We start from the raw sequence: 72089 nt of genomic DNA, 5'->3' as shown, positions 1-72089 counted from the left end.
GCTATCATCGTTAGAGGAGATCACAATCACATCAGAACACTCATCAGGATTCTCGTCCTCGTTATTGGAAATCTCTATAATCTCAGGAAGGGCACTGGCACTCGTGCTACTGGTCTGACCAGCACCCGCCAGTCCACTAAAAGAGGCGGTGAGCGGCTCCTCAAAAGATGGCTCGGATGATGATACTGAGATCTTCTCTACTGGGATGTCCTCCTCTGGTACAGACTCTAGAATATGCTCCTCCATGGGCTCAAGCTCAGGGTCTGCCTGATCCGTAGGCTAATCAGGATGCTGGTGAGGCACCGGCCTATCATGAAACGGGTGAAATGGAGCATCCAGGTGGAGCCACTGCAGTGGGAGTTCAATCGGGTTTAGGGTTTAGTGTCAATCAGGTGACGAAAGGGGTGATAATGCAGAATGTACATACGGGCCCTAATCTCTGTACCTACTACATAAAACCTGTACTATACAATGTCCTCATATATATAGGGATGGTCCATCTCGTAAAATATAACTCTAGTCTCCATCTGAAGGGGAGGAAGAAAAGGGGTAAGAATTGGGGAGTTCTTAGTAGGATCGGGGGTAGTTAGTTTAGTCAGAATTACCACAGTTCAAGTAAATCACAATAAAATATACAAGTGTCACAGAGAAGTATCTAATTATCACAATTCAGAGTAGCAATAAGGAATGCATAAACACAGGAAGACAATCACAAACAAGTTCACCGGTCAAGTAAAATGCAAATGCACAACAAGGATGATGCATGTCAAGACCCATCGCAAGTAATGAGATCATTTGTCGGTTTCGACCGCACCCAACACAATCCGACTCGCAAGTCAGATAAGGCATTCCAGCAGCATAACCTCTTGGTGTGCGAATCCCCACGCTTCGTACAACTGAACCAGCAAGTACACTGTGTCATCCAAGTAATACCTGAGTGAGTCAGGGTCGATCCCACGAGGATTGTGATTTGAAGCAAGTATGGTTATCTTGCAGGTCTTAGTCAGGCAAATCAAGAGTTGTTGATTTTAAATTGGAAGATGGAATTATAATGATAATCTTAAAACCTAGATGAATGTAAATAGTGATAAGGAGTTGGTTAAGGTTTGGAGTTGCTTTGTCCTTCTAGATTAGCTCTGGTATTACTATCTTCTTTAAGTGTGAATGATTCTTTCTATGGCAGGATATGTGTGATTGACGCTGGTTTGAGCAGCCGCCAATACTCTTCCAGAACTGAACCCTAGAGTTAGTGTGGATCCATTCTGATTGAGTGTGAAGCTCCTGCAGTTCATTCTCCTTGATGATCCTACTTAAAACGCCACAGACAAGGTCAAATCTTTTGGATCGGAAGATGCTGTGCCTTTGGATTCTAGCCTCTACCATAGAGACCCTAATCTCCTTACAAATCGGCTGAACTGATATCTTGAGAAGTCCCCAACAAAGTCGTGGATTAGCTGTCTGAGAGATGTATAATCAAGTTGGTGGTTCATCATTTTCCGATGAAAGACGCACTCTGAACCCATGTAGAATGTGATAACCTTATGCCAGTTCAACGCATTCATATTGATAAAGAATGAATATACATCTTAGAATAGAGAATCAAACACAGATTAAAGAGAAATAGTAATTCTTTTATTAATCCATAAAACTCAGCAGAGCTCCTCCTCTCAACCTAGAAGGTTTAGAAACTCATATTGATAGAAAATAAAATGTGTAAAGCGAAAATATGGTGAATGATAGGCGAACATCCCTAACAAATAGTGATCTTCTACTTTTAATACTAAACTAATGACTAGTAAGGGTAAAACATTCTTTTTAGTGCTAAAATCTACTTCTGGGGCCCACTTGGTGAGTGTTTGGGCTGAGCTTTGATGAGGCCTCTAGGGCATTGAATGCTGGTTAGGGGTCCTCTTTGGGCGTTTGGACACTGGACTCTGCTCTTTGGGCGCTGGACGCCTGGAAGGGGGCAGGAGGCTGGCGTTGGACGCCAGTTTTGGGCCTTCTAATTCGAAGTAAAGTATGGACTATTTTACATTGCTGGAAATCTATGGAATTCAGCTTTCAATATCCGTTGAGAACTCTCCATTTGGACTTCTGTAGCTCTAGAAAAGCTCTTCCGAGTGCAAGGAAGTCAGTCCGGACAGCATCTGCAGTGCTTTCTCTGTCTCTAAATCAGACTTTTGCTCCGGCTCCTCAATTTCAGCCAGAAAATACTTGAAATTGCATAAAATTACAAAAACTCAAATTTGAATCCAAAAATGTGAATTTAACCCTAAAATCTATAAAAACTTAATAAAAACTAAACAAAACATACTAAAAACTATATGAAAATGATGCCAAAAGCGTATAAAATATCTGCTCATCACAACACCAAACTTAAAATGTTGCTTGTCCCCAAGCAACTAAAAACACAGTAGGAGAAAAAGAAGATTAAGATACAATAAATTTCTAAGTTTCCAATGAAGCTCAGTTACAATCAGATGAGCAGGACTTAGTAGCTTTTTGCTTCTGAATAGTTTTGGAATCTCACTATCCGTTGAAATTTAGAATGGTTGGCATCTTTAGGAACTTAGAATCCAGATGATATTATTAAATCTCCTAGTTCAGTTCTTTTTTATTCTTGAACACAGCTTTCAGAGTCTTAGCCGTGACACTAAGCACTTTGTTTTCCAATATTACTATCGGATACATAAATGACACAGACACTTTAACGGGGTGAACCCTTTTTGGATTGTGATTCAGCTTTGCTAGAATCCCCAGATAGAGGTGTCCAGAGTTTTTAAGGACACTCTTTTTGCTTTGGATCATGACTTTTACTGCTCAGTCTCAAGCTTTTCACTTGACACTTTCACGCCACAAGCACATGGTTAGAGACAACTTGGTTGAGCCGCTTAGGCCAGGACGATTTTCTTCCTTGTAGGCCTTCTTATCTATTAATGCTCAAAGCCTTGAATCCTTGTACTCTTGCCTTTTGGTTTAAAGGGTTACTGACTTTTTCAATCTGCCCTCCTTTTCTTGCATTTTTGGGCAGTAATGGATTTTTCTACTTTTTATTTTTCATTTTTTTTGCCATTTTATTTTTATTTTTTCGCATGCATATTTTTTTTCTTTTATTGCAACATGCTTCTTTTTTTTCTTTTTACTACCTTTTCTTGCTTCAAGAATCAATTTATTTAGATTTTTCAGATTACCAATAATACTTCACTTTCATCATCATTCTTTCAAGAGCCAACATTCTAAAATTTCAACTTCAAATATGCACTTTTTATTCATACATTCAGAAAATAAAAGCAATGCCACCACATCAAGATAATTGAACTATTCTTATTTTAAACTTGAAATTCATGTATCTCTAAATTCTTTTCAAAAAAAATTTTCTTTTTAAGCAAGGTGAGAGATATATGGAACATTTTACAACTTTAAGACGTCAATGCAAATGATCATGCAACAAGAACAAGAGAACAGAAAAAAATAACAGAAAATAGAAAAATACAACAGGAAAGGAGATAAAGAGAATGAATCCACCTTTAATGGTGGCGGCTAGTGCTCCTCCTTGAGGATCCAATGTGATGCTTGATCTCTTCAATGTCACTCCTTTGTCTTTGTTGTTCTTCCCTCATAGCTCTTTGTTCCTCCCTTATGGCTCTTTGGTCTTCTCTTATTTCATTGAGGGTGGTGAAATGCTCTTGATGTTCCACCCTCAATTGCTCCATGTTAGTGCTCAGTTTTCCAAGAGAAGTCTGCCATTGCACCCAATAGCTTTGAAGAGGAAAATACATCCCTTGAGGCATCTCAGGGATCTCTGATGAGTCCATATTTTACGATATATTTTGGTTTGATTTGAGTGAATTTCATCACATAAACCCACATTTATTCATCTAAATAGCATGCTTTTGAGATTTCTTCCTAAATTGTGCTTGAAAGTGAAAACATGCTCTTTTGTGCTTAATTTAGTCAATTTTAATTCACTTTAATCTCATTTGGTGCCTTGATGTATTTGTTATGTAATTTCAGGTTTCCAAGGCAAATATGGGTTGAAGAAGTGAGGAAAAGAGCATGCAAAAGGGAAAAACCATGAAGAAATAGAGTTTGGAAGTTCCAGCACCCGTGCGTATGCACAAGTATGCGTGCGTATGCACAAGTATGCGTGCGTACGCACAAGAGGGATTTGCAAGCGACACGTATGCTGGATGGATTTTGCCAGGCGATGGGTACGCGTGACCCACGCGTACGCGTGACCCGAATCACGTGAGCTAATTAATGCAAATCACTGGGGGCGATTTTTGGGCCTTCAGAACCCAGTCCAACTCATTTTTGGAGCTATATTAGGCCAAAGGAAAGCTGAATCAAGGGGGGCAATTAGGTTTAGCTTTTCACGCTTTTCTCTTAGTTTCTAAAGAGAGAAGCTCCCCCCTCTCTCTAGAATTAGGTTAGGTTTAGTTTAATTTCCTTTAATTTCAGCATTTAATTCTTGTTTTGGTGTAGTTTCACTTATGTTTCTATGCTTTCTTGTCTTTATCTTCTTCATCTCTTTTGTTATTTTCTCTTTTATGTCAATTTTCATGTTATGAACACTTTTGTTATTTTAATTCTAATTAAGGCAAATTTATGTTTCCATGTTATTTATTGCTTTCTTTAGTTGTCATTGTCATTTTCTTGCTTTTGGCATTTTAGAATTTATTTAATATTATTTTATTTTCATGCACACCAAGTGTTTGATGAAATGCTTGGCTTAGTTTTTATATAGCTTTTCCTCACTCTTGGCTTGGAATTGTGGACTTTGGTATTCCTTGAGTCATTCATGTCCATTCTTATTTGATATATTAGAGTAGTTAGTTGATTTGGTCTCTATTGACTCTATGTGACCCTTAGTGTTGACATAGGACATATGGATTGAAATTAACTATGCCTATTTGAATTATCTTCGATGTAAGGTTGACTAAGTAGGATTAACTCTTCATAATCATCATGTGTTTGTGGTCAATGGCTAGGATAGGTAGCCTTAGCTCTCAATTACTTGCCAAGATGTTTTCTTGCATTTGAATTTTCCTTTCCTTGCATTTAATTTCTTTGACTTTTTATTGCTTTGACTCTTAACTTCTTGCATGATCATTTAATTTCTTGCTATTTACATCTCTTGCTCTCTTACTTTCCCAATTCCCCATGCTCCCTCATAGCCAACAATAATGACACTTCATTGCAACTCCTAGGGAAGACGACTCGGGAGTCTAAATACTCTCGGTTTATATTTTGTGTATTGATTGTGACTATTCATTTGATTGATGGTCAAATTGTCGGGTTAGGACTATATCTACAACGGCAACCCTATTTTGATGAAAAATTCCTAACCTATGCAAATTGGCTATCATCAAATTTGGCATCGTTGCGGGAGAGTTGCAATGGTGTATATTTTTTGCTATTGTGCATATGTGAATATTGTAAATAGCTTGCTTTTTGGTTGATTGTACATATGTTGCATGCTTGTTTTTGGCTTTTGTAAATATGTTAGTATGTGAATATCTTGCTTCTTATTTGCTATTGTAAATATGCATCTCTTGTTTGTTTTTTTTTTTTGTTTTTCTTGTTGGGAGCTAATAGCTTGTTGGACACTACATCCAAGTTTGGTATAATTAATTGGGAATTTTGGAGATTCTAGCATTGTTGGAAGCTCCATGATGAATACAAGCACAAGATTAAAGCTCTCCATAAGTCTAACTTAAAGACAATAAATAAAAGTGCTAGGTGGGAGACACCCCACCATGGTAACACCTTTCTAACCCTATCTTTGTACATAGTTCCAATTTATTGCATTTTGTCTCTTGTAGATAGCTGGTACACGAAATCATGATCGCATACTTTTCACACAACTCCGTGCAACTAACCAGCAAGTGCACTGGGTCGTCCAAGTAATACCTTACGTGAGTAAGGGTCGATCCCACGGAGATTATCGGCTTGAAGCAAGCTATGGTCATCTTGTAAATCTCAGTCAGGCGGATTCAAATGTTCATGAGTTTGATAATTAAAACAGAAAATAAGATAGAAGTACTTATGTAATTCATTGGTAGGATTTCAGATAAGCGTATGAAGATGCTTTGTTCATTCTGAACCTCTGCTTTCCTATTGCCTTCTTCCAACCATTCATACTCCTTTCCATGGCAAGCTTATGTTGGGGGATCACCATTGTCAATGGCTACCATCCGTCCTCTCAGTGAAAATGGTCCAAATGCGCTGTCACCGCACGGCTAATCATCTGTCGGTTCTCACTCATGTCGGAATAGGATCCATTGATCTTTTTGCGTCTGTCACTACGCCCAACACTCGCGAGTTTGAAACTCGTCACAGTCATCCCATCCTAGATCCTACTCGGAATACAACAGACAAGGTTCAGACTTTTTGGATCTCAAGAATGCTGCCAATTGATTCTAACCTATACCACGAAGACTCTAATCTCACGGAATGGAAGGCTCTGTTGTCAGGAGAGGCAACCATGCGTCGTTGGTGCACGAAATTGTGATGTCCAGGCTCAAACAATCCCTGGCAACGTGAGCAACTTGGTGCGCTGATCTCAATACATAATTGTCAAAACTTCGATACAACTAACCAGCAAGTGCACTGGGTCGTCCAAGTAATACCTTACGTGAGTAAGGGTCGAATCCCACGGAGATTGTTGGTATGAAGCAAGCTATGGTCACCTTGTAAATCTCAGTTAGGCAGATATAAATGGATAATGGTGTTTTTGAATTTAATATAATAAAATAGGGATAGAGGTACTTATGTAAATCATTGGTAGGAATTTCAGATAAGCGAATGGAGATGCTTTTCGTTCCTCTGAACCTCTGCTTTCCTGCTATCTTCATCCAATCAGTCTCACTCCTTTCCATGGCTGGCTTTATGTGATACATCACCACTGTCAATGGCTACTTTCGGTCATCTCACGGGAAAATGATCCAATGCCCTGTCACGGCACGGCTAATCGTCTGGAGGCATCACCCTTGTCAATGGCTTCATCTTATCCTCTCAGTGAGTAATATGCTCACGCACCCTGTCACGGCTCGGCTATTCATCTGTCGGTTCTCGATCATGCCGGAATAGGATTTACTATCCTTTTGCGTCTGTCACTAACGCCCTGCAATCGCGAGTTAGGAGCTCGTCACAGTCATTCAATCATTGAATCCTACTCGGAATACCACAGACAAGGTTTAGACCTTCCGGATTCTCTTGAATGCCATCATCATTCTAGCTTACGCCACGAAGATTCCGGTTAGGAGATCTAAGAGATACTCATTCTAGCTTAATTCATGTAGAACAGAAGTGTTTGTCAGGCACGCGTTCATAAGGGAGAAGGATGATGAGCGTCACACATAATCATCACCTTCATCACGTTCTTGGGTGCGAATGGATATCTTAGAAGCGAAATAAGATGAATTGAATAGAAAACAGAAGTACTTTGCATTAATCTTTGAGGAACAGCAGAGCTCCACACCTTAATCTATGGAGTGCAGAAACTCTACCGTTGAAAATACATAAGTGAAAGGTCCAGGCATGGCCGAGATGGCCAGCCCCCTTGATCTAAGAACAATGCGTTCAAAGATGATCATAAGATCCTAAGATGATCAAAAGATGCCTAATACAATAGTAAAAGGTCCTATTTATAATAAACTAGCTACTAGGGTTTACATGAGTAAGTAATTGATGAATAAATCCACTCCCGGGGCCCACTTGGTGTGTGTTTGGGCTGAGCCTGAGTGTTGCACGTGCAGAGGCCATTTGTGGAGTTGAACGCCAGCTTCTGTGCCAGTTTGGGCGTTCAACTCTGGTTTTGGATCCTTTTCTGGCGCTGGACGCCAGATTTGGGCAGAAGGCTGGCGTTGAACGCCAGTTTACGTCGTCAATTCTTGGCCAAAGTATGGACTATTATATATTGCTGGAAAGCCCTGGATGTCTACTTTCCAACGCAAATGAAATCGCGCCATTTCGAGTTCTGTAGCTCCAGAAAATCCACTTTGAGTGCAGGGAGGTCAGAATCCAACAGCATCAGCAGTCCTTCTTCAACCTCTGAATCTGATTTTTGCTCAAGTCCCTCAATTTCAGCCAGAAAATACCTGAAATTACAGAAAAATACAAAAACTCATAGTAAAGTCCAGAAATGTGAATTTAACATAAAAACTAATGAAAACATCCCTAAAAGTAACTAGATCCTACTAAAAACATACTAAAAACAATGTCAAAAAGCGTATAAATTATCCGCTCATCACAACACCAAACTTAAATTGTTGCTTGTCCCCAAGCAACTGAAAATCAAATAGGATAAAAAGAAGAGAATATACTATAAATTCCAAACTATCAATGAAACATAGCTCCAATCATATGAGCGGGACTTATAGCTTTTTGCCTCTTGAATAGTTTTGGCATCTCACTTTATCCATTGAGGTTCAGAATGATTGGCATCTATAGGAACTTCAGATTTCGAATAGTGTTATTGACTCTCCTAGTTCAGTATGATGATTCTTGAACACAGCTTCTTTATGAGTCTTGGCCGTGGCCCTAAGCACTTTGTTTTCCAGTATTACCACCGGATACATAAATGCCACAGACACATAATTGGGTGAACCTTTTCAGATTGTGACTTAGCTTTGCTAAAGTCCCCAATTAGAGGTGTCCAGGGTTCTTAAGCACACTCTTCTTTTGCTTTGGACCTTGACTTTAACCGCTCAGTCTCAAGTTTTCACTTGACACCTACACGCCACAAGCACATGGTTAGGGACAGCTTGGTTTAGCCGCTTAGACCAGGATTTTATTCCTTTAGGCCCTCCTATCCACTGATGCTCAAAGCCTTGGGATCCCTTTTTTAATTGCCCTTGCCTTTTGGTTTTAAGGGTTATTGGCTTTTTCTGCTTGCTTTTTCTTTTTCTTTATTATTATTTTTTTTTCTATTTTTTTTTTCGCCCCTTTTTTTTTCTGCAAGCTTTGTTCTTTGCTACTTTTTCTTGCTTCAAGAATTGTTTTTATGATTTTTCAGATTATCAAATAACATGTCTCCTAGTCATCATTCTTTCAAGAGCCAACATATTTAACATTCTTAAACAACAACTTCAAAAGACATATGCACTGTTCAAGCATACATTCAGAAAACAAGAAGCATTGTCACCACATCAATATAATTAAACTAAGTTCAAGGATAAATTCGAAACTCATGTACTTCTTGTTCTTTTAAATTAAAACAGTTTTTATTTAAGAGAGGTGATGGATTCATAGGACATTCATATCTTTAAGACATAGTTACTAACTACTAATGATCATGTAATGAAGACACAAACATATATAAGCACATAACATATAAAAACGAAAAACATAAGAAATAAGAGCAAGGAATGAATCCACCTTAGTGATGATGGCGTTTCAATGATGTTCTTGAGCTCTTCTATGTCTTTTCCTTGCCTTTGTGGCTTGATTCCTAGTGATTTTTGGTATTTCTATCCTCAGTTGCTTCCCATAATTACGTGGAGGGAAGTGCATCTCCTGAGGTATCTCAGGGATCTCTTGATTTGCAGCCACATGTTCTACCACTGAGCTATAGATCCTTTACATAATTGTTTTACCACACCAAACTTAGAATGTTTCTTGCCCTCAAGCAAAAGAAGAAGGAATAGATGAAGAAGAAGATGTGGAAATAAAAACTAGGATTATGAGGAGGTAAAGTGGGGATCCTGTGGGGTCTACAGATCCTGAGTGGATCCTGTGGGGTCCACAGATCCTGAGTGGATCCTGTGGGGTTCACAGATCCTGAGGTGTTCAAGGATTTACATCCCTGCACCCATTAGGCATGTAAAAATGCCTTTGTATCCAACTCTGGGCGTTCAGCGCCAGGTTGGTGGCCATTTTGGGCGTTCAACGCCCATCTGTGTGCCATTTCTGGCGTTGAACGCCAGAACCATGCCTGTTCTGGCGTTCAGCGCCCAGAAGCTGCCCATTTTGGGTGTTCAGCGCCAGAACCATGCTCTGTTCTGGCGCTGAACGCCAGACAGATGCTCCTCCAGGGTGTAATTTTTCTTCTGCTGTTTTTGATTCCGTTTTCAATTTTTATATTTATTTTGTGACTCCACATGATCATGAACCTAAGAAAACATGAAAAACAATAAAAATAAGAATTAGATAAATATTGGGTTGCCTCCCAACAAGCGCTTCTTTAATGTCAATAGCTTGACAGTGGGCTCTCATGGAGCCTCACAGATGTGCAGAGCTTTGTTGAGACTCTCCAACACCAAACTTAGAGTTTGGATATGGGAGTTCAACACCAAACTTAGAGTTTGGTTGTGGCCTCCCAACACCAAACTTAGAGTTTGACTGTGGGGGCTCGGGTTGACTCTGCTTGGAGAGAAGCTTTTTCTGCTTCCTCTCCATGGTTGCAGAGGGAGATCCTTGAGTTTTAAACACAAGGGACTTCTCATTCCATTGAAGGAATATTTCACCTCTGTCAGCATCAATCACAGCTCTTGCTGTGGCAAGGAAAGGTCTTCCTAGGATGATGGATTCATCCTCTTCCTTTCCAGTATCCAGGACTATGAAATCAGCAGGGATGTAAAGGCCTTCAACCTTTACTAACACGTCCTCTACTTGTCCATATGCCTATTTTCTTGAGCTGTCTGCCATCTCTAATGAGATTTTAGCAGCTTGCACCCCATAGATTCCCAGTTTCTCTATTACAGAGAGGGGCATGAGGTTTATTCCTGAACCAAGGTCACACAGAGCCTTAAAGATCATGGTGCCTATGGTGCAGGGTATTATGAACTTTCCAGGATCCTGTCTCTTCTGAGGCAATGTCAGTTGATCCAGATCACTTAGTTCATTGATGAACAAGGGAGGTTCAACTTCCCAAGTATCAATGCCAAATAATTTGGCATTCAGCTTCATGATTGCACCAAGAAACTTGGCAGTTTGCTCTTCAGTAACATCCTCATTCTCTTCAGAAGAGGAATACTCATCAGAGCTCATGAAGGGCATAAGGAGGTTCAATGGAATCTCTATGGTCGCTAGATGAGCCTCAGAGTCCTTTGGTTCCTCAGAGGGAAGCTCCTTATTGACCACTGGACGTCCCAGGAGGTCTTCCTCCTTGGGATTCACGTCCTCTCCTCTCCTCACAGGTTTGGCCATGGCGCTTATGTCAATGGCCTTGCACTCTCCTTTTGGATTCTCTTCTGTATTGCTTGGGAGAGTACTAGGAGGGATTTCAGTGATCCTTTTACTCAGCTGGCCCACTTGTGCTTCCAGATTTCTAATGGAAGATCTTGTTTCATTCATGAAACTTACAGTGGCCTTAGATAGATCAGAGACTAAGTTTGCTAAATTAGAAGTATTTTGTTCAGAGTTCTCTGTCTGTTGCTGAGTGAATGATGGAAAAGGCTTGCTATTGCTAAACCTGTTTCTTCCACCATTATTAAAGCCTTGTTGGGGCTTTTGATCCTTCCATGAGAAATTTGGATGATTTCTCCATGTTGAGTTATAGGTGTTTCCATAAGGTTCACCTAAGTAATTTACCTCTGCTATTGCAGGGTTCTCAGGATTATAAGCTTCTTCTTCAGAAGATGCCTCTTGAGTACTGTTGGATGCAGCTTGCATTTCATGCAGACTCTGAGAAATCATATTGACTTGCTGAGTCAATATTTTATTCTGAGCCAATATGGCATTCAGAGTATCAACCTTAAGAACTCCCTTCTTCATAGGTGTCCCATTACTCACAGGATTCCTTTCAGAAGTGTACATGAACTGGTTATTAGCAACCATGTCAATGAGTTCTTGAGCTTCTGCAGGTGGTGCACGAAATTGTGTTCCACGTTCTTTGTACTTGTGTGTGATTAACAATATATAATTGTATTGAATCCTCATTGTGGCTCTATGTGTGGACACAACTCTGTTCAACTAACCAGCAAGTGCACTGGGTCGTCCAAGTAATACCTTACGTGAGTAAGGGTCGAATCCCACAGAGATTGTTGGTATGAAGCAAGCTATGGTCACCTTGTAAATCTCAGTCAGGCAGATATAAAGTGATAATGGTGTTTTCGAATATTATATAATAAAAGAGGGATAGAGATACTTATGTAATTCATTGGTAGGAATTTCAGATAAGCGAATGGAGATGCTTTTCGTTCCTCTGAACCTCTACTTTCCTGCTATCTTCATCCAATCCGTCTTACTCCTTTCCATGGCTGGCTTTATGTGATACATCACCACTGTCAATGGCTACTTTCGGTCATCTCACGGGAAAATGATCCAATGCCCTGTCACGGCACGGCTAATCGTCTGGAGGCATCACCCTTGTCAATGGCTTCATCTTATCCTCTCAGTGAATAATATGCTCACGCACCCTGTCACGGCATGGCTATTCATCTGTCGGTTCTCGATCATGCCGGAATAGGATTTACTATCCTTTTGCGTCTGTCACTAACGCCCTGCAATCGTGAGTTCGGAGCTCGTCACAGTCATTCAATCATTGAATCCTACTCGGAATACCACAGACAAGGTTTAGACCTTCCGGATTCTCTTGAATGCCGCCATCATTCTAGCTTACGCCATGAAGATTCTGGTTAGGAGATCTAAGAGATATTCATTCTAGCTTATTTCATGTAGAACAGAAGTGTTTGTCAGGCACGCGTTCATAAGGGAGAAGGATGATGAGCGTCACACATAATCATCACCTTCATCATGTTCTTGGGTGCGAATGGATATCTTAGAAGAGAAATAAGAAGAATTGAGTAGAAAACAGTAGTACTTTGCATTAATCTTTGAGGAACAGCAGAGCTCCACACCTTAATCTATGGAGTGTAGAAACTCTACCATTAAAAATACATAAGTGAAGGTCCAGGCATGGCCGAGATGGCCAGCCCCCTAAAACGTGATCAAAGGATCATAAGGTAATCCAAAGATGCCTAATACAATAGTAAGAGGTCCTATTTATAATAAACTAGTCACTAGGGTTTACATGAGTAAGTAATTGATGCATAAATCCACTTCCGGGGCCCACTTGGTGTGTGTTTGGGCTGAGCTTGAGTGTAGCACGTGCAGAGGCCATTTGTGGAGTTGAACGCCAGTTTCTGTGCCAGTTTGGGCGTTCAACTCTGGTTTTGGATCCTTTTCTGGCGCTGGACGCCAGATTTGGGCAGAAGGCTGGCGTTGAACGCCAGTTTACGTCATCAATTCTTGGCTAAAGTATGGACTATTATATATTTCTGGAAAGCCCTGGATGTCTACTTTCCAACGCAATTGGAAGCGCGCCATTTCAAGTTCTGTAGCTCCAGAAAATCCACTTTGAGTGCAGGGAGGTCAGAATCCAACAGCATCAGCAGTCCTTTTTCAACCTCTGAATCTGATTTCTGCTCAAGTCCCTCAATTTCAGCCAGAAAATACCTGAAATCACATAAAAACACACAAACTCATAGTAAAGTCCAGAAATGTGAATTTAACATAAAAACTTATGAAAACATCCCTAAAAGTAACTAGATCCTACTAAAAACATACTAAAAACAATGCCAAAAAGCGTATAAATTATCCGCTCATCACAACACCAAACTTAAATTGTTGCTTGTCCCCAAGCAACTGAAAATCAAATAGGATAAAAAGAAGAGAATATACTATAAATTTCAAACTATCAATGAAACATAGCTGTAATCATATGAGCGGGACTTATAGCTTTTTGCCTCTTGAATAGTTTTGGCATCTCACTTTATCCATTGAGGTTTAGAATGATTGGCATCTATAGGAACTTCAGATTTCGAATAGTGTTCTCGACTCTCCTAGTTCAGTATGATGATTCTTGAACACAGCTTCTTTATGAGTCTTGGCCGTGGCCCTATGCACTTTGTTTTCCAGTGTTACCACCGGATACATAAATGCCACAGACACATAATTGGGTGAACCTTTTCAGATTGTGACTCAGCTTTGCTAAAGTCCCCAATTAGAGGTGTCCAGGGTTCTTAAGCACACTCTTTGTTTTTGCTTTGGACCTTGACTTTAACCGCTCAGTCTCAAGTTTTCACTTGACACCTACACGCCACAAGCACATGGTTAGGGACAGCTTGGTTTAGCCGCTTAGACCAGGATTTTATTCCTTTAGGCCCTCCTATCCACTGATGCTCAAAGCCTTGGGATCCTTTTTATTTGCCCTTGCCTTTTGGTTTTAAGGGTTATTGGCTTTTTCTGCTTGCTTTTTCTAATTTTTTTTTTATATTTTTTTCTATTTTTTTTTTCGCCCCTTTTTTTTTTCTGCAAGCTTTGTTCTTTGCTGCTTTTTCTTGCTTCAAGAATCATTTTTATGATTTTTCAGATTATCAAATAATATGTCTCTTAGTCATCATTCTTTCAAGAGCCAACATATTTTAACATTCTTAAACAACAACTTCAAAAGACATATGCACTGTTCAAGCATACATTCAGAAAACAAGAAGCATTGTCACCACATCAATATAATTAAACTAAGTTCAAGGATAAATTCAAAACTCATGTACTTCTTGTTCTTTTGAATTAAAACAGTTTTTATTTTAAGAGAGGTGATGGATTCATAGGACATTCATAACTTTAAGACATAGTTACTACTACTAATGATCATGTAATGAAGACACAAACACAGATAAGTACATAACATAGAAAACGAAAAACAGAAGAAATAAGAACAAGGAATGAGTCCACCTTAGTGATGTCCTTGAGCTCTTCTATGTCTCTTCCTTGCCTTGGCTGCTCCTCCTTCATTGCTTTTAGATCTTCTCTGATTTCATGAAGGATGATGGAGTGCTCTTGATGTTCCACCCTTAGTTGCTTCCAATAATTGTGTGGAAGAAAATGTATCCCCTGAGGTATCTCAGGAATCTCTTGATTTGCAGTCAAATGTTCTACCACTGAGCTATAGACCCTTGATGGAAGCTTTTGTCTTCCCTTTCCTCTTTCTGGAGGTTTCTCTGGCCTTAGGTGCCATCAATGGTTATGGAAAAAAAACAAAAAAGCTATGCTTTTACCACACCAAACTTAGAATGTTGCTCGCCCTCGAGCAAAAGAAGAAAGAATAGAAGAATAAGAAGAAGATATGGAGGAGATGGAGGGAGATGTGTATTCGGCCATATGGGTGGGATTGGGTGGGGAAGAGATGTTGAATTTTGAAGGAAAGTGGGTGTTTGGATGTGAGTGGTAAAGAGTTAATAGGGAAGAGTGTTTATTGGGAATAGAGGATTATTGAGAAGAGAGAAGAGAGTGAGTGGAGGTAGTGGGGATCCTGTGGGGTCCACAGATCCTGAGGTGATCCTGTGAGGTCCACAGATCTTGAGGTGTCAAGGCATTTACATCCCTGCACCAAGTTAGGCATGCAAAATGCCCTTGCACACAACTCTGGGCGTTCAGCGCCAGGTTGGTGCCCCTTTTGGGCGTTCAACGCCCATTTGCTGCCATTTCTGGCGTTGAACGCCAGAACCATGCTTGTTCTGGGCGTTTAGCGCCAGGATGCTCACATTCTGGGCGTTCAGCACCAGAACTATGCTCTGTTCTGGCGTTTGAACGCCAGACAGATGCTCCTCCAGGGTGTGATTTTTCTTCTGCTGTTTTTGATTCCGTTTTCAATTTTTCTATTTATTTTGTGACTCCACATGATCATGAACCTAAGAAAACATGAAAAACAATAAAAATAAGAATTAGATAAACATTGGGTTGCCTCCCAACAAGCGCTTCTTTAATGTCAATAGCTTGACAGTGGCTCTCATGGAGCCTCACAGATGTGCAGAGCTTTGTTGAGACTCTCCAACACCAAACTTAGAGTTTGGATATGGGAGTTCAACACCAAACTTAGAGTTTGGTTGTGGCCTCCCAACACCAAACTTAGAGTTTGACTGTGGGGGCTCTGGTTGACTCTGCTTTGAGAGAAGCTTTTCAAGCTTCCTCTCCATGGTTGCAGAGGGAGATCCTTGAGTTTTGAATACAAGGGAGTTTTCATTCCATTGAAGGACTATTTCACCTCTATCAACATCAATCACAGCTCTTGCTGTGGCCAGGAAAAGTCTTCCTAGGATGATGGATTCATCCTCTTCCTTTCCAGTATCCAGGACTATGAAATCAGTAGGTATGTAAAGGCCCTCAACCTTTACTAATACATCTTCTACTTGTCCATAAGCCTGTCTTCTTGAGCTGTCTGCCATCTCTAATGAGATTTTAGCAGCTTGCACCCCATAGATTCCCAGTTTCTCTATTACACAGAGGGGCATGAGGTTTATTCCTGAACCAAGGTCACACAGAGCTTTAAAGATCATGGTGCCTATGGTACAGGGTATTATGAACTTTCCAGGATCCTGTCTCTTCTGAGGCAATGTCAGTTGATCCAGATCACTTAGTTCATTGATGAACAAGGGAGGTTCAACTTCCCAAGCATCAATGCCAAACAATTTGGCATTCAGCTTCATGATTGCACCAAGAAACTTGGCAGTTTGCTCTTCAATAACATCCTCATTCTCTTCAGAAGAGGAATACTCATCAGAGCTCATGAAGGGCATAAGGAGGTTCAATGGAATCTCTATGGTCTCTAGATGAGCCTCAGAGTCCTTTGGTTCCCCAGAGGGAAGCTCCTTATTGATCACTGGACGTCCCAGGAGGTCCTCCTCCTTGGGATTCACGTCCTCTCCTCTCCTCAGAGGTTCGGCCATGGCGCTTATGTCAATGGCCTCGCACTCTCCTTTTGGGTTCTCTTCTGTATTGCTTGGGAGAGTACTAGCAGGGATTTCAGTGATCCTTTTACTCAGCTGGCCCACTTGTGCTTCCAGATTTCTAATGGAAGACCTTGTTTCATTCATGAAACTTACAGTGGCCTTAGATAGATCAGAGACTAGATTTGCTAAATTAGAAGCATTTTGTTCAGAGTTCTCTGTCTGTTGCTGAGTTGATGATGGAAAAGGCTTGCTATTGCTAAACCTGTTTCTTCCACCATTATTAAAGCCTTGTTGAGGCTTTTGATCCTTCCATGAGAAATTTGGATGATTTCTCCATGTTGAGTTATAGGTGTTTCCATAAGCTTCACCTAAGTAATTTACCTCTGTTATTGCAGGGTTCTCAGGATCATAGGCTTCTTCTTCAGAAGATGCCTCTTGAGTACTGTTGGATGCAGCTTGCATTCCATGCAGACTCTGAGAGATCATATTGACTTGCTGAGTCAATATTTTGTTCTAAGCCAATATGGCATTCAGAGTATCAACTTCAAGAACTCCCTTCTTCATAGGCGTCCCATTATTCACAGGATTCCTTTCAGAAGTGTACATGAACTGGTTATTAGCAACCATGTTAATGAGTTCTTGAGCTTCTGCAGGCGTTTTCTTTAGGTGAATGGATCCACCTGCAGAAGTGTCCAGTGACATCTTTGATAGCTCAGATAAACCATCATAGAATATATCCAGGATGGTCCATTCTGAAAGCATGTCAGAAGGACACTTTTTGGTCAACTGTTTGTATCTTTCCCAAGCTTCATAGAGAGATTCACCTTCTTTCTGTCTGAAGGTTTGAACATCAGCTCTAAGCTTGCTCAGCTTTTGAGGAGGAAAGTACTTGGCTAAGAAAGCCGTGACCAGCTTATCCCAAGAGTTCAGGCTGTCTTTGGGTTGAGAATCCAACCATAATCTAGCTCTGTCTCTTACAGCAAAAGGGAAAAGCATGAGCCTGTAGACTTCAGGATCTACTCCATTAGTCTTAACAGTATCACATATCTGCAAGAATTCAGTTAAGAACTGAAAAGGATCTTCAGATGGAAGTCCATGAAACTTGCAGTTCTGCTGCATCAGAGAAACTAATTGAGGTTTCAGCTCAAAGTTGTTTGCTCCAATGGCAGGAATGGAGATGCTTCTTCCATGTAAATTGGAATTAGGTGCAGTAAAGTCACCAAGCATCTTCCTTACATTATTATTATTTTCGGCTGCCATCTCCTCTGCCTGTTCGAAAATTTCTGAAAGGTTATCTCTGGATTGTTGTATTTTAGCTTCTCTTAATTTTCTCTTCAGAGTCCTTTCAGGTTCTGGATCTGCTTCCACAAGAATGTTCTTATCCTTGCTCCTGCTCATATGACAAAGAAGAAGGCACAGAAAAATAATAATAATAATGGAGATCCTTTTTACCACAGTATAGGGATCCCTGTGTGAGTGGAAGAAAAGAGGGGGAGACAAAGAATGTAATGTAAGGGAAGAGGCACAACTGTACGAATGGAAGAAATGTGAGATGAGATGTTAGGATATGAATGAATAAATAGAATAGGATGGGGGAGGTATAATTTTCGAAAATTATTTTAAAAAGGAGTTAGTGATTTTTGAAAATTGGTTTTTGAAAATTTGTTAGTATTTTTCGAAAATTTTTGAAATAAAAATAAAAATAAAAATAAAAATAATTAGTTAATTAAAAAGAAATTTTTGAAAAAGGGGGAGATATTTTCGAAAATTAGAGAGAGAGAGTTAGTTAGGTAGTTTTGAAAAAGTTAAGAAACAAACAAAAAGTTAGTTAGTTAGTTGAAACAAATTTTGAAAAGATAAGAAGTTAGGAAGTTAGAAAAGATATTTGAAAAGATATTTTTGAAAAAGATAAGATAAGAAGATATTTTTGAAAAGATATTATTGAAATTAGTTTTGAAAAAGATTTGATTTTTAAAATCACAATTAATGACTTGATTCATAAGAAATCACAAGATATGATTCTAGAACTTAAAGTTTGAATCTTTCTTAACAAGCAAGTAACAAACTTCAAATTTTTTAATCAAAACATTAATTGATTATGTTATTTTCGAAAATTTGGTATAAAAATAAGAAAAAGATTTTTGAAAAATATTTTTGGAATTTTCGAAAATAACTAAGAAATTTGAAAAAGATTTGATTTTTGAAAAAGACACTACAAGAAAAATACCCATTCAGCCACACTTTTTTTAAGCTACATTTGAAAAGCGTAGCCTATTCATAGAATAGGCTACGCTTTTCTCAGTGTTGCCTGTTTTTTAGAGAAAAGGAAACACAATTCTGGCATCATTTAAAAAGTGTAGCCTTAGATATTATAGAAATCACTTATAAAGCGTAGCCGTATGTTAATATCTATGGGTACACTTTTATATCAAAGAGAGCGCTTTTTAAGAGTAGCCTATTTATTAAGTTTTGGGTGCGCTTCAAAAGTGTTGCCTAATGTATCTAAGTGAAATGTCCAATAACACTTAGTAAATTTTTTGAATTTTCCCCAAATGATACATGCGTACAAACACTTAGCCAAATCAGAAAACATAACCCTTAGCCACTGAAAACATAACACTCGATCATCACTACCCTTAGCTTTTCCCTTCTTCGCGCCACTCATCACCCCCAAATCAGAGAAAGGGATCGCCATCACCAGTCAACACTCACCACTCACCACTCACCATCTCCACCAGTCACTCATATTCGTCACTCACCACTCACCACGCCATCACTAGTCTTCATCGTCGCTTCTGTTCACTGTGCTCTCACATTAGGTAAATTTTTCCCCCTTTTCGTATCCATTCAGCCTCACGCACTCTCATCCTCCCTTAACTCACACACACGAAAGAGAAGAAATCAGAAAAGGGGAGCACAGGAAGAAGAAGAGAAGAAGAGAGGAGAGGGGAAGGAAGGAAAGAAACGACGACGCCGCATATGGCTCCACCGCTGTCGAGCGCCGGTGAAAGAGAGCTCGAGGGAGAGAGAAAACGCGATGGAGGAGAGAAGAAAGGGGTGCTTGGTCGCCGTTGAAACTCCACCGCCATTGCTAGGGCTTCTTCCACCGCTATCATCTCCTCAAGATTCAGATTCCCTTCTTCTCTTGCATCAATTTCTCGTTCCACGCTATCATCTCCTCTCTCCCCGCTTTTCAGATCCTCATTCAATTTCTCATCATCTCGTTCTTCTCGCCATCATATCGTGGTCAAAGCCACCGATGACTCTTCCAACCTATCCGGTGATGATCCTTTTCGATCTTTCCCGTGGTTCCAATCCGACTCTGGTAATCTTTCCTTCTTTTTCCTGAAATTTCATTCAAGTAGCTGGATTTTCCTTTCACTGATTGTTGTAATTGAAGTTCATTTCAATTGCGGAATTTGATTCTGCAGCGCTAGTTGTGATTGTGCAAGTTGTGAAACATATTTTTGTATATATAATATTCAAATGTGTGTGCTTTTTTAGAATATTTGAGCTAAAATCTTGAAAATTAAAATTAGTTTTTGTTGAAATGAAATGGTGGAGCTTTTGCTTCTTCTTTTCGATGTTTATGTGCTCTAAGTTATGGTTATTTTGTTTCTTCAAGGCCTAGTGATTTTGCTGCTTTAGTTGAGTTAGGTATTCTTCAAGTATAATTTATAAACTTTCAGAGGATTTTTAGGTTATTGAAGGGTGCAGTGCTTTTTGGATTCATGGCATTTGGTACTTTTTAAGTTTTAATTGATCGATAACTGAGATTGCCTTCATCAGAGTCTGCATTTTGGAAAATGATATACTGCTCTTTTATGCTGATGAGATTTTTTTGCTAAGTAAAAAAAAAAAAAGCGGCCTGGTTCACAAGCATCCCGCGTTCACGCAGGGTCCCGAGAAGGGCTGCACCCAACAGGTGTAATTTATTTGCTAAGTACTATATTGCTAATTTGTTTCAATGATTTCTCAGAAATTCAATGGGTTCATGAGGATAGAATTACATTGTTCACCGCTGATGGACTGGTGCAGATTGGAGGCTCCATCACCCCTCGCCATGTTAGCTCTTCAGATGTATGATTTTATTATGCAATTTCATTAATTTTTTCTATAATAATTTATTTAGGTAAAAAAGGTGACCCTGTCAGTGCCGTTTCGGTTCTGTTAACCATGCTTGTTGGTGTTGGGGTTTTAACTTTTTAGGATTTATCTTGAATTTATCTTGGCTTTAAAGAGAGAAGACCTAATACAAAATTTACGAAATCGCTTAGGAGTTATTTGATTTGGTTATGACTTATGAAAACACTTTGTTGTTGAATAGCTTAATATAAACTGGTTTTCTTTTGTGGTATAGGTAGTACCGAAGACTATTGGAAAAGATAGGATGCTGCTCAAGTAATGGATCAGGTTGAGGACTTGTGTTTTCTTCACTTTGCATCGATCTGTAGAATTTTTCTTCTACAAAATTCCTCAGCTGATTAAGAATATATAGTTATTTTGTTTACTGACATGATGGTGTTTGTGTTGTTGTAGTTAGTATGGGAAGGACTTGGACTCGGAGGAGGGACAGATGTCCGAAACTGGGGCAGGTAGAATGATAAAACCGATTGTGCTCTTTTGTGTCTAATGAATTTCCATATGAACTGCTTCTTTCCTTGTTTTGCAGCCTGGTTTATCAGGCTATTTCAATAGCAAATAATGCATGCTGGGCTATTGGAGAACTTGCAGTTAAGGTATGTTAATGTTATGTGCTATATTCTGATTAAATTTTGTAGAATTGTATTGTGGCTGGAATCTAATTGGCTTAGTCAGAGTTATGTGCATAATGTAGTTTTAAACTGTTAGTTTCAAAAGCCAATTAGGACAAATGGTTCTGCTCTTTGTGATTGCTATTTGACTGTTATCTTTTAATTTTCCACTTATATATTTTTGTCTTATGAAATTTTTTTGTCTAAAACAACACTTGTTGGCACAATTGACAATAAATGTATGAATTTAACTAAATTTAACTAAATGTACCCACCGTATATTCACCTGTTGGCACAATTGACAATAAATGTATAAATTTAACTAAATTTCATAAACAGAAAGTTTAACTTGTTTCTTAAAAATACTTATTTGTAAATGTTTTACTATTCTATTCTATTTGTGTTTTGAGGGAACTTTTTTAAGTTGGGATTGGGTTTTGGAGTGTGGACGGGAATTTCCAAAGGGGGAAAAGAAAAGGCTGAAAAAGCAAAACCTTAGCTTATGAGCATGTGAGGGAGAGGACGACTTTCTCACTTGATAACTCAAAACCGATCATATAATCTTAATCATGAGTCACACAACATGGCACTTGGCAAAGAGATGCTCATTCACCACATGTGACACCTTTTCTTGTTTATTGCTTCTGTCCCACGAATGGTTTCTGATTCATTCAAATATGTATTACATAAGGATAACCAAGAAAAAAAAAGGGAATTTCACTTACCATGAAAAAAAAGATAGAATTAAAGCTCAATCTATTAATTCTGGAAGAAAGCTCACTTGATTTAATGCTTGTTGCTTCTTTCCCTCAGATTATGTTATGCTAGTGTATAAGAGAGAATATTAATTTCTCAAAGTATGACAAATTAGTTGGCAATGCTTGACTTTTTTGCAGATGAACATCACGAGATTTCTGAGCACAAGGAATGTGTAGCAGCTGTAATTTTTGTGTGTAGAAGTAGAACCCACTACACTAGCCACTAATATCGGATTGCCAAGAAGCTCTAAAGAACAATCATAATTAGGAATGTGCCTTAATAATACTATTATGAAAATCTCACTTCCTGTTATTAATTAGTCACAGGTACAGTATAGTACTTAATTACTTATTTCACATTTCCAATGGATATATATGTGTGTATATATATTAATGTAAAGTTGAGCGTACATATTAGGAGGTTAATAAAAAGAGTAGTAGGTTTGGTAAGCTTTCACTGCTATATCTTTATGCCTTTTAGGATGGCTGTGAATGCTATAAACAATGCTTGTAAGAGATATTGGCATTTGGGATTTGATGAGTTATAGGTTATTCTTTTATTGATGGGGTGATTCTTTTGTTGTTGCCTGTCAAAGTTGCTGCCTTTAGGCTTTATAAGTTAAAAAAGAATTCACTTGGTTGCTGGAATTGATTGCAGATTTGAGTTATCTTCTGTGGTCACCACATTTTAAAGCAACAGCTCAAAGAAAAAGCGACAACTTTAAAAGATGAACTTGGAGACATGAAGGCCAAACAGTAGCAACAAGAGGAAGAGATTCATGGATTGTGGAATATGGTTTAGTTATTAGAAAATACTTATGTAAGATATAATATTTTAGTTTTTCGTAGAGTATTAGTAGTAAATTTTAAGTGGTCTCTTGCTTATTTTGATATGACTATGCTTAATTTGGTGTGAGATGTATGAATATTCAAAATTAATTTCATTTTAATACTTTTGGTTCTTTATAAATATATTTTGTTTACAGATAATTTTTATTATTTAAATAAATTTAGTATAATTTTATATTTATTTTTATTTTATTTTATTTAATTCATTTAATTAAAAATACAAAATTATATATGTAATTATATTATTAAATATTATATTGTACAAAAAATTATTGAAATATTAATTATATATATATATATATATATATATATATATATATATTAAAAATTAAAAAAAATAATGAGGGACCTAAGGCTACACTTATATAAAGTAGCTATAAGTATGCTATTTGTTACGTTTATAAAGTGATGCAGTAGCCTTGAAAAGTGTAGCCTATTCTTTTGAATTCTGGTAACCATTAGTGCTGAAAAGCGTAGCCTTTGATCCTGGACAGCATCACTTGAAAAGCGTAGCCTATTCCCAAACGCCAAAAGCGTAGCCCTTGGTGCAGGAAAGCGTAGCCTTTGAGAATAGGCAACGGCTGAATAGGAATCACCCCAAAAAGCGTAGCCGTAGCCCAAAAAGCGTAGCCGTAGCCTAAGGCATCATTTTTTTTCACTTTTGGCTACACTTTTCAAGTGTACCTGAATGGGTATTTTTCTTGTAGTGAGATTTTGAAAAAGATAAGATTTTCAAATTGAAAATTTGATTTGACTCATGAGAAACAACTTGATTTTTAAAAATTTTTGAAAAAGTCAATCCAAATTTTCGAATTTGATGAGAGAAAAAGGGAAAGATATTTTTTGATTTTTTTGAATTTTTATGAAAACATGAAAATTATGCAATGCATGAAATTTTTAGATCAAAACAATGAATGCATGCAAGAATGCTATGAATGTCAAGATGAACACCAAGAACACTATGAAGATCATGATGAACATCAAGAACATATTTTTGAAAAATTTTTAATGCAAAGAAAACATTGAAGGCATCAAACTTAGAATTCTTTAATGCTTACGCACTAAGAATTCAAGAATGCATATGATAAACATGAAAAGACACAAAACAAAAAATCATCAAGATCAAACAAGAAGACTTACCAAGAACAACTTGAAGATCATGAAGAACACTATGAATGCATGATATTTTCGAAAAAATGCAAGATGCATATGCAAGTGACACCAAACTTATAACATGACTCAAGACTCAAACAAGAAACAGAAAAATATTTTTGATTTTTATGATTTTCTAATTTTTTTGGATTTTTATTTTATTTTTCAAAAATTAATTGAAAAAGGAAAATAAGGATTCCAAAATTTTTAATATGAATTCCAGGAATCTTGCCATGTTAGTCTAAAGCTTCAGTCCAAGAATTAGACATGGCTCACTAGCCAGCCAAGCTTTCAATGAAAGCTCCAGTCCAAAACACTAGACATGGCCAATGGCCAGCCAAGCTTCAGCATTTAACACCAGAGTATATTGATCTTGATAACAAATTGCTGCTCATCATTTACCAAGCATGTAACTTGCCTCTGATGGTTTGGAAGCCTCAGTCCAAAAGAATTTAGACATGGCTCTACAGCCAGCCAGGCTTCACATGCTTCATGAAACACTAGAATTCATTCTTAAAAATCTTGAATAAAATTTTTGAAAACATTTTTATTTTATTTTTTTTCGAAAACATATGAGAGATTTTTGAAAATATTTTTGAAAGATTTTTTGAAAAAAAAAACGAAAAGAAAATTACCTAATCTGAGCAACAAGATGAACCGTCAGTTGTCCAAACTCAAACAATCCCCGGCAACGGCACCAAAAACTTGGTGCACGAAATTGTGTTCCACGTTCTTTGTACTTGTGTGTGATTAACAATATATAATTGTATTGAATCCTCATTGTGGCTCTATGTGTGGACACAACTCCGTTCAACTAACCAGCAAGTGCACTGGGTCGTCCAAGTAATACCTTACGTGAGTAAGGGTCGAATCCCACAGAGATTGTTGGTATGAAGCAAGCTATGGTCACCTTGTAAATCTCAGTCAGGCAGATATAAAGTGATAATGGTGTTTTCGAATATTATATAATAAAAGAGGGATAGAGATACTTATGTAATTCATTGGTAGGAATTTTAGATAAGCGAATGGAGATGCTTTTCGTTCCTCTGAACCTCTACTTTCCTGCTATCTTCATCCAATCCGTCTTACTCCTTTCCATGGCTGGCTTTATGTGATACATCACCACTGTCAATGGCTACTTTCGGTCATCTCACAGGAAAATGATCCAATGCCCTGTCACGGCACGGCTAATCGTCTGGAGGCATCACCCTTGTCAATGGCTTCATCTTATCCTCTCAGTGAATAATATGCTCACGCACCCTGTCACGGCACGGCTATTCATCTGTCGGTTCTCGATCATGCCGGAATAGGATTTACTCTCCTTTTGCGTCTGTCACTAACGCCCTGCAATCGCGAGTTCGGAGCTCGTCACAGTCATTCAATCATTGAAGGTTTAGACCTTCCGGATTCTCTTGAATGCCGCCATCATTCTAGCTTACGCCACGAAGATTCTGGTTAGGAGATCTAAGAGATATTCATTCTAGCTTATTTCATGTAGAACAGAAGTGTTTGTCAGGCACGCGTTCATAAGGGAGAAGGATGATGAGCGTCACACATAATCATCACCTTCATCATGTTCTTGGGTGCGAATGGATATCTTAGAAGAGAAATAAGAAGAATTGAGTAGAAAACAGTAGTACTTTGCATTAATCTTTGAGGAACAGCAGAGCTCCACACCTTAATCTATGGAGTGTAGAAACTCTACCGTTAAAAATACATAAGTGAAGGTCCAGGCATGGCCGAGATGGCCAGCCCCCTAAAACGTGATCAAAGGATCATAAGGTAATCCAAAGATGCCTAATACAATAGTAAGAGGTCCTATTTATAATAAACTAGTCACTAGGGTTTACATGAGTAAGTAATTGATGCATAAATCCACTTCCGGGGCCCACTTGGTGTGTGTTTGGGCTGAGCTTGAGTGTAGCACATGCAGAGGCCATTTGTGGAGTTGAACGCCAGTTTCTGTGCCAGTTTGGGCGTTCAACTCTGGTTTTGGATCCTTTTCTGGCGCTGGACGCCAGATTTGGGCAGAAGGCTGGCGTTGAACGCCAGTTTACGTCGTCAATTCTTGGCCAAAGTATGGACTATTATATATTGCTGGAAAGCCCTGGATGTCTACTTTCCAACGCAATTGAGAGAGTGCCAATTGGGCTTCTGTAGCTCCAGAAAATCCACTTTGAGTGCAGGGAGGTCAGAATCCAACAGCATCAGCAGTCCTTTTTCAACCTCTGAATCTGATTTCTGCTCAAGTCCCTCAATTTCAGCCAGAAAATACCTGAAATCACAGAAAAACACACAAACTCATAGTAAAGTCCAGAAATGTGAATTTAACATAAAAACTTATGAAAACATCCCTAAAAGTAACTAGATCCTACTAAAAACATGCTAAAAACAATGCCAAAAAGCGTATAAATTATCCGCTCATCAGCAGGCGTTTTCTTTAGGTGAATGGATCCACCTGTAGAAGTGTCCAGTGACATCTTTGATAGCTCAGATAAACCATCATAGAATATATCCAGGATGGTCCATTCTGAAAGCGTGTCAGAAGGACACTTTTTGGTCAACTGTTTGTATCTTTCCCAAGCTTCATAGAGGGATTCACCTTCTTTCTGTCTGAAGGTTTGAACATCAGCTCTAAGCTTGCTCAGCTTTTGAGGAGGAAAGTACTTGGCTAAGAAAGCCGTGACCAGCTTATCCCAAGAGTTCAGGCTGTCTTTGGGTTGAGAATCCAACCATAATCTAGCTCTGTCTCTTACAGCAAAAGGGAAAAGCATGAGCCTGTAGACTTCAGGATCTACTCCATTAGTCTTAACAGTATCACATATCTGCAAGAATTCAGTTAAGAACTGAAAAGGATCTTCAGATGGAAGTCCATGAAACTTGCAGTTCTGCTGCATCAGAGAAACTAATTGAGGTTTCAGCTCAAAGTTGTTTGCTCCAATGGCAGGAATGGAGATGCTTCTTCCATGTAAATTGGAATTAGGTGCAGTGAAGTCACCAAGCATTCTCCTTGCATTGTTGTTGGGTTCGGCTGCCATCTCCTTTACTTGTTCGGAATTTTCAATCAAGTTGTCTCTGGATTGTTGTAATTTAGCTTCTCTTAATTTTCTCTTCAGAGTCCTTTCAGGTTCTGGATCAGCTTCAACAAGAATGCCTTTTTCTCTGTCCCTGCTCATAAGAAAGAGGAGAGAAAAAGAAAAGAAGAGGAATCCTCTATGTCACAGTAAAGAGGATCCTTATTGTTAGTAGAAGAAAAGAAGAAGAAATTCGAACACAGATAGAAGAGGGGGTTCGAATTTGGTGATGATGTGAGGAAGAGATGTTAGTTAATGAATGAATAAATAGAATAGGATGAGAGAGAAGGAGGGAATTTTCGAAACTTAATTTTGAAAAGGAGTTAGTGATTTTTTTTTTTTGAAAATAGTTTTTGAAGAATGTTAGTGATTTTCGAAAATTTAAAAAATAAAATAATTAATAAATTAAAAAAAGAAATTTTGAAAAAAGGGGGAAGATATTTTCGAAAATGAGAGAGAGAGAGTTAGTTAGGTGGTTTTGAAAAAGTTAAGAAACAAACAAAAAGTTAGTTAGTTAGTTGAAACAAATTTTGAAAAGATAGGAAGTTAGGAAGTTAGAGAAGATATTTTGAAATCAAATTTTTGAAAAAGATAAGATAAGAAGATATTTTGGAAATTAATTTTGAAAAAGATTTGATTTTTAAAATCTCAATCAATGACTTGATTCATAAGAAATCACAAGATATGATTCTAGAACTTAAAGTTTGAATCTTTCTTAACAAGCAAGTAACAAACTTCAAATTTTTGAATCAAAACATTAATTGATTATGTTATTTTCGAAAATTTGATATAAAAATAAGAAAAAGATTTTTGAAAAATATTTTTGGAATTTTCGAAAATAACTAAGAATTTTGAAAAAGATAAGATTTTCAAATTGAAAATTTGATTTGACTCATAAGAAACAACTTGATTTTAAAAATTTTTGAAAAAGTCAACTCAACTTTTCGAATTTGATGAGAGAAAAAGGGAAAGATATATTTTTTTTTATTTTTGAATTTTTATGATGCAAGAGAAAAACAAGAAAAATGATGCAATGCATGAAATTTTTAGATCAAAACAATGAATGCATGCAAGAATGCTATGAATGTCAAGATGAACACCAAGAACACTTTGAATGTCATGATGAACATCAAGAACATATTTTTGAAAAATTTTTAATGCAAAGAAAACATGCAAGACACCAAACTTAGAATTCTTTAATGCTTAGGCACTAAGAATTCAAGAATGCATATGATAAACATGAAAAGACACAAAACAAAAAATCATCAAGATCATACAAGAAGACTTACCAAGAACAACTTGAAGATCATGAAGAACACTATGAATGCATGATATTTTCGAAAAATGCTAGATGCATATGCAAGTGACACCAAACTTATGATATGACTCAAGACTCAAACAGGAAACAGAAAAATATTTTTGATTTTTATGATTTTCTAATTTTTTTTGGATTTTTTTTTTTCGAAAACTATATGAAAAAGAGAAAATAAGGATTCCAAAAATTTTTAATATGAATTCCAGGAATCTTGCATTCTTAGTCTAAAGCTTCAGTCCAGGAATTAGACATGGCTCACTAGCCAGCCAAGCTTTCAAAGAAAGCTCCGGTCCAAAACACTAGACATGGCCAATGGCCAGCCAAGCTTCAGCAGGTGATTGAGGATCAGCAGCAGGTTGATTAGCAACAACTAGCTTGCTCTTGATAACAAATTGCAAGCCTCAGTCCAAATAAATTTAGACATGGCTTTACAGCCGGCCAGGCTTCACATGCTTCATGAAACACTAGAATTCATTCTTAAAAATTTTGAATAAAATTTTGAAAACATTTTTATATTTTTTTTTCGAAAACAGATGAGAGATTTTTGAAAATATTTTTTGAAAGATTTTTTTTTTGAAAACAAAACGAAAAGAAAATTACCTAATCTGAGCAACAAGATGAACCGTCAGTTGTCCAAACTCAAACAATCCCCGGCAACGGCGCCAAAAACTTGGTGCACGAAATTGTGATGTCCAGGCTCAAACAATCCCTGGCAACGTGAGCAACTTGGTGCGCTGATCTCAATACATAATTGTCACAACTTCGATACAACTAACCAGCAAGTGCACTGGGTCGTCCAAGTAATACCTTACGTGAGTAAGGGTCGAATCCCACGGAGATTGTTGGTATGAAGGAAGCTATGGTCACCTTGTAAATCTCAGTTAGGCAGATATAAATGGATAATGGTGTTTTCGAATTTAATATAATAAAATAGGGATAGAGGTACTTATGTAAATCATTGGTAGGAATTTCAGATAAGCGAATGGAGATGCTTTTCGTTCCTCTGAACCTCTGCTTTCCTGCTATCTTCATCCAATCAGTCTCACTCCTTTCCATGGCTGGCTTTATGTGATACATCACCACTGTCAATGGCTACTTTCGGTCATCTCACGGGAAAATGATCCAATGCCCTGTCACGGCACGGCTAATCGTCTGGAGGCATCACCCTTGTCAATGGCTTCATCTTATCCTCTCAGTGAATAATATGCTCACGCACCCTGTCACGGCACAGCTATTCATCTGTCGGTTCTCGATCATGCCGGAATAGGATTTACTATCCTTTTGCGTCTGTCACTAACACCCTGCAATCGCGAGTTAGGAGCTCGTCACAGTCATTCAATCATTGAATCCTACTCGGAATACCACAGACAAGGTTTAGACCTTCCGGATTCTCTTGAATGCCGCCATCATTCTAGCTTACGCCACGAAGATTCCGGTTAGGAGATCTAAGAGATACTCATTCTAGCTTAATTCATGTAGAACAGAAGTGTTTGTCAGGCACGCGTTCATAAGGGAGAAGGATGATGAGCGTCACACATAATCATCACCTTCATCACGTTCTTGGGTGCGAATGGATATCTTAGAAGCGAAATAAGATGAATTGAATAGAAAACAGAAGTACTTTGCATTAATCTTTGAGGAACAGCAGAGCTCCACACCTTAATCTATGGAGTGCAGAAACTCTACCGTTGAAAATACATAAGTGAAAGGTCCAGGCATGGCCGAGATGGCCAGCCCCCTTGATCTAAGAACAATGCGTTCAAAGATGATCCTAAGATCCTAAGATGATCAAAAGATGCCTAATACAATAGTAAAAGGTCCTATTTATAATAAACTAGCTACTAGGGTTTACATGAGTAAGTAATTGATGCATAAATCCACTCCCGGGGCCCACTTGGTGTGTGTTTTGGCTGAGCCTGAGTGTTGCACGTGCAGAGGCCATTTGTGGAGTTGAACGCCAGTTTCTGTGCCAGTTTGGGCGTTCAACTCTGGTTTTGGATCCTTTTCTGGCGCTGGACGCCAGATTTGGGCAGAAGGCTGGCGTTGAACGCCAGTTTACGTCGTCAATTCTTGGCCAAAGTATGGACTATTATATATTGCTGGAAAGCTCTGGATGTCTACTTTTCAACGCAATTGGAAGCGCGCCATTTCGAGTTCTGTAGCTCTAGAAAAGCCACTTTGAGTGCAGGGAGGTCAGAATCCAACAGCATCAGCAGTCCTTCTTCAACCTCTGAATCTGATTTTTGCTCAAGTCCCTCAATTTCAGCCAGAAAATACCTGAAATTACAGAAAAACACACAAACTCATAGTAAAGTCCAGAAATGTGAATTTAACATAAAAACTAATGAAAACATCCCTAAAAGTAACTAGATCCTACTAAAAACATACTAAAAACAATGTCAAAAAGCGTATAAATTATCCGCTCATCAGTCGTGCACTAGGAGGCTACGAGATACACACTCAAGCTATTGTAAATAGAACGGAGGTGATTGTCAGACACATGTTCATAGGTGAGAATGATGACGAGTGTCACGAATCATCACATTCATCAGGTTGAAGAACGAGTGAGTATCTTAGAGAAGAAGTAGGCGTGAATTGAATAGAAAGATAGTAGTAATTGGATTAATTGGTTATTTGTAACCATTTCAATGAGTTCTTGGGCATCTTCAGGCATCTTCTTCAGATGAAGAGATCCACCAGCAGAGTTGTCCAATGACATCTTGGACAATTCAGATAAACCATCATAGAATATGCATATGATGCTCCATTCTGAAAGCATGCCAGAAGGACACCTTCTGATCAATTGCTTGTATCTTTCCCAAGCTTCATAGAGGGATTCACCTTCCTTCTGTCTGAAGGTCTGGACTTCCACTCTAAGTTTACTCAATTTTTGAGGTGGAAAGAACTTCGCCAAGAAGGCATTGACTAGCTTTTCCCAAGAGTTTAGGCTTTCTTTAGGTTGTGAGTCCAACCATGTCCGAGCTCTGTCTCTTACAGCAAAAGGAAAAAGAATAAGTCTGTAGACCTCAGGGTCAACCCCATGGGTCTTAATAGTGTCACAGATTTGCAAGAATTTAGCTAAAAACTGATGAGGATCTTCCAATGGAAGTCCATGATACTTGCAATTCTGTTGCATCAGAGAAACTAATTGAGGCTTAAGCTCAAAATTGTTTGCTCCAGTTGCAGGAATTGAGATGTTTCTTCCACAGAAGTCAGAAGAGGGTGCAATAAAGTCACCAAGCATCTTCCTTGCATCTTCACCATTGTTATTGGGTTCGGCCATCTCTTCTTCTTTTTTGAAAAATTTGTCAGGTCCTCTCCAGAGTATTGTGCTTTAGCTTCTCTTAGCTTCCTCTTTAGAGTCCTTTCAGGTTCTGGATCAGCTTCAACAAGAATGTTCTTATCCTTGTTCCTGCTCATATGAAAAAGAATAGAACAGAGAAGAAGAGGAATCCTCTATGTCACAGTATAGAGATTCCTTTTGTGAGTAGAAGAAGAGAAGAGTAGAAGAATGAGAAGAGATGAAGAATTTGAACTCAGAGAGAGGGAGAGAGGGTTTGAATTATAAGAAGAAGAGAAGAGTGTTAGTGATTAAATAAATAAATAAAAAGAGAGAAGAGGAGGAGAGAATTCGAATTTAAATTAAAATAAAAGAAGACTATTTTTGTTTTTATTTTAAAATGTAGTTAAAATTTAAAAATTAAAAAGAGAAATAAAATAAAATTTGAAAACTAAATAAATTACTTAATTAAAAAGATTTTTGAAAAAGTGGTTAGGGATTTTCAAAAATTTAGAAAGAGAAAAGTAGTTAGGTGGTTTTGAAAAAGATAAGAATTAGAAAACTTTTTAAAATCAAACAAAAAGTTAAGTAGTTAATTGAAAAAGATTTAAAAATCAAATTTGAAAAGATAAGAAGTTAGAAAGGATTTTGAAATCAAATTTTGAAAAAGATATGATTGAAAGATATGATTGAGGATCATTTTGAAAAAGATTTCAAAAGAAAATTAAAAAGATTTTATTTTTGAAATTAAAGTTGATTACTTGACTAACAAGAAACTAAAAGATATGATTTTAAAATTTAAAGATTGAAACTTTTCTTAATAGGCAAGTAACAACTTGAAATTTTTGAATCTAAAAATTGAATGCTTGCAATAAATCCGAAAATATGAAACAAAATAAGAAAAATATTTTGAAAATTAATTTGAAATTTTTGAAAATATAAAAGAAAAAATGAAAAAGATTTGATTTTTTGAAAAAGATTTGAAAAAGATAGAATTTTTAAATTGAAAATTTGACTTGACTCATAAGAAACAATTAAATTTTAAAAATTTTATGACTAAATCAATTCAAATTTTCAAAATTTATGAGTGAAATAAAGAAAGATATATTTTTTATTTTTGAGTTTTTAATGAAGAAAGAGAAAAACATAAAAATGATGCAAAAAAATGAAAATTTAAGATCAAAATAAAAATGCATGCAAGAACACTTTGAATGTCAAGATAAACACCAAGACTTATTTTTGAAAATTTTTAAGAAAAGAAAAACATGCAAGACACCAAACTTAAAATTTTTTTAAACTTTAGACACTAATAAATTGAAAATGCATATGAAAGACAAGAAAAGACACAAAACAAGAAAATACAAAGATCAAATAAGGGAAATCATCAAGAACAACTTGAAGATCGTGAAGAACACCATGCATTAGTTTTCGAAAATTTTATGAAAAATTAAAAAGATCCAATTGACACCAAACTTAAAAATTGACACTAGACTCAAACAAGAAACACAAAATATTTTTTGTTTTTATGTTTTTATTAATTTTTTAGTTTTTTCAAAAATTATTTTGAGAAAAACGAAAAAGAAGAAAAATTTTTTGTATATTTTTTTTCGAAAATAAGAAATAAAAAGCTTAAAAATAAAATAAAATTACCTAATCTGAGCAACAAGATGAACCGTCAGTTGTCCAAACTCGAACAATCCCCGGCAACGGAGCCAAAAATTTGGTACACGAAATCGTGATCACATACTTTTCACACAACTCCGTGCAACTAACCAGCAAGTGCACTGGGTCGTCCAAGTAATACCTTACGTGAGTAAGGATCGATCCCACGGAGATTGTCGGCTTGAAGAAAAATATGGTCATCTTGTAAATCTCAGTCAGGCGGATTCAAATGTTCATGAGTTTGATAATTAAAATATAATTAAAACAGAAAATAAGATAAAAGTACTTATGTAATTCATTGGTAGGATTTCAGATAAGCGTATGAAGATGCTTTGTTCATTCTGAACCTCTGCTTTCCAATTGACTTCTTTCAACCATTCATACTCCTTTCCATGGCAAGCTTATGTTGGGGGATCACCGTTGTCAATGGATACCGTCCGTTCTCTCAGTGAAAATGGTCCAAATGCGCTGTCACCGCACGGCTAATCATCTGTCGGTTCTCACTCATGTCGGAATAGGATCCATTGATCCTTTTGCGTCTGTCACTACGCCCAACACTCGCGAGTTTGAAGCTTGTCACAGTCATCCCATCCGAGATCCTACTCAGAATACCACGACAAGGTTTAGACTTTTTGGATCTCAAGAATGCTGCCAATTGATTCTAGCCTATACCACGAAGACTCTGATCTCACGAAATGGAAGGCTCTGTTGTCAGGAGAGGCAACCATGCGTCATGCACTAGGAGGCTAAGAGATACACACTCAAGCTATTGCAAATAGAACGGAGGTGGTTGTCAGGCACGCGTTCATAGGTGAGAATGATGATGAGTGTCACGAATCATCACATTCATCAGGTTGAAGAACGAGTGAGTATCTTAGAGAAAAAGTAGGCGTGAATTGAATAGAAAGACAGTAGTAATTGCATTAATTCATGAAGAACAGCAGAGCTCCACACCTTAATCTATGGGGTGTAGAAACTCCACCGTTGAAAATACATAATAACAAGGTCTAGGCATGGCCGAATGGCCAGCCTCCCAAAGAGGGTTCAATCATAAAAACATGATCAAAATATGAAAATACAATAGCAAGAGGTCCTATTTATAATGAATTAGTGACCTAGGGTTTACAGAAATAAGTAAATGATGCAGAAATCCATTTCCGGGCCCACTTGGTGTGTGCTTGGACTGAGCATTGAAGCTTTCATATGTAGAGACTTTTCTTGGAGTTAAACGCCAGCTCTGGTGCTAGTTTGGGCATTTAACTCTAGCTTTTATGCCAGTTCTGGCGTTTAACGCCAGAATAGGGTAGAAAGTGGGCATTTTGACGCCATTTTGGGCCATCAAATCTTGGGCAAAGTATGAACTATTATATATTGCTGGAAATCCCAAGATGTCTACTTTCCAACGCAATTGAGAGAGTGCCAATTGGGCTTCTGTAGCTCCAGAAAATCCACTTTGAGTGCAGGGAGGTCAGAATCCAACAGCATCTGCAGTCCTTTTTCAGCCTCTGAATCAGATTTTTGCTCAGGTCCCTCAATTTTAGCCAGAAAATACCTGAAATCATAGAAAAATACACAAACTCATAGTAAAGTCCAGAAATATGATTTTTATTTAAAAAATAATAAAAATATAATAAAAATTAACTAAATCATACTAAAAACTATGTAAAAATAGTGGCAAAAAGCGTATAAATTATCCGCTCATCACAATACCAAACTTAAATTTTTGCTTGTCCCCAAGAAACTAAAAACGAAGTAGAATAAAAAGAAGAGAATATACAATAAATTCCAAAAAATCTATGAAGATCAGTCTTAATCAGATGAGCGGGCCTAGTAGCTTTTTGCTTCTGAACAGTTTTGGCATCTCACTTTATCCTTTAAAGCTCAGAATGATTGGCATATATAGGAACTCAGAATTCAGATAGTGTTATTGATTCTCCTACTTCAATATGTTGATTCTTGAACACAGTTACTTTATGAGTCTTGGCCGTGACCCTAAGCATTTTGTTTTCCAGTATTACCACCGGATACATAAATGCCACAGACACATAACTGGGTGAACCTTTTCAGATTATGACTCAGCTTTGCTAAAGTCCCCAGTTAGAGGTGTCCAGAGCTCTTAAGCACACTCTTTTTACTTTGGACCAAGACTTTAACCGCTCAGTCTCAAGCTTTTCACTTGACACCTTCACGCCACAAGCACATGGTTAGGGATAGCTTGGTTTAGCCACTTAGGCCAGGATTTTATTCCTTTAGGCCCTCCTATCTATTAATGCTCAAAGTCTTGGATCCTTTTTCTACCCTTGCCTTTTGGTTTAAAGGGTTACTGGCTTTTTCTGCTTGCTTTTTCTTTTTCTTCCTTTTTCTTTTTTTTTTTTTTTTTTTTGCTTTTTTTTCACAAGCTTTTGTTATTCACTACTTTTTCTTGCTTCAAGAATCAAATTTATGATTTTTCAGATTATCAATAACATTTCTCCTTTTTCTTCATTCTTTCAAGAGCCAACAAATTTAACATTCATAAACTTCACAATCAAAAATATGCACTGTTCAAGCATTCATTCAGAAAACAAAAAGTATTGCCACCACATTAAAATAATTAAACTATTTTAAAATTTGAAATTCATGTACTTCTAGTTCTTTTGCAATTAAAATCATTTTTTCATTTAAGAAAGGTGATGGATTCATAGGACATTCATAGCTTTAAGGCATAGACACTTAGACACTAATGATCATGTAATAAGGCACAAACATAGATAGAACATAAAGCATAAGAAACGAAAAATAGAAAAATAAGAACAGAGAAATTAAAAAACGGGTCCACCTTAGTGATGGCGGCTAGTTCTTCCTCTTGAAGATCTTATGGAGTGTTTGAGCTCCTCGATGTCTCTTCCCTGCCCTTTGTTGCTCCACCCTTAGTTGTCCCATGTTGGATCTCAGCTCTCCTAAGGAGGTATTGATTTTCTCCCAATAGTTTTGTTGAGGAAGGTGCATCCCTTGAGGCATCTCAGGGATTTCATGATGAGGAATTTCCTCATGCTCTTGTTGAGGTCCATGAGTGGGCTTTCTTGTTTTCTCCATCCTTTTCTTAGTGATGGGCTTGTCCTCATCAATGAGGGTGTCTCCCTCTATGACAATTCCAGCTGAATTGCATAGGGTACAAATGAGATGAATCTCTCCATTTTCCATGACTCGGAAGTGGAAGCAATTGTCTTCCCTTTCCTCTTTCTAGAGGTTTCTCCGGCCTTAGGTGCCCTTAATGGTTATAAAAAAAATAAAAAGCTTTAGCTTTTCCCACACCAAACTTAGAATGGTTGCTCGTCCTCGAGCAAAAGAAGGAATAAAAGAGTAGAAGAAGAAGAGGATGGGGGAGATGGAGAGGTCTGAGTGGTTCGGCCAAGGGGGAGAGAAGGGTGTATGATGTATGAAAATGAAGGTGGTAAGGAGGGATATTTATAGGGTAAGGAAGAGAGGGTTTTCGGCCATGTGTGGGTGGATTTGGGAGGGAAATGGTTTGAATTTGAATGGTGAGGTAGGTGGGATTTTATGATGGATGGATGTGAGTGGTGAAGAGATTATAGAGAAAAGGGAGTGAGTTGAGGTAGGTAGGGATCCTATGGGGTTCACAGATCCTGAGGTGTCAAGGATTTCTCATCTCTGCACCATGTTGGCATGTAAACGCCCCTTGGAGTGCCAATCCTGGCGTTAAACGCCAGGTTACTGCCCATTTCTGGCGTTTATCGCCAGCTTTTCTCCCCTTTCTGGCGTTAAACGCCAGCTTGTTACCCTTTTCTGGCGTTAAACGCCAGTCTGGTGCCCTTTTCTGGCGTTAAACGCCCAGAATGGTACCAGACTGGGCGTTTAACGCCCATTCTGCTACCCTTACTGGCGTTTAAATGCCAGTAATCTCCTCCTCCATGGTGTGCTATTTTTAATGCTGTTTTTCATTCTGTTTTTGCTTTTTCAGTTTTTTTTGTGACTTCACATGATCATCAACTTACAGAAAATATAAAATAACAATAGAAACTAGAAATTTAACATGGATAAGTAATAATTGGGTTGCCTCCCAACAAGCGCTTCTTTAATGTCAATAGCTTGACAGTGGGCTCTCATGGAGCCTCACAGATACTCAGAGCATGATGATAGCCTCCCAACACCAAACTTAGAGTTTGAACGTGGGGGCTCTGTTTGACTCTGCATTGAGAGAAGCTTTTCATGCTTCCTCTCCATGGTTACAGAGGAAGATCCTTGAGCCTTAAACACAAGGTAGTCCTCATTCACTTGGAGGACCAATTCTCCTCTGTCAACATCAATTACAGCTTTTGCTGTGGCTAGGAAGGGTCTGCCAAGGATGATGGATTCATCCATATTCTTCCCAGTGTCCAGGATTATGAAGTCAGCAGGGATGTAAAGATCTTCAACTTTTACCAAGACATCCTCTACAAGTCCATAAGCCTGTTTCCTTGAATTGTCTGCCATCTCTAGTGAGATTCTTACAGCTTACACCTCAAGGATCCCTAGCTTCTTTATTATAGAGAGAGGCATGAGGTTTATACTTGATCCTAAGTCACATAGAGCCTTCTCAAAGGTCATGGTGCCTATGGTACAAGGTATTGAGAACTTTCCAGGATCCTGTTTCTTCTAAGGTAATGTCTGCCTAATTAAGTCATTCAGTTTATTGGTGAGCAAGGGGGTTTCATCCTCCTAAGTCTCATTACCAAATAACTTGGAATTTAGCTTCATGATTGCTCCAAGATACTTAGCAACTTGCTCTTCAGCAATGTCTTCATCTTCTTTAGAGGAAGAATACTCATCAGAGCTCATGAATGGCAGAAGTAGGTTCAATGGAATCTCTATGGTCTCTGTGTGAGCCTCAGATTCCTCTGGTTCTTCATTAGGGAGCTCCTTAGAGGCCAGTGGACGTCCATTGAGGTCTTCCTCAGTGGAAATCACTGTCTCTTCCTCCTCTCTAGGTTCGGCCGTGTGGGTTATGTTTATGGCCTTGCACTCTCTCTTTGGATTCTCTTCTGTGTTGCTTGGGAGAGTACTAGGAGGGAGTTCAGTAACTTTCTTACTCAGCTGACCCACTTATGCCTCCAAATTCCTAATGGAGGACCTTGCTTCAGTCATGAAACTAAGAGTGGTCTTGGATAGATCAGAGACTACAGTTGCTAAGTCAGAGTGGTTCTGCTTAGAATTCTCTGTCTGTTGTTGAGAAGATGATGGAAAAGGCTTGCTATTGCTAAACCAATTTCTTCCACCATTGTTATTGTTGAAACCTTGTTGAGGCTTCTGTTGGTCCTTCCATGAGAGATTTGGATGATTTCTCCATGAAGGATTATAGGTGTTTCTATAGGGTTCTCCCATGTAATTCACCTCTTCCATTGCAGGACCCTCAGGGTCATAGGCTTCCTCTTTAGAGGAAGCTTCCTTAGTACTACCTGATGCTGCTTGCATTCCAGATAGACTCTGAGAAATCATATTGACTTGTTGAGTCAGTATTTTATTATGAGCCAATATGGCATTCCGAGTATCAATCTCAAGAACTCCTTTCTTCTGAGGCGTCCCATTACTCACAGGATTCCTTTCAGAAGTGTACATGAATTGGTTATTTGTAACCATTTCAATGAGTTCCTGGGCTTCTTCAGGCATCTTCTTCAGAAGAAGAGATCCACCAGTAGAATTGTCCAATGACATCTTGGACAATTCAGATAGACCATCATAGAATATGCATATGATGCTCCATTCTGAAACCATGCCAGAAGGACACCTTCTGATCAATTGCTTGTATCTTTCCCAAGTTTCATAGAGGGAATCGCCTTCCTTCTGTCTGAAGGTCTGGACTTCCACTCTAAGCTTACTCAATTTTTGAGGTGGAAAGAACTTTGCCAAGAAGGCATTGACTAGCTTTTCCCAAGAGTTTAGGCTTTCTTTAGGTTGTGAGTCCAACCATGTCCTAGCTCTGTCTCTTATAGCAAAAGGGAAAAGCATAAGTCTGTAGACCTCAGGGTCAACCCCATGGGTCTTAACAGTGTCACAGATTTGCAAGAATTCAGCTAAAAACTGATGAGAATCTTCCAATGGAAGTCCATGATACTTGCAATTCTGTTGCATCAGAGAAACTAATTGAGGCTTAAGCTCAAAATTGTTTGCTCCAATTGCAGAAATTGAGATGCTTCTTCCACAGAAGTCAGAAGAGGGTACAATAAAGTCACCAAGCATCTTCCTTGCATCTCCACCATTGTTATTGGGTTTGGCCATCTCTTCTTCTTTTTTGAAAAATTTGTCAGGTCCTCTCCAGAGTGTTGTGCTTTAGCTTCTCTTAGCTTCCTCTTTAGAGTCCTTTCAGGTTCCAGATCAGCTTCAACAAGAATGTTCTTATCCTTGTTCCTGTTCATATGAAAAAGAATAGAACAGAGAAGAAGAGAAATCTTCTATGTCATAGTATAGAGATTCCTTATGTGAGTAGAAGAAGAGAAGAGTAGAAGAATGAGAAGAGATGAAGAATTCGAACTCAGAGAGAGGGAGAGAGGGTTTGAATTATAAGAAGAAGAGAAGAGTGTTAGTGATTAAATAAATAAATAAAAAGAGAGAAGAGGGGGAGAGAATTCGAATTTAAATTAAAATAAAAGAAGACTATTTTTGTTTTTATTTTAAAATGTAGTTAAAATTCGAAAATTAAAAAGAGAAATAAAATAAAATTTGAAAACTAAATAAATTACTTAATTAAAAAGATTTTTGAAAAAGTGGTTAGTAATTTTCGAAAATTTAGAAAGAGAAAAGTAGTTAGGTAGTTTTGAAAAAGATAAGAATTAGAAAACTTTTTAAAATCAAACAAAAAGTTAAGTAGTTAATAGAAAAAGATTTGAAAATCAAGTTTGAAAAGATAAGAAGTTAGAAAGGATTTTGAAATCAAATTTTGAAAAAGATATGATTGAAAGATATGATTGAGGATCATTTTGAAAAAGATTTCAAAAGGAAATTAAAAAGATTTGATTTTTGAAATTAAAGTTGATTACTTGACTAACAAGAAACTAAAAGATATGATTTTAAAATTTAATGATTGAAACTTTTCTTAATAGGCAAGTAACAACTTGAATTTTTTAATCTAAAAATTGAATACTAGCAATAAATCCGAAAATATGAAACAAAATAAGAAAAATATTTTAAAAATTAATTTGAAATTTTTGAAAATATAAAAGAAAAAATGAAAAAGATTTGATTTTTTAAAAAAGATTTGAAAAAGATAGAATTTTTAAATTGAAATTTTGACTTGACTCATAAGAAACAATTAAATTTTAAAATTTTATGACTAAATCAATTCAAATTTTCGAAATTTATGAGTGAAATAAGGAAAGATATATTTTTTATTTTTGAGTTTTTAATGAAGAAAGAGAAAAATATAAAAATAATGCAAAACATGAAAATTTAAGATCAAAATAAAAATGCATGCAAGAACACTTTGAATGTCAAGATGAACACCAAGAACACTTTGAAGATCAAGATGAACACCAAGACTTATTTTTGAAACTTTTTAAGAAAAGAAAAACATGCAAGACACCAAACTTAAAATTTTTTTAAACTTTAGACACTAATAAATTGAAAATACATATGAAAAATAAGAAAAGACACAAAATAAGAAAATGCAAAGATCAAATAAGGGAAATCATCAAGAACAACTTAAGATCATGAAGAACACCATGCATTAGTTTTCGAAAATTTTAAGAAAAATTAAAAAGATCCAATTGACACCAAACTTAAAAATTGACACTAGACTCAAAGAAGAAACACAAAATATTTTTGGTTTTTATGATTTTATTAATTTTTTGGTTTTTTCGAAAATTATTTTGGGAAAAATGAAAAAGAAGAAAAATTTTTGTATATTTTTTTTCGAAAATAAGAAATAAAAAGCTTAAAAATAAAATAAAATTACCTAATCTGAGCAACAAGATGAACCATCAGTTGTCTAAACTCGAACAATCCTCGGCAACGGCGCCAAAAACTTGGTACACGAAATCGTGATCGCATACTTTTCACACAACTCCGTGCAACTAACCAGCAAGTGCACTGGGTCGTCCAAGTAATACCTTATGTGAGTAAGGGTCGATCCCACGGAGATTGTAGGCTTGAAGCAAGCTATGGTCATCTTGTAAATCTCAGTCAGGAGGATTCAAATGTTCATGAGTTTGATATTTAAAATATAATTAAAACAAAAAATAAGATAGAAGTTCTTATGTAATTCATTGGTAGGATTTCAGATAAGCGTATGAAGATGCTTTGTTCATTCTGAACCTCTGCTTTCCTATTGCCTTCTTCCAACCATTCATACTCCTTTCCATGGCAAGCTTATGTTGGGGGATCACCGTTGTCAATGGCTACCATCCGTCCTCTCAGTGAAAATGGTCCAAATGCGCTGTCACCGCACGGCTAATCATCTGTCGGTTCTCACTCATGTCAGAATAGGATCCATTGATCCTTTTGCGTCTGTCACTACGCCCAACACTCGCGAGTTTGAAGCTCGTCACAGTCATCCCATCCCAGATCCTACTCGGAATACCACAGACAAGGTTTAGACTTTCCGGATCTCAAGAATGCTGCCAATTAATTCTAGCCTATACCACGAAGACTCTGATCTCACGGAATGGAAGGCTCTGTTGTCAGGAGAGGCAACCATGCGTCGTGCACCCGGAGGCTAAGAGATACACAGTCAAGCTATTGCAAATAGAACGGAGGTGGTTGTCAGGCACGCGTTCATAGGTGAGAATGATGATGAGTGTCACGGATCATCACATTCATCAAGTTGAAGAACAGGTGAGTATCTTAGAGAAGAAGTAGGCATGAATTGAATAGAAAGACAGTAGTAATTGCATTAATTCATGAAGAACAGCAGAGCTCTACACCTTAATCTATGGGGTGTAAAAACTCCACCGTTGAAAATACATAAGAACAAGGTCTAGGCATGGCCGAATGGCCAGCCTCCCAAATAGGGTTCAATCATAAAAACATGATCAAAAGATGAAAATACAATAGTAAGAGGTCCTATTTATAATGAACTAGTGACTAAGGGTTTACAAAAATAAGTAAATGATGCAGAAATCCACTTCCGGGTCCACTTGGTGTGTGCTTGGGCTGAGCATTAAAGCTTTCATGTGTAGAGACTTTTCTTGGAGTTAAACACCAACTCTGGTGCCTGTTTGGGCATTTAACTCCAGCTTTTATGCCAGTTCTAGAATTTAACACCAGAATAGGGTAGAAAGTGGATGTTTTGACGCCAGTTTGGGCCATCAAATCTTGGAAAAAGTATGGACTATTATATATTGCTGGAAATCCCAAGATGTCTACTTTCCAACGCAATTGAGAGTGCGCCAATTGGGCTTCTGTAGCTCCAGAAAATCTACTTCGAGTGCAGGGAGGTCATAATCCAACAGCATCTGCAGTCCTTTTTCAGCCTCTGAATCAGATTTTTGCTCAGGTCTCTCAATTTCAGCCAGAAAATACCTGAAATCATAGAAAAATACACAAACTTATAGTAAATTCTAGAAATATGATTTTTATTTAAAAACTAATAAAAATATAATAAAAATTAACTAAATCATACTAAAAACTATGTAAAAACAGTGCCAAAAAGCATATAAATTATCCGCTCATCAATAGCTTAGCTTAGTTTGATTTCAAGCTTAATTCGCTTAGATTTTAGTTTAGATTATGTGTTTTTGATGAATAATATGTTTTCGGGTTGAAAAGCTATTTTGGATGTCATGTTTGGTGCCTTAGAGCACTAAATATTTTTGAGAAAAACAGAGTATGTGCGTGCGCACACACCTGTGCGTATGCACACAACCCCAATTTTCGCGTTCTATGCGCTCACACCCACCTGTGCGCGCGCACACCAGCTCATACACCTTCTGCTGGGAGCGTTAGCACACCTTGTGCATCTGCAACCTCCCTCATTTTGCCTCTGTGCATGCGCATGGACCTATGTGCGTACGCACAGAAGGCGTGAAAGCTGTCCATTTTGACGTCTCATATTAAAAAAAAATTTTGGCTTTCTGTGCGTGGGCACAGGTCTGTGCCCACGCACACCTCAAAACAAGGCCTCTGGTCACGGCGTTAGCACGCATAGTGCGAACACACAACCTTTTAATTTTTTCCCATCAACGCGTACGCGTGACCCACGCGTACCCGTCACCTTGCATTTTCGCCATCCCCTGCGCACGCGTCCATGACGCATACGCGTGACTCCTTGTGTGTGCGTACATCCCTTTGTGCATACGCACGCCCCTGTTTTCTCACTACTAGACTTCTTTTCTTCTCTTCTCTCTCCTTCTTTCTTCCACCTCTCTCTTCTCTTACTTTTACCCTCTTCTCTACTTGCTTTACTTTGTTTTGTTTGCATTTTATTTCTACTTTAGCAATTATATTAGTTTTGCTTTGGTTGTTTGTTAATTAAATAAGTTGCAAGTGTTTGCTTGTTATTTGATTAGGTTATTTCTTGATTGAATTTCATCAATGCACTTATACTTTTCCTTAAATTACTAACCACTAATTAGATTTTCACATTTACATGTTGCGTATTAGGTGAAATTTTTACAAGTGCATAATGAATTTAGTGAATTGAGTTGAACTATTTATTCATCATGGTTTTTAGTGAATAAAATCACATAACAAGGTATTTGTTCCTTGTTAATGCCTTGCATTTTTTTTTAGTCGACTTGACTTGATTCTTATCAAGACTTGTCACTTTTTGTAACAAGTATCTTATACATGGGATTATTTCATTATTCCTAAGGGTGAATAAGTAGGCTATTTTCATTATTGAATTGGTTATTGTTAATTGTGCCGTTTTATATTAATTTTTCGCTTTCACTTGCACAATTTCAATATCCAGTAGCTCAAATACTCAATTCCCTTTAGTAGTGGTTACCTAGGTTGTTTGTATTTCTGTTGTTTCTTATTCATCACTTGCAACCTAGACTACTTAATTGAGGAACGTGCTATTTCTTTTGCTTTTGTGGTTATTATTTTACCCGATCAATGTGTTGTGTTCTAAATTGTGCGCGCATTTAGAATACACACATTGCCTTTTATCACACCACACACATCTTACTTTTCCTCAATTGTTGTTTAGTTGTCTACAAAGCAACCGGAGCCCCCGGAGCCCACCCGCTGAAGGTGGAGCCTCAAATCCCTTCATCCCTCGGATTGTGTGCATGCACGGAGGACCATGCATTATTTAAGTGTGGGAGAGGATCGCTAACTTCAAGGGGGGTAAAATTTCTTTTCTCAGACACTTTGCAACATTCTTATTTTTGGTTCCTTTTTCTTCAATTTTTTCAATATTTATTCTTACTTGCACTTGGTTTGTTTGTTTGTATATATTTCCATAGTGCTTATAGTGTTATGGTAGTAAATATTGGCATTTGCATGGTAGAGTAAATAAGTTTTGGTAAAACAACAAAGAATTTTCAAGAAATCTCTTTCTCTGGGCATTCCATTGATTAGATTTGAAAACTTGTTTTTGAACTTGCTTGAAGTATTTTTAAGGAACATAGAAAAGAGCTTGAACAAATACCAAATGAGATTTGAGCTTTAATTGTGTGGTTGCATATTTTCAATCACAAATTTTGTTCTTGTGTGTTATAAACTCCTTTTATGATTGTGATCTTAGATTTGCTTTAGTCTATATGTCCTATATTTGTTGTTTTGGATTGCATTTAGTATGATTGAGGCCATCTTTGTATAGCTCACTAACCCATATGGCTAACCCTTGCATCTATCTTTGTAAACCACTTTTTGAGCCTTTAATTCCCCTTTGTTCTCATTATAAGCACATCATTTACCCTAAGTGAAAAACCATTATGTCCATTGATTGTATCTTTGATTAGCTTGGGTTTGAGTGTGTGTGTTAATCAAGTGTGGGAAGAATTTGTTAAAAACATTGGTAGTTAGTGCTTTAGGTGTTCATTGAAAATATTTGGAAAAGTGGAAAAATACTCATGCATTCATTACTTAAAGGCATATGCATCTCCTCTTTGTCAATAAAAAAAATAAAAAAAATAATAATAAATAAACAAATAATAATAATGAAAATAAGATATGCATATTTGGTTGAATTGAAAAGAAAATGCATGAGTGAATGTGAGAAAGGGATAAATGGGTAGTTAGGATTGTTTTGTTATAAATATAGGATGATATATAGGATTAGGTGGGATACTTGAGCTAATCAAAGATCCAATCTATTAGCCCACTTAACCATATTAATCCTACCCTTACCTAAGCCCCATTACAACCCTCAAAAGTCCTCATGATATTTGCATTCATGCATCAAATATTAGTTGATTGTTAGACGACTTGCAAATCTTTGAGAAACATGATTAGAGGAGGATTGAGTGATTAAGCCCTAAACACTGAGCGACTAGAGTGTAAACACATCCTGTGAGGGGTTCAATCGCTCAATCCTATGTTTCCATTGCTTATCTTGTATCTTCTTGCAAGTTGTTGAACTTAATTTTGAAAATTTCAAATCAAATCTTTTGGGACATTGATCATATTGTTATATTTGCTTTGTCTTGGCCCTAAAGTTCTACTTTGGATTGATTGAGATTCTTTTGTTTGTGTTTACCAAACTCAATAGGAAGCATATTATGGATGTATATAGATAGCATTTAGTATAGTTGCATGCATGTAGGTAGTTGCATTAAATAAATTATTTCCCCTTCATTCATCTCCTTTGGTTGTGTTTAGCATGAGGACATGCTTGGTTTAAGTGTGGGGGAATTGATGAGTCCATATTTTATTATATATTTTGGTTTGATTTGAGTGGATTTCATCACATAAACCCATATTTATTTATCTAAATAGCATGCTTTTGAGATTTCTTCCTAAATTGTGCTTGAAAGTGAAAACATGCTCTTTTGTGCTTAATTTAGTCAATTTTAATTCACTTTAATCTCATTTGGTGCCTTGATATATTTGTTATGTGATTTCAGGTTTCCAAGGCAAATATGGGTTGAAGAAGTGAGGAAAAAAGCATGCAAAAGGGAAGAAACCATGAAGAAATGGAGTTTGGAAGTTCTAGCACCCGTGCGTACGCACAAGTATGCGCCGTACGCACAAGAGGGATTTGCAAGTGACGCGTACACATGACCCACGCGTACGCGTGACCCACGCGTACGAGTGGATGGATTTTTGCCAGGCGATGCGTACGCGTGACCCACACGTACGCGTAACCCAAATCACGTGAGCTCATTAATGCAAATCACTGGGGGCGATTTTTGGGCCTCCAGAACCCAGTCCAACTCATTTCTGGAGCTATATCAGGCCAAAGGAAAGCTGAATGAAAGGGGGGGCAATTAGATTTAGCTTTTACATGCTTTTCTCTTAGTTTCTAGAGAGAGAAGCTCCCCCCTCTCTCTAGAATTAGGTTAGGTTTAGTTGAATTTCCTTTAATTTCAACATTTAATTCTTGTTATAGTGTAGTTTCATTTATGTTTCTATGCTTTCTTGTCTTTATCTTCTTCATCTCTTTTGTTATTTTCTCTTTTATGTCAATTTTCGTGTTATGAACACTTTTGTTATTTTAATTCTAATTAAGGCAAATTTATGTTTCCATGTTATTTATTGCTTTCTTTAGTTGTCATTGTCATTTTCTTGCTTTTTGGCATTTTAGAATTTATTTTTAATGCAATTTAATATTATTTTATTTTCATGCACACCAAGTGTTTGATGAAATGCTTGGCTTAGTTTTTATATAGCTTTTCCTCACTCTTGGCTTGGAATTATGGACTTTGGTGTTCCTTGAGTCATTGATGTCCATTCTTATTTGATATATTACAGTAGTTAGTTGATTTGGTCTCCATTGACTCTATGTGACCCTTAGTGTTGACATAGGACTTATGGATTGAAATTAACTATGCCTATTTGACTTATCTTCGATGTAAGGTTGACTAAGTAGGATTAACTCTTCATAATCATCATGTGTTTGTGGTCAATGGCTAGGATAGGTAGCCTTCGCTCTCAATTACTTGCCAAGATATTTTCTTGCATTTGAATTTTCTTTTCCTTGCATTTAATTGCTTTGACTTTTTACTTCTTGCATGATCATTTAATTTCTTGCTATTTACATCTCTTGCTCTCTTGCTTTCCCAATTCCCCATGCTCCCTCATAGCCAACAATAATGACACTTCATTGTAACTCCTAGGGAAGACGACCCGAGAGTCTAAATACTCTCGGTCTATATTTTGTGTATTGATTGTGACTATTCATTTGATTGATGGTCAAATTATCGGGTTAGGACTATACCTACAACGCCAATCATATTTTGATGAAAAATTCCTAACCTATGCAAATTGGCTATCATCAATCTCATGTTGAGGCGGCTGCACAGGTTCTTGTACATGCTCTCTTATTTGCTCTATTCTCTTATTAGTGATGGGCTTGTCCTCTCCAATGAAGATATCTCCTTCTATGACTATTCCAGCTGAATTACATAGATGACAGATGAGGCGTGGGAATGCCAACCTTGCATTGGTGGAAGGCTTCTCAGCTATCTTTTACAATTCTTGAGGAATCACCTCATGTACTTCCACCTCACTTCCAATCATGATGCAATTGATCATGATGGCTCTGTCTATGGTCACTTCTGACTGGTTGCTAGTGGGGGTGATGGAATATTGGATTAATTCCAACTATCCTCTAGTTATGGGCTTGAGGTCAAGCCTTCTTAGTTGAATGGACTTGCCTTGGGAATTCCTCTTCTACTGTGCTCCTTCCACATAGATGTCTGAGAGCACTTGATCCAATCTTTGATCAAGGTTGACTCTTCTAGTGTAAGGATGTGGGTCTCCTTGCATCAATGGCAAGTTGAACGCCAACCTCACACTTTCCGGGCTGAAATCTAAGATTCTCCCTCGAACCATGGTGCTCCAATTCTTTGGATTTGGGTTCACACTAGTGTCATGGTTTTTAGTAACTCATGCATTAGCATAGAACTCTTACACCATTAGAATCCTAACATCTTGAATGGGATTGGTGAGGACTTTCCAACCTCTTTTCCGGATCTCTCTTCATATTTCCGGATACTTATTCTTCTTGAGCCTGAAAGGGACCTCTGGGATCACTTTCTTCTCTGCCATTACTTCATAGAAGTGGTATTCATGAGCTTTGGTGATGAATCTCTCCATCTCCCAAGATTCAGAGGTAGTGGCTACTGCCTTTTCTTTCCACTTTCTAGAGGGTTCTCCAACTTTCGGTGCCATGAATGGGAATGGAAAGAAAAAAAAGCTAGACTTTTCCAATACTAAACTTAAAACTTTCCTCGTCCTCGAGCAAAAAAATAAAGTAAAGAGAAGAATAGAGTAGAAGAAGAAGAAAATAGATGAAGATAGAGGGAGATGGAGGGCTCGGCCGTGGGGCTTATGAATGGATATGAGAGGTGTGTGTATGAAGCGTTATGAAGAGGGGTATTTATAGGAGTGGGGTAGGGGGCAGTTCAACCATAGGTGGGGTTTTGGGTGGGAAATTTGATTTTGAATTGGGTGGGGGTTGGTGGGAGTTATGATGGTTTTGGGAAAGTGATATGGATGTGATTGGGCTAGGGTTTATAGGGAAGTGTGAAAGTAAGTGGGGTAGGTGAAGATGCTGTGGGACCCACTGGTCCTAAGAGGCTAGGAAATTCAGATTTCCTGTCCTCTACACTGGCATTTGAACACTCAGGGTCTGCTCCCTAGCTGGCATTCAATGCCAGCAATGCTGCCCATTTGGGGCGTTGGACGCCCAGCCAGAACTCCCTGGCTGGCGTTCAACTTTTAATAACACTCCATCTGGAGTGTTCTGTTTTTACTGTTTTGACATTTCTGTCTCTGTTCTGACTGCTGGATATGATCATGACCCTAAAAATAACTGAAACAAAATGAAAGAAAAGAAAAATAATTAATTAAGGTTGGGTTGCCTCCCAACAAGCGCTTCTTTAACGTCATTAGCTTGACGGTTAACTCCTTACGGAGGTGAGTATGGGCTCAGATTTTCGCCCCTTACAGTGAACTTTCTTCCTGTCTTCTAATGAATGAGCTCCACATGCTCTAGAGATAGGATACGACTCACTGTATGTGGTATGACTGGTTTCTTAGTGAAGACAACTCTCATGCCAGGTGAGAGGCCTTCAGTTGGGACTTTCTTGCCCCTCCAGCATTTAGGTACTTTCTTTCTAGTACCTTTGTGCTTAGAGCTTGTTGATGGCTACCTGAAAGGTGCAAAACCATCAGCATAGAATTTGTTTTCACAAAATAATTCTATTGCAAGTATAGTTCCAAGCCAACGAGTAATGCTCAAATCAAATTTTAAATCAAAGATGTCACAATTCAAATCAACTTAACCAAGAGTATTTAAACTCCCAAGTCGTCTTTCCTAGGAACTAATGCCTAAGAGTGCACAATTTTGGTTGTGAGAGTCAAAGAGGTGTTTTCAATAAGGAAGCAAACAATAAAGAGATAAAAGAATGATCCAAAATTGTAATTAATAAAGAGATAAAAGAACTATGTATATAATATAGACAAGTAAAACTCAAAATTGACGGAAATATGGTTCAAAACATAAATGGAACCTTGACTTGGGGTGAGTTATGGAATTTCTTCCTTGCCATAACCACAACTATAATAATTATGATGGATTAATCTCACTAAGTCAACCATTAACATCGAAGAGTAGGTCAAGTGAGCATAATTGTTATTAATCCACAATCCTAGCTAACTTACCAATTACCTTAGTAAGAAGCTAGCGTTAGTGGAAACAATAACAACTAACAACCCAAGAATTATCACTAAATGTCGGACATTATGACTCTAGTAATCTATATACTCATTTTTCCAAGTTAAGGGGTGGAAATTTACCCCATAATTAAAATTGGAATTTCATCAAACACCTAATGAGCATAATCATGAAACATGGCAAAATTGAAAAAATGATGAAAACTATGAACCACAAAGGACAAAATCAACAATGGCAATCCAATAAACATATAAAAACCATCAAACATCAAATTCATTAACCAAAACTCAAAATTGCAAACTATGTATATATTGACAAGAGAAATGAAAATATAAGAAAGTGTAGAACAAGTAGTGTAATAAAAGAGGAATTAAAGAAATACTTACAATGAGATAGAAAAATCCAATATCAAAATTAAACTATAAAATGCTACATTGAAGACTTAATTAAAACCCTAATAAAATTGAGAGGAAACCTAAACTAAACTATCCTAAAACTACCCTAAGTGTATTCTATAATGTATGGTATGATCCTCTCTCAATAGATGTTGCTCCCCCCTTCATATATGCTTCAGCCACTTCAGAAATGGGCCAAAAAGCCCTCCAATTCGCGAGCCACGTGACTTTTTAATGAAGTTACGCGTTGGTACCTGTGCGTACACATGCTGAAATTTCCTCTTGTGCGTACGCAAAGAAAGTTGTGCGTACGCACACATGGCTGTGTACTTCTCCTTTGATTTCTTCATGTATTCTCCCTTTTTGCATGCTTTCTTCCACTTCTACCAACCCATTCTTGCCTAAACGACCTGCAATCACTCACAAAATATATTACGGCATTGAATGAATAAAAGTGGGATTGAATTGCTCAATTTAAGCACAAAATAGCATGTTTTCACAATTAAGCTCAATTTAGGGAGAGAACACAAAAGTATGCTATTTTGATGAATAAATATGGGTTTATACGATGAAATCTACTCAAATCAAACCAAAATGTATCGTCAAATATGGATTCATCACTGCCCAACACCAAATTTAGAACTGATGTTTGGGGGTTCTACAAAGCTCTGCACAAAAAGAGAGGGTTGGAACACTAAGTGTTGCACAGTTATCTCCCTTTTAGAGGGAGAATTGGGATGAGGCATCTTGAACAAGATCTGATCCTCCCGTAGTTGTAGAGTCTGTTCTCCCTTAGCCACATTAATGATAGCATTGGTAGTGGCTAGGAAAGGTCGTCAAAGGATGACAGAGTCATCCTCATCCTCTCCAATATCCAAGACTATGAAGTTTGCAGGGATGTAGTAGTTTTCAACTTTTACCAAGACATCCTCTACTAAGCCATATGGCTTCTTCATTGTCTTGTCTGCCATCTCTAATGAGATGTTTGCAGCTTGTACCTCAAGGATTCCCAGCTTCTCCATTATAGAGAGTGGTATGAGGTTGATGCTTGACCCTAGGTCACACAAAGCCTTGTCAAAGGTCATGGTGCCTATGGTACAAGGGATCAGGAAGCGTCCAGGATCTGGAAGCTTCTGAGGTAGCTTCTGCTGAACCAAAGCATGGAGTTCTTCAGAAAGCAATAGAGGTTCTTCCTCCCAAGGCTTTATACCAAATAGCTTGGCATTCAGCTTTATAAGAGCTCCTAGATACTGAGCAACTTGCTCTTTCTTAGTGTCTTCATCCTCATCAAAGGATGAGTATTCGTCAGAACTTATGCACTACATGAGTGCATTCAAAGGAACCTCTATGGTCTTTATGTGAGCCTTGGTTTCCTTTAGTTCTTAGATAGGGGTTTCTTGAATGGGTATTGAGCACTCAAATGGTGTGTTTTTACTGGCTTCAACGCCAGCGCTGATAGCTCTTTGGGCGTTGAACGCCTATGCTGTGTACCCTTACTGGTGTTAAACGCCAGTCCCTCTATCCTTTTGGACGTTGAACGCCCAGCAGGGGTATCCTTGCTGGCGTTCAACGCCAGCTTCCCTAGATGTGTGGGCGTTGAACGCCCAGTGAAGGTTCCTCACTGGCGTTCAGCGCCAGAGTGCCTGCCTGTTTGGGCGTTGAATGCCCAGCCAGTGCTCCATGGCTGGCGTTTAACGCCAGCTTTGCTGCTTGATTGGGCGTTGAACGCCCAGTGAGGTCTTCCTCACTGGCGTTCAAAGCCTTCCTAGTATCTCCAGTTTTGGCCTCATCCTCAGAGGTGATGGCCTTGCACTCTTCTCTTGGGTTCACCTCAGTGTTACTTGGAAGAGCGTCAGGAGGGGTCTCAAGGATCCTCTTGCTCAGTTGACCAACCTGTACCTCCAAGTTTCTAATGGAGGATCTTGTTTCATTTATGAAACTATGAGTAGTCTTAGAGAGGCTAGAAAGCAGAGTGACTAAGTCAGAGAGGCTCTTCTTAGGGGTTTCCATATTTCCTTGAGAAGATGGGAATGGTGGTCTGTTGTTGAACCTATGCTAGTTCCTTCCACCTTGATTATTGTTGAAGCCTTGCTGAGGCTACTATTGATCCTTCCATGAAAGGTTAGGATGATTCCTCCATGAAGGATTGTAGGTGTTTCCATAGGGTTCTCCCATGTAATTCACCTCCTCCATGGGGGGTTGATCAGGATCATAAGCATCTACATCAGGAGATACTTCTTGGGTACTGCCAGCTGCAGTTTGCATTCCAGTTAAATGCTGAGAGATCATATTGACCTATTGGGTCAAGATCTTGTTCTGAGCCAATATGGCATTCAGAGCATCAACTTCAAGAACTCCTTTCTTCTAAGGGATTCCATGGTTTAAATGATTTCTCTCAGAAGTGTACATGAATTGGTTGTTTGCAACCATCTCAATGAGTTCTCTTGCTTCTGCAGGTGTTTTCTTTAAGTGGAGTGATCCACCTGCAGAGCTGTCCAATGAAATTTTGGACATCTCAGATAGACCATCATAGAACACGCCTATGATAGGCCATTCTGAGAGCATGTCAGGAGGACATCTCCTGATCAGTTGCTTGTATCTTTCCCAAACTTCATAGAGGGATTCACCTTCTCTTTGTCTGAAAGTTTGAACTTCTACTCTAATTTTCTCATTCTTTGAGGGGGAAAGAATCTAGCCAGAAAAGCAGTAACTAGCTTTTCCCAAGAGTCTAACCTCTCTTTTGGTTGAGAATCCAATCATATCTTAGCTCTGTCTTTTACAGCAAAGGAAAAGAGCATAAGCTTGTAGACTTCAAGATTTACTTCATTAGTCTTTACAGTATCACAGATCTGCAAGAATTTAGCTAAGAACTGATGTGGATCTTCCATTAGAAGTCCATGGAACTTGCAATTATGTTGCAAAAAGAGACTAACTGAGACTTAAGCTCAAAATTGTTAGCTTCAATGGTAGGTACAGAGATACTTCTGCCATAAAAGTCAGAGGTAGGCATGGTAAAGTCACCAAGAACCTTTCTGGCATCTCCTTCAGGTTCGGCCATGTCTTCTATTTCTTGTTCAAGATTTTTTGAAAGGTTTCTTCCAGCGTGTTGTGCTCTAGATTATTGTAAGCTTTTCTCTTTCAGGTTTAGGATCAAGATTAAAGAGGGGTTCTTTATCCCTGTTCCTGGTCATAAACAAGAAAAGAAGAAACAAGAAAGAAAGGAAGCTTCTATGTCTGATTTGACTATAGAAGACTCCCAGGGAGATGTGAAGGAAGAAGAGGAAGATAGAAAAGTGAAGATGGAGGATGAGAGAGGAGAAGAGTTCGAATAAATAGAAGTAAATAGAAGAAGAATTAGAAATAGAAAAGATAAATAAGAATTAAAATATTTTTGTTTTTATTTATTTATTTATTAATTTTGAAAATTAAAGTTAATAAATTAAAAAGAATTAAAAATTAGTTAATGGATTTTTGAAAATAGAAGAGAGAAAAGAAGAAAATAATTTTCGAAAATAAGAAAAGAGGAATTAGTTAGGAAGTTTTGAAAAAAAAGAGAGAGAGTATGAATAACTAATTAAGAAAAGATTTGAAAATAAGATAAGATAGAAGATAAGGAAAGATTTGAATTTAAAAATTGAAATTAAAAAAAGATAAGAAAAGATAAGATAAGAAATTACAAAGATTTGAAAAAGATTTTATTTTAAAATTTGAGATTAGAAAAGATTTGAAAAAGATTTAAAAGAAAGATAAGATTTGAAATTTGATTTTGAAAAAGATTTGATTTTAAAATTTGAATTTTGAAATTTTAAATTTTGAAAATTGAAATTTGAAATTAGAAATTTGAAATTTGAGTTTCAAATTTTGAGATTTGAAATTTGGATTTTAAATTTTGAAATAAGATAAGATAAGATTTTGAAAAAGATAAGATTTTTTATTTTGAAAAGATTTGATTTTTGAAATTTAAAACTAAGATAAGATAAAAATTTAAAAATTAAAATATGAATTTTTAATGTGAATTTCGAAAATTAAGTTAAAATAAAAATAGAAAAGATATTTTTTTTATTTTTTGAATTTAATGAAGAAAGAGAAAAACAAGTAAAAGACACAAAACTTAAAATTTTTAGATCTAAGAAGATCAATTTTCGAAAATTGAGACAAAAAATATAAAGAGACACCAAAGAACACTTTGAAGATTAAGAAGACCACTAAGAACAAGACTCAAGGAACTCAAAGAACACAAGAACATGTAAAGGACACCGAACTTAAAATTTTTGGAAAACCAAACACAAAATTTTCAAAAATTAAAAGAAAAACACAAGAAGACACCAAACTTAAAAATTAACACAAGATTTAACCAAAGAAACTATTTTTGAAAAATTTTTTTGAAAGAAAGACTCAAAATTTTCGAAAATTACCAAGAACAAAAACAAAAAGACTCAAACCAAGAACAAAGATTAAACAAGAAAAAGAAAAATATATTTAAAAAAGTTTTTTTATTTTTTCAAAAATAGAGAAGAAGAAAATAAAAATAAAATACTCTTGCAAAAATTAAAGACAATACCTGATCAAGGGAACTATATAATTCGTCAGTTATCTAAACTCGAACAATCCCCGACAACAGCGCCAAAAACTTGGTGTGCGAATCCCCACGCTTCGTACAACTGAACCAGCAAGTTCACTGGGTCGTCCAAGTAATACCTGAGTGAGTCAGGGTCGATCCCACGAGGATTGTGATTTGAAGCAAGCTATGGTTATCTTGCAGGTCTTAGTCAGGCAAATCAAGAGTTGTTGATTTTGAATTGGAAGATGGAATTATAATGATAATCTTAAAACCTAGATGAATGTAAATAGTGATAAGGAGTTGGTTAAGGTTTGGAGTTGCTTTGTCCTTCTGGATTAACTCTGGTATTACTATCTTCTTTAAGTGTGAATGATTCCTTCTATGGTAGACTATATGTGATTGACGCTAGTTTGAGCAGCCGCCAATACTTCTCCAGATCTGAACCCCAAGGTTAGTGCGGATCCATTCTGATTAAAGGTGAAGCTCCTGCAGTTCATTCTCCTTGATGATCCTACTTAAAACGCCACAGACAAAGTCGAATCTTTCGGATCAGAGGATGCTGCGCCTTTGGGTTCTAGCCTCTACCACAGAGACCCTAATCTCTCCGCAAATCGGCTGAACTGATGTATCGAGAAGTCCCCAACGAAGTCGTGGATTAGCCGTCTGAGAGATGTATAATCAAGCTGGTGGTTCATTATTGTCTGATAAAAGACGCACTATGAACCCATGTAGAATGTGATAACCTTATGCCAGTTCAACGCATTCATATTGATGAAGAACGAATATACATCTTAGAATAGAGAATCAAACACAAATTAAAGAGAAATAGTAATACTTTTATTAATCCATAAAACTTAGCAGGGCTCCTCCCCTCAACCTAGGAGGTTTAGAAACTCATACTGATAGAAAATACAATGTGTAAAACGAAAATACGGTGAATGATAGGCGAATATCCCTAACAAAGGGTGATCTTCTACTTTAAATACTAAACTAATCACTAGTAAGGGTAAAACAGTCTTTTTAGTGATCAAATTCAATTCTGGGGCCAACTTGGTGAGTGTTTGGGCTGAGATTTGATGAGATCCATGTGCTAGGAGGCCTCTTGGGCGTTGAACGCTGACTAGGGAGTCCTCTTTGGGCGTTTGGATGCTGGACTCTGCTCCTTGGGCGCCGGACGCCTGGAAGGGGGCAGGAGGCTAGCGTTGGACGGCCAGTTTTGGGCCTTTTAATCCAAAGCAAAGCATAAACTATTATACATTGTTGGAAAGCTCTGGAAGTCAGCTTTCCATAGTCATTGAGAAAGCTCTATTTGGATTTCTGGAGCTCCAGAAAAGCTCTTCCGAGTGCAAGAAGGTCAGATCCGGACAGCATCTGCAGTGCTTTCTCTGTCTCTGAATCAGACTTTTGCTCTAACTCCTCAATTTCAGCCAGAAAATACTTGAAATTGCATAAAAATACAAAAACTCAAAGTAGAATCCAAAAATGTGAATTTAACACTAAAATCTATAAAAACTTAATAAAAACTAAACAAAACATACTAAAAACTATATGAAAATGATGGCAAAAAGCATATAAAATATCCGCTCATCACCTCTGCAAGGTTTCAACCTCTTGAAGGCGCTGATTCTCCAGCTGAAGTATGCCAAACATGACCTCTACAAGGTTTCACTAATACTTCTCCGAACGAAATCCTTAAGTAAAATTCAAAACATAAGCCTTTTTCTTATTTAAATCAAACTTAAAACATAATACTTTTCTTAAATAATTTAAAATTGTAAAATAATTTTTTTTCTAAATAAATCGAACTCAAAATATATACTTTTCTTAAATGGATTAAATCTGACATATAACTATTTTATTAATAAATTGAAAATCAAATACTACAAGTTCTCAATTTCAATCTTTTTCTTCTAAATAAAATTTCAAATAAATTCTTAAGACTTAAAACAAAATTTCGGCGGTATTCCCTCTAAAACTTGGACTCTGCCACCCTTCTCGAGTTCCATCCAAACCATTTTTCACACCCTTTTTAAATTATTTCCAATAGATCAAACCAGACAAATTCCAACATTTTTAAATTATCCTATCGTAATCCAGAAATCAAATTCATCAGAATAACTCAGTTCCTGGCTGCACTTAAACTCTCCGAACCTCAAACTTATCACAAATATCAATATATCACAAAAATTTAATCGACAAGTAATCACGACATCAATTCACTTATCAAATACCAATTTAACCGGTGAGAATTTATCAAAACCCTACCTTCGTACGAAATCAAAATAGTCGAAACTCCGGAGAAGCCTTCTGACCGAGCCGTCGAAGAAGAAAACATCCGGAATCGTCTATGCTTCTTAGAACTCCAGTTAGCCGAACTCAAGGGGTAGGGGAGCTACGTCACCGTCGACTTCCACTTGACAAAAATAACGCCAATGTATAAAGGAGGAGGACATAAACACTTACCAGATTAAATTTTTTATTGGGGTTACAAACCGCAAGAAATTGAAGCCGAAAGTTCGGTGGAAGTTACGGTTCTCTCTCTTACTCTCGGTTACTTCTCTTCTCACCGTGCATGAAATGAAAACCAAATGAGGTTAGTTGATGATGATTAATATGATATAAATTGATTAGGTGTCATGCTTACAATAATGGATCCCGCTAGGGAGACAATGGACTATTTGTACAATGGGCTATTGAGTTATAAAATGAACATCTCCCATACTATTTAGAATAATCATCCGAGTACTAGCGATAATAAACATCTTCCCAAAAGCTTAAACTAATTTTGGGGTTCACCAAGTCTCGAACTCTTGACCTTTTGAATCTAGCGCTCTAATACCATGCATGATACCACTCATCCCAAAAGCTTTAGCTGATGAGAAAAGATAACACTAATGATTATATCTCTAATACTCTCTAAACTTCCATTGTACGCATTGTCTAAATATTCCATTGGCTCCTCATATTTTCCCTTGCAATAATAAGTAGTTAGGTGTCACAAGCTTCCTTTTTTTCTTTCTTCATTTTGTTCGGTCACTTGGAAAAAGAATTAAGAGATATGCTGATGATAATATATGATGATGATTAAGGTTGTGTAACATGAAATGCTATTGTTTAATGTCATTCCATGTTTCTTTTCTTTTTTTTTTCTTCTTTCGGTCAATAATAATAATAATAATAAGAAAGTTAAATATGTATGAGTTATTAACATAAATGATATTAGTAACTTAAGAATTAAAAGATATTTGACGAAATATTAGTAATTCTAAACTCATCAAGAAATATCAATAATTAATTTTTATCGGTAAAAACCGAACTTGATAATAATATTAATATTATTATCTAAGTTCCATTATAATTAGAGCAAGTAAAATAAATAAATAAGATAATAATAAAATTATATTACCATCTATTTTACTTTGAGGTTCGAAATCGACTCATCATAATAAAACTAATCGCTCCACAATAATATTTTAAAAAAATTCGCGTTAATGCAAAAATTAGAGTTGTTATAATTTTATATTTGTATTTACGGGTAGTAAGTCCAGGATCAAATATGTAGATACATATGTAAAATCTATTTTCTGGTTTTATTTATATGCAAATCGAATTGAATCTAGTATGATGGATTTGTGGATCGGATTATGTCCGTACATTTTGAATCAGATAAATACCATAGATTTTTTAGATCGGATCGAGATTTGTACTTTCCTAAGAAAGAGAAATTTAAATTCCTTCACTTAAAGGGAAAATTAATATTCCTATTTTAGGCAATTAAAACTTTTTATAAAAATAGAATTTAATTTTTATATATTGTCAAACTAGTTTTATACATGCATCTAATTATGTAACGTCACATCAATAAAATAACTATTTTTTATATTGACCGCGTGAATAGTCATAACAAAATAGACGTGACTTTATATTGTCAATGCATTAAAATTAAACTCATAAAAGTATCATTGAATTTTAAAAGAGAGTAATACCAGGGCCATCAGAAATTTATTGGTTTTGACTATCACTTAAGCTGTGTTTGGTTTAGCGTTGAAGAGAAGAAAAACACGTTTGAGTGCATTGAATGCTTCGTTTTTATGTTTGGATTTTTTTTTTTACTCTAAACGCCAAAGTAATTTTACGTTCCCAACGTGCATTCAAAGAATTCCGTTGGAATTGAATTTTTTTTTATCAATTCTACCTTTTATTTCTTTTCTTGTAGTCTTTTTAATACTCAAATCTTTTAAATATATAATTAAATTTTTTTTATAAAATTTTTATTTTTTGTTTTGTATAAAAAAATTTATTTTTTATTTGGCTCTGTTAAAATTTGTAAGTATAATTCTTGTATATTAGTTTATGATTGTAATTTTATTATAATATAAATTATTGATCCCATTAAAAAGAATAAAATAAATAAAAAATAATTATAACTAATAATAAAAGCATAAATAATTAAAATTTATATTTTAAAATAATATTAAATAAAAGAGTACTGAAAATATTAAAAAAATATGAATAATATAATTTAATAAAATATATTTTAATATATTATTCATATATTATTTTTGTTTTTGATATAAAATATATTTTATCAATTTTTATATGTTATTTTTAATTTAATAATTAAATATTAATTTTTATTATAAAATTGATTCATAAATTTTATTTAAATATTTAAATTAAACTAATAAAATTCTATAAAATAATTATTTTAATTTATGTGTTTTTTAATAAATTTTCACTTAAAAGTGATTTTGAACAACATAATCCAAATAACATTTATTTCATTACAATCCATTTTGATATAAAGTTGTCAAACATAAATCACATTAATACCAACTCACTTTTATCGAAAATCAATTTTATGCAAATTATCGTTTACAAACTTTAATCCAAACACTAGGGTGTTCATGGATCGGATATAATTTGCATATCCGCAGTATTTTATTCGAATCCGATCCGAAAAGTGTGGATATGGATCCGATCCACAAGGCTATTAGATCGAATCAGATCTGCTGGGCACACTTATAGGATCAGATTGCGGATTTTATGTAGGTATCCACATATCCCATCTGCATATCCGCAGATCCGCAAAAATAAATAAATAAATATTCTTATATTGTATTCAACTAATAATTATCATATATGTTGTATTATTTTAATTTAATTATTTAAGAAAAGTATGTTTAATATTATTTTAAGAGTAAACATATTTAAAAGGGTAAAAAAAGAATTTTATTAATATTTTTTAATAAAATAAGCTTTTAAAAATATTTTGTGTTTTGCGAATATATCCGATATCCGATATCCGATCCGATGATTTTAGTGCGGATCAAATCGCAATTTTGTCTATATCCGATCTGATCCGCATTCACCCTGCCAAACACACACTTACACATCAACTCAATTTCTTTAATCTAGTAATTTAACAACATATATCTCTTACTTTTAAATATTTATATGACTAACTTATAGCTAAAAATAATAAATTCTAATAATCTTCAAACGTTCTTTCATAAAAAATTATTTCAAATTTTCAATTAAATATGCAGAGATATGATTTTATTATAAAATATTTCGAATCCTTTTTAGATACCGAAACAAAAACACAACAACAAATATTTCGAATCCTTTCTAAATTAATTTTCTTCTTTTAATTACCCTATCCAAACACAGTATTCAAATGTTTTAACTAAATTCCTTCTTCAAAATTTTTGTTTAGATAAAATAATTTTCTTGCGTGAATTGAAAGGAAATAAGGTAATTGGAAGAAAATAAGGAAAGAAAAAAAAACAGAATAAATTGAAATATCAAAAAAAGTTTGAAAATTTTAAAAAATCCTTCTGAAATAAGTAAAATTTGAAATACCTCTTTTTTTGTGTGTCTAAAATACATCATTCAAACTAGCAAAATCCTTTCTTAATTCTCAAAGGAAAAAAATATTTCTTAAAAGTATCCAAAAAATATTTCTTAAAAGTATCCAAAAAATTATAATAGAATATCTTATATTCTCTCCAAAATTAAATTACCTTTTCCAGTTACTCATCAAACACCCTAAAATTAGTTTCCATGTTTTTTAATTTCATCATCCAGCTCACTATTTAAGGTGAGGATAGGGTTTGAAAAGTGAGGAAGGGAAATTGGCAATGTGCCAAATTGGGAGAAATCATAGGGGCATCTCACGTGGGACTCGGCACCGTTTACTAATTAGCTAACTTCGCTCTTTTCACTACAGCTCAAACACCAACATACCCTCTCATGTTAATCAATTTTCACACTCTTCTTCTTCTTTGATTTTTTCCCCACTCTCTCTTGTCTCTTCACCTCATCACCATTACCCATACATAAATAATAATACTATATATCTCTCTCTATCTTTGGGATGAGGGTGTTGATATTAAGACCCTCACCCTAGCCTTCTCTCTTCTTTTGTCTTCTCTTGGACACAGCACACATCCCTACTCTCTTCTATTAATCCTGTTTTCCTTTATTCTTTTTTAACATAAGATTGATTTGAGAAACATACATTATTGATCGAGGAACAATCCATGACGATATTTTCTTTGTACCTCCCTATTCTTCTTTCGCTTTCTCTTCCTCTTTCTTTTCTTCTTCATACATTCAAGAAGCATTTCTATTCTCTCTTCTTCCACGTTTTCAGCGCCTTCAAGAACAGTTTCAAGACTTCTAACCGATCCTCTTCGCGAATCTTGGCGCGGGCGATCACCGATCCTCCTCCTCCTCCTCCTCCTCCACCGTCGAAAGCCGTGGTTGTTGACGAAGAAACCGATGGCAATTGCAAGCGGACGTTCTGCACCGAGAGTCTAGGGTTTGAGAGCATCGAGGAAACGCTAGTGGACGGTGAAGACAAAGATCAAAAGATAACGCAGAAGATCGAAGATCTTGATGTTGAGGAAAATAGGAATGATAATAGGAGAGAGTTATTGAGGAATTCGAAGGCGGCGGCGGCGGCTCCGTCATTTCCTCCGCCGCTTTCTTCGTTGAACCAGAAGGGACAAGCGAGTTTCGCTCTTATTCCGGTGAGGGAGAATGGAAGGTTGCAACTCAACAAAGTGAGAATCAAAAGACCTGAGATTCTCTACGCTTCGAGAGAACACGGAAGGTTGAAGATGTTTCTTGTTCCAGATCAATGCGACGACGATCTCGAAGACGAAGAAGAAGAAGAAGAACCACAACAAGAATTCAAAGTAGAAGAAGAAGAAGATGAATCGACATCGTTAGTATCAGAAGAAGAAGAAGAAGAAGAAGAAGAAGAAGTTAGGGTTATTGTTGGGGATTGGAAGTTTAACAATAACAAAATTGAAGGGTTTATGAGGTGTCATCACCAATTGGTGAATCAAAGCCAAAATAATAATCCTCATAATCATCATCATCACAATCTCAACATGTATGGAGTGATCAGCATTGCATGAACGTGATCGTGTGTTTTATGTGACTCTGAACTATTATTCTGCTGCGGAAAGTGTTGCTTTTGTCACAACAGAGACAAGACAGAGGCTCCGATCCAATAATCCGTTTTTGTTGCACCGTAAGTGTACATAACAAAACATAACGGTGTCGTTTAGCCGATAGCTACCATTCTAATTCTAGTGCACAAGAAGAAGAAGGATCCAGGGATATCCTCTGTAGTAAATTTTTTTATTCATTGTTTTTAAAGTAAGGGGAATAGATCTCAAAGAGACGGCAAGTAAAATACAAAAGAGCGAGAGTGAGAGAGATATAGAGATTATTTATTTATTTACACTTTACAGAATTTTGAATTCTTTATTATATTCTTTTGGTGAGGAATTTAATTAATTATATTAAGGCATATGCAATTGTAGCAGCTTGCTCTAATTCTGTCTCTTAATAGTATTTTTGCTTAATAAGTTCTCTGTATACAGGGTTTGTGGTGCTTTGTGGATTTTTTTATAAAATAGTTGATTGATCAATGAGTAATAATGCTATTATGTTAGCACAGTAGCACTATGAACTATGCAATGCGAACATGTTCATTCTAGAAAGATGAATAAGTATATGCCAGCGACAAAACAAACAAAAAAACGCAGAAGGAAATTTTTTTTGGAACAAAAAAAAGCTCAACACATTAATATGGAGCAACATAAAGAGACAAGACACAAATAAACAAAGTAAAAACAAAAATGACCAATCTATTGTCATTTCCGACATTGCCATCAACAACCACATAGATCAGCACTAGACTACTCTTTATAGCTCAACACCGATTTCAATTTAATATCTTCAATGTTAACTTCTTCATTCCTAAATATTCTTGCATTTCGTTCTCTCCAAATATTCTAAATTACTGTCCAACTTTTAAATATTTCATTAATCATATTTAAAACAGTCTAAACTCTATTAGAGTATATCAATCAAGCGCACTACACCTACTAAGTAAACTTGCAGGAAACGAACAAATAGTGAACAAATTCTATATCTTCTACGCAGAAGGAAATTGCTGTGCATCTTTATGTTTTTTTACCAAAAGACAACTTTCCTTGATTAATTAGTGTGATGATTGGTCAAATAGTAGAAATCAGTTCTGATTGTTCAAGGGCGTTGACATTTTATTAAAGAATGAGGAGTTATAATGTGGAGAAATGTTATACATTTAAATTTTTTTATAAATTAAATTCAACTATATAAATTAAATAATAAGATTAAAAATAATATTAATTATAACAATTTTTTATTATATTAGATTAATTTAATTGAACTTAGTTAATAAAAAAATTTGGATATATAGTATTATTTTATAATAAATTTTTAATGAACTAATATTATTGAAATTTTATTGTAAAACTTTTTTTTTTTCAATTTTTATTTAAAAAATTATACTTTTTGGGTTAATTTCTTTATATGGATTAAATATGTAGTGTTTGTTTGGGCACCATTAAATTGATAAAAAAAGATCTTTTTTTAATGAAAATTTTTTTTTTAACATATTTGATAAATTTCTAGTAATAAAAATAAAAGTACTAAAAAATTAAAAAACATCTTTTTTAAGAAGCTACAATTTACATATTTTTTTAAAATATTTTTTTTCTTTAAAAAAAGATATTTTTTACATAATAAATAAATAAAAAATTACTTTTACATAGTTATACCCAAATATAATTGATTTGCAAGTGATATTAAAATATAAAATTACTTTTACTACTTTTTTATAAGATCTTTTGAAAAAAGATAACTTAAAAAAAGATTTTTTTTTTAAAAACTTACCCAAACAAATCCGTGATGTAATACGTTGATATTGAAAGTTTGGATGTTTTTTTATATTAAGTTATTTTTTTTAATTGATATTAACCAAATTGGATTGTCTAATTTATTTGAAAAAAGAGGACAAACTATAATCAAAGGATCCAATTTAATTTTTAAATGATTATATATATATATATATATATATATATATATATATAGTAACAGTATCACTTATACAAATATTTTTTAAATTAATAAGATTTTTGTTAACTTGTGTTTTAAGAAAATATGTTAAAATTATAAATTAAAATTTTTTATTAAAAATACAAAAAATTTAAGTTTTATGTATTTGTTTTATATTTATTAAGAGAAAATATTTAAAAAATTTTACTAATAATAATTTTATCAATGCACTATTGGAACACATGTTAATTGAATCTAATTAATAATCAGATCGAATGAAATTAATAATAAATCATTAATTGTCTAATAAGCTCTATGCTCCAAAGATATTTTGTATGATTTTGAAGTTTAGTGATCCAAATTAAATAAATATTAATTAAATATGATTGTTCTAATTATTATTTTATAGTGTTATTAGTTAAATATAATATGATTGTTCTAATATGGATGTTATATATATATATATATGGAAAACAAATTGAGCCAAAAAATATTTTTTTTTTATTTTAGATTAATCTACTAATTAAGGACAAATGGGTGAGGAAAACTCCATTAAATTTATATTAAGTATATAATTTTTCTTACAGACCTTTTCCATATTTATTACACTATTGATGAATATTCTCTCTTTTACCATTGTTGAATAAAAACAAGGGTAAAGTACTAAATTGGTCCTCTATGTTTGGGCGTAATTCTGTTTTGATCTTTAAGGTTTAAAGTATCCTATTTAAATCCAAAAAAGTTTCATTTAGCATCAATTTAGTCCCATAATGAAATCAAAGTTAAATAATTAACGGAATGTCCTACATAACAACAGTACAAGAACAAAATCGATAATCTGGAAAACAAGTACAAGCTCCAGAGGCACAAAATCAATCGTGGATGCATCAATACATTTATTTATCATTCTCTTTAGTTCTATAGAAAATATTTTATTTATATTATAAAAAAAATAATAAATAAATGTATTGATGCATCCACGGTTGATTTTGTACCTCTGGAGCTTGTATTTGTTCTCCAGATTATTAATTTTGTTCTTGTACTGTTGTTATGTAGGATATTCCGTTAATTATTCAACTTTGACCTCACTGTGAGACTAAATTGATGCTAAATGAAATTTTTTTGAATTCAAATAGGACAGTTTAAACCTTAAGAACTAAAATAGAATTATGCCCAAACATAAGGGACCAATTTAGTACTTTACCCTAAAAACAAATTTGTCAAGTATACAATATAAGTTACTTCTATTTCTTGTAGGTGGATAACTTGATAACGATATTTGTATATAAGTTCTCTTATTATTTTTAGGGATTTTTTTAAATAAATAAATTATATATTTTATTTATGGATATAGATAATTTGTAGTATATTTATCGATTTGTATTGTTTAACGTATGTTGTTTACAGTGTAAACAAGGACGGACTCACACTTAATGAAGAGGGGGCATTTGTCCTCACAAAGTTTTTCAAAAAAAAAAAACTAATATTATATATATTATTTATTATATTATGTTTGTCCCAAAATAAATTATAAATATTTTTTTATGTTAAAAAATATTTTGTTAAACTTAATGCATAATAATGACTATATTGTTAAATTTGATTTAATATAAAAAAATAAAAAAATAAACTCATAAAATAGTGATAATTAATTTTATTATATTAGTTAATTAATTGATAATTAAATTAAAACCTAGTTTTTTAATTAAATATAATTTAAATTATTAGTAATTTTTTAAAAATTATTTAAGATAAAAATATATTATCTATATATTAATATACTGTAATTATTTTAGTTAAAAAATTTATTTATACCATAAAGACTATAATAAATAGATTTGATAATTAAATATGAGATAATAAAAAATAAAATAATTATTTAAAAATATATATAAAAAAATAATATTTACTCATGTTAAAAATAAAAAAAATAATTATAAATTATTTTTTTGATTATTTTGAATATTATACCGTGTGTAAAATTATATTTTTATTATGTTAAATACTATATAATAAGTAATTGTGTGTATATTTCTAGTTCTTATCAATATGTATAAATAGTTCTAATTTAAAATTTTAAATATATCTAAATTAATTTGGATTGATCAAGTGATCAGCTTAGTTGTCCGTTTAAATAAATATCGGGAATTCAAAATTTGTCTCGTATGTGTAGCAACTCATTGCCGGCTAATTGTATACTCTTAAAAAAACTCAAATTTACGACGAATTAGTTCTTAACTTGTTGGGTATCATGAGAAGCAAAAAAAAAAAAATCTATACCTAAATTTTATTATATTTTTGCCCCCACTGCTAAATTTTTCTGAGCCCGTCACTGAGTGTAAATGAAATAAGTTTGTGTATATCTCATTTACATTGTAAACGAGATATAAGAGAAGATAACACATTTGCATTGTAAACGAGATAAAGTATGACAAATTTCAAGCTACTATAAAAGGATATGCAACCATTTGTATTCTTCACAAATATTTCACTTCTTCTTCTCCCCTTTTTCTTCAATAAATTTAGTAAAAATGTCTAGTAGTAGTAGATATGTTGTTGTAAGTGTGTATTTCAATTGTCATATGAGAAACAGTGATATCGGGGTTATATTTGAGTGTGATAATTGATGCACAGAAACTTGTCTCTCAACAATTTTTCTCTCGGCAAGTATACCGAATTGTCGTCAAGTAAAAACTCACAATAGAGTGAGGTTGAATCCCACAGGGATTGATTGGTCAAGCAATTTTAATTGGAAGAATGTTCTAGTTGAGCTAAGCAGAATTTGATTTGAGAATTGTAGAAAATTAAATGGCGGGAAAGTAAATAACAGAAAGTGTAAATGCTGGAATTAAAGAGCAAAATGTAAATGACGGAAAGTAAATTGCAGAATCTTAAATGGGGATTTAGGGAAATGAACATAAAAGTAAATGGCAGAAAGTAAAGAGAACGGGTAAGATTAGAAATGGGGAATTCATTGGGCTCAGGAGATGTTGTATTCTCCGGATCAAGTTCATCTTCATCTCTTCCTCAATCAATGCATTCATTGATCTCCTTGGCAATCTTAAGTGATTGAATTCCAATTCCTTGGTAATTCAATCTCTCAAATCTTGATCAATAGCCAATTCCTTGGTCTAATTGCTCATGAGAAGAGATGAAGAGTGATCACTGATTATACCACATGTATTCCCAAATCAAAGTGTTGGTAGGATTATATGTCACTATATCCATCCAAACCCCAATTTGGTCCAACATGAGAAAGTATTTCTAGCATGATCTCTTCATTCCTCTTCCAAGGATCCGAAGAGATCCAAGTATGAATAGCTTCTTTTCCAAGACAACTACCCAATTGGATGAAGATTGAAAGCTTTCTAGTAAAATCAAGAGAAAAGAAAGAAGAAGAAGAATGAAAACTATTATTGATCCATCAAATTACAACAGAGCTTCCTAACCCAATGAAAGGGGTTTAGTTGTTCATAGCTCTGGGAATGGAAAGCAAAGATGCAGAATACATTCTGAAAGTAAAACTAGAGTTGCAGAGAAAGTAAAATTATACAGAGTAGTTCTCCCAATGCCCAAAAGCTCCTTCTCTAGTTCAAAACTACTCCTATATATACTACTCTTCTGATCTTCTAGTTGGCTCTTCAAGTCTTAGGATATGGGCCTTTGGATCTTGAGTTTGAAGCAGTTTGGAATCTTCAGTGGGCTCAGCTTTACTTGCAGAGAGAGTCTGAAGTAGGCATGGACTTTAGCTAGGACGTTAGTGGCGTTAACGTTAAGTAAAAATGTGGGTTCGAGAACGTTAGTGACGATCACCTTTTTCACTAACGTTCCTAGCCCAAGATGGTTCACGTTAACTTCAACGTTAGTGGCACTAACGTGACCACTAACGTTGCCTCTTAGCCCATCACAAGCGTTATTGGCGTTTACCTTTGCCAATAACGTTGCTCTTAGCCCCCCTTTTCTCACGTTAGAGTCCACATTAGTATAACTAACATGGCTCTTAACGTGGGCATGCCTTAGCCTCGAGAGCATTAGTGACACTTACCTTTGTCACTAACGCTCCAAACGCCCCTTCTCACATTAGTGCCTCACGTTAATTGTCTTAACGTGGCCACTAACGTTGTGGTGATAGCCATCTCCAACGTTAGTGACAAAGGTGGGTGTCACTAACGTTGGCTCATCATTCCTTCCTCCACGTTAGCTTCCACGTTAATGCAATTAATGTGGCAGCCAACGTGGCTCATAGTGGCTTAGTCCAACGTTAGTGACAAAGGTGGGTGTCACTAACGTTGGCGACTCTTTGCTCCTCCCACGTTAGAGTTCACGTTAATGTAGTTAACGTGAGTCTTAACATGGCCAATTGGGCTTAGTCCAACGTTAGTGACAAAGGTGAGTGTCACTAACATTGGCATGGTCTTCCTTTCCACGTTAGAGTTCACGTTAACTAAGTTAACGTGACTCTTAACGTGGCTAATTGCCAATTTGGAGCGTTAGTGGTATTCACTTTTACCACTAACGCTGGAGCTCCCTTTCTCTCCACGTTAACAACCACGTTAATGTAGTTAACGTGGCAATTAACGTGGGCCACGATGGTTTCGAAGGCATTATTGGCAATCACTTTTCTCATTAACGTTGCAAGTTTATTCCCATTCCACGTTAGTAGTCATGTTAATTAGATTAACATGGCTGCTAATGTGGCTCTTTCTTGCTTCTTTTGTCCTGAAATCAAGCAAATAAAGTGCATCAAAGCTCTAATCCAAGTTATGAGACATGCATTATCCAATTTGTCATTCAATTCATGCATATTTCTCATAAAATTACATGAAATTCACAATGTTTGCTTGAATCAAGATGTAAGTGATTATCTACCCAAAACTTGCTTATTAACTAAGAAAATGTATGAAACTACCCTAAAACAGTAAAGAAAAGGTCAGTAAAACTGGCCAAAATGCCCTGGCATCACAACACCAACCTTAAAGCTTGCTTGTCCCTAAGCAAGTATTGAAACATAAGAATGATGAATGAAATGACAAGAGAAATGAATCATTATTGTGGAAGTCATGTCCTTGGTTTTATGGGATTTCATGCATAGCAACTTAGGTTCATTCCTTTATTGGGTTTCAGACCTTTACCATGCCCTGGAATACTCACTTGATTGCACCCTATGAGACTTTTATTTATTGATCCCTTTTTTCTTTTCAGGGTTTGATTGTGTTCTTTAGACTAGGTGCTTTGTAAGGGGGCGACTCTTTAAGATAAGCTTTCAGCCAGCACTCCCGAACCAGTTGGTCCAAGGTGCTGGGTGTTAAGACACCCCTAAGGACTTACTCCCTCAAGTCTCTTTCCCCAATACATACACACCACAGGCACATGGTTTGTTATTTTCTTACTTGAGGCCTTGGTGTCCAGTACCTCTTTGGGTTACTAAGTGTTCTGTAGCAAATGTTACTCTTGATAGTGGACTTTCAGCTGATAATCCTGGGTTAGTTAACCCAAGTTACCAAGTGATAAGGCACCCCTGAGAGCTTATTCATCCAAGTATATCCTTTGCACAAGAGCACCACAGACACATGCTTTAAGGTTTAACCCTTGGTGCCTAGCCTTATTTCTTATTCTTTTTCTTTATTTCTCAACTTTCATTTTTCTTTCTCTTTTTCTAATTAGGATCTTGTTATGTAGCTAGTCTCATGGGGTGTGTTTCAAGCATATGATTCAGAACAGATAGTTGCCTTCCTACCTTGTTGGTGAACCAACTTAGCTAAGTAATTACTACACCACAAGCTTAAGAACTTTAATCCACAAATTAAACATCACTCTGGTCTTTCATAACATCTCTTTTTATTTGACTTCAAAGGACAAGCATACAAGTAAGCAAGGTGAAAATGTAGCAGATAATTTGGCAAAGCTAGCATAGACCTAAGTAGGGAAAAACAAACATTAAATTCTAGTGATTTAAACTAAAGAGTAACTAATAATTCAGGGACACATTCAGATTTCCCATCTTTTTGATCATTTCCAAGCATATAGAATCAAGTAACAATACAACCTTTTGGTGGTGCCTTCTAGCTATCTCTTTGTTATCATCATCCTCCCTGGATGATGGTGTACTATTTTTCCAGAAGGTTACTTGAATCCCTGCAGAGTTATGGAAAGTTGCTTGTTCCCCAAGCACTTGAGAAATAGTCAGCATGCATGTATACTCATGAATTTCTGAACTTTATTTGGTGTGTGAGCACCAAACTTAGTTCCTTACCTAATGCAACAGATTGAATATATGCATAGAATCTCATGTGCTTTTATTAATAAAACGAATATGAACTAGAAACTAAACTGTTGTTAAGTGGTTTCCCTGATTGGTTGGGGCTAGCAATATGCCCCTTGAAATCTTTGGTGGAACACCAAACTTAGAATTACGCATTCACTTTTGGATTGTTTTGGTGTGCAACACCAAACTTAGCTCCTTACAATACAGGAAAAACTACTTGTAACTTTTATTGAAAAGATCATGAAAAGGAAACTACCTTAGGTTGGGTTGCCTCCTAACGAAGCGCTCTTTTAACGTCGCTAGCTCGACGATTTCTCCATCAGTTGAGATGATACTTCATTTTGGGGTTTTCCCCCATGTTGCCCATGTAGTGCTTGAGCCTCTTTCCGTTCACAGTGAAAGTCCTCTTTGAACTTTCCTCCATAATTTCTATGTGTCCATGTGGTGAGACCTTTGTGATGAGAAAGGGTCCAGACCACCTTGATTTGAGTTTTCTATGGAAGAGTCTCAATTTGGAGTTGTAGAGGAGCACTTGCTGTCCTTTTTCGAAGCTCCTGGGTGTCAGATTAAGGTCATGTCTTATCTTTGCCTTTTCTTTATAGATCTTGGTATTTTCATAGGCTTGAGATCTAAACTCCTCCATATCCTGCAACTGCAAGACTCTTTTTTCACCAGCAGCAATGCTATCAAAATTTAGTAGCTTGAGAGCCCAGAGGGCTTTATGTTCCAGCTCCAGTGGTAAATGACAGGCCTTTCCATACACCAGTTGATACGGGGACATCCTAAGAGGTGTTTTGAATGCCGTTCTGTATGCCCAAAGAGCATCATCTAGCTTCTTCGCCCAGTCTTTTCTTGATGCTCCTATAGTCTTCTCCAGAATCCTTTTTAGCTCTCTGTTAGATATCTCGGTTTACCCACTTGTTTGGGGGTGGTAAGGTGTGGCAACCTTGTGTTTCACTCCATATCGTAAGAGAAGAGCTTCTAGTGGTTTGTTACAGAAATGGCTTCCTCCATCACTGATGAGTGCTCGTGGGACTCCGAACCGGCTAAAAATATTCTTTCTGAGGAAGTTTATGACCACCTTGTTATCATTTGTTGGGGTTGCAATAGCCTCTACCCACTTGAAAACGTAATCCACTGCTACCAAGATATACTTGTTTGAATATGAGGTTGGGAATGGTCCCATGAAA

General features: G+C 36.1%; 2 protein-coding genes and 3 non-coding genes across 5 annotated transcripts; all 5 read left to right on the top strand.

The window, feature by feature from the left end:
- The first annotated feature begins 17429 nt into the window (after nucleotides 1–17429).
- On the top strand, nucleotides 17430–17537 carry LOC148544583 (small nucleolar RNA R71). Its single transcript, XR_015901603.1, has one exon. It is a non-coding gene; the product is annotated as a small nucleolar RNA R71 (small nucleolar RNA).
- Nucleotides 17538–19565: 2028 nt separating this feature from the next.
- Nucleotides 19566–23155, top strand: LOC148544582 (uncharacterized). Its single transcript, XM_088500120.1, has 6 exons — nucleotides 19566–19998; nucleotides 20653–20753; nucleotides 21034–21086; nucleotides 21213–21268; nucleotides 21346–21412; nucleotides 22844–23155. The coding sequence occupies exons 1-3, from the start codon at nucleotides 19711–19713 to the stop codon at nucleotides 21035–21037; spliced, it is 393 nt and encodes a 130-aa protein (XP_088356246.1). The 5' UTR covers nucleotides 19566–19710; the 3' UTR covers nucleotides 21038–21086; nucleotides 21213–21268; nucleotides 21346–21412; nucleotides 22844–23155.
- Nucleotides 23156–26720: 3565 nt separating this feature from the next.
- LOC148544581 (small nucleolar RNA R71) lies at nucleotides 26721–26828 on the top strand. The gene has a single exon (XR_015900813.1). It is a non-coding gene; the product is annotated as a small nucleolar RNA R71 (small nucleolar RNA).
- Nucleotides 26829–31352: 4524 nt separating this feature from the next.
- LOC148544580 (small nucleolar RNA R71) lies at nucleotides 31353–31456 on the top strand. The gene has a single exon (XR_015900878.1). It is a non-coding gene; the product is annotated as a small nucleolar RNA R71 (small nucleolar RNA).
- A 29905-nt stretch (nucleotides 31457–61361) lies between these two features.
- Nucleotides 61362–63057, top strand: LOC110267195 (uncharacterized). The gene has a single exon (XM_021112355.2). The coding sequence runs from the start codon at nucleotides 61778–61780 to the stop codon at nucleotides 62660–62662; it is 885 nt and encodes a 294-aa protein (XP_020968014.1). The 5' UTR covers nucleotides 61362–61777; the 3' UTR covers nucleotides 62663–63057.
- Nucleotides 63058–72089: the final 9032 nt, after the last annotated feature.

Source organism: Arachis ipaensis, chromosome B9, assembly GCF_059453495.1.
Source record: "Arachis ipaensis isolate K30076 ecotype BB chromosome B9, ASM5945349v1, whole genome shotgun sequence".
NCBI classification, from domain to species: Eukaryota; Viridiplantae; Streptophyta; class Magnoliopsida; order Fabales; family Fabaceae; genus Arachis; species Arachis ipaensis.
This window is presented reverse-complemented; position numbering and strand designations above follow the sequence as displayed.

What these genes read in the sequence shown, in the direction of transcription:
- LOC148544582 (XM_088500120.1), top strand. Translation starts at nt 19,711, where the DNA reads ATGGAGGAGAGAAGAAAGGGGTGCTTGGTCGCCGTTGAAACTCCACCG. An exon ending in GTGGTTCCAATCCGACTCTG is followed by an intron (nt 19,999 to 20,652) that starts GTAATCTTTCCT and finishes ATGATTTCTCAG; the next exon opens with AAATTCAATGGGTTCATGAG.
- LOC110267195 (XM_021112355.2), top strand. Translation starts at nt 61,778, where the DNA reads ATGACGATATTTTCTTTGTACCTCCCTATTCTTCTTTCGCTTTCTCTT.